A 72,089-nucleotide genomic window follows, 5' to 3' on the forward strand; every position below is an offset into this window, starting at 1 on the left:
TCAACTAAGTAAATGTTGTCCAAATACCTCAATGCCCTACTCGTAAACTTTCATAAAATTCCTTAATAATCTTTTGTTGAACTTCTAAATCATATATAATCCATTGTCGTGTATCTTCTCTCATTTTTTAATGCTTCTAAAAATATCCATTATGTAAAAAATATTTATAGGTTTTGTTATAAATTTTCATAAATTTTTTATTTGTCTAATTTTCTTGTCTCATTAATGTACTTAAATACTTTCAAATAGGTTTTTGTCCTCTTTTGTATAAATATAATTTAGAAAAATGTGTTGGTGTGCTAGGTATAAGTATATATATAAATTTTGAAATCAATCAAACTTTTAGATTGAGGTGTGTGAAGGTTTTTGATGATTAAGGTTTTTTAAATTGGAGTTTGAGGGCCAATGAATATTTCTTAGATTTTCAGCAATTTGTCAATTTGATTAAAGTAAAACTTTTTGAATGGATACTAGATTTACTTTCGAACATTCACATGATAATTGAAAGTAATTCAATTGTTTAAGAAAGAGATATTGGCACTGGAAGTTTAACATTGAGGTTGGAATAAGAGGTCTTTTAATACCTGATTGGATTATCTTGTATTTCTTTCAATCAATATGTATAATTAGTTTCATATTTCTTGTGCTTATTTTTAACTAAGATATCAAATACTTTGCTAATTTTGTGTTAATATCAATGGTTTGATTACTAGTTGTTGAGATTTCATATTGTTATATGATTTGATAATAATTTGTTTTAGATCTTGATTAGGATTTGATTTTGGATTTGGTCTCGGATTTGCTAAAGATTTAGTTTAAAACTAGTCTAAGATTTGTGTAGGATTTAGGATTTTATTAGAATTTCATTAGGATTTGATCTAAGATTTGGTTAAGGTTCAATTAAGGTTTCAATTAAGATTTGACTAGGATTATTCTTAAGTTTTGTTTAAGATTCAATTAAGATTCAATTAAAATTATATTAATATTTTGATTTTTAATATTTTTTAGGATTCTTTATATTTTTTATAACTTCTTTTAAATATATTTTAAAATAATCAAAGTTTGATTAAGATTATTAAGGTCTAATTTAAGTTTATTTAATATTATAATAGATTTCGTAGGATTATTCTTGTATTTCTACTTACCTTCTATAATCAGGGACTTAGTGCATTCATTAGAAAAAGCACACGTAATACAACATATTTGGTAAATCTGATGTAAAAAGCTTCAAATAAAAGGTATTTAAAATTATTTTTTGTTTATTTGAATTTTAGAGAAGAAATGCAAGAAAATGGAAGGAAAGGCTTTTGATGGTACTTTAAGTGGAATCAGAAGTGGAACTACAAATGGGAGACAAGATATATATTTTGAACCCAACTCCGCAAGCATATTTGAGGCTTTTATCCTATTCATGTAATAGCAATAGGTTAAAGATCTCAAAGAAGATATGAAAAACAAAGCATTACAAGTGGTTGTGGAAAAAATTGATCAATTCAAAAAAAATGATATTACAAAATATTTAAAGTGTTATATAAAGGAAATGAAATTGAAGCAGGTTTATAGAAAGAGATGGTTCAATTATTTGAATTCACTACTATATCAAAGATAAGAAATCATGTAAAGTCTATTATAAGATGTTTTAGAGGTTCATGAGAGAAATTTTCTCAAGCATTGAAAGATGAGTGTTTCTCTAAAGATAGTGATTGAATTACAAAGAAGTTATTTTTTGAATGAATTGAAAGGCCTAAGAAAGATCTTTTAGTAACAAAATCATTAAAGAAATTTGAAAAGAAATATTTTTATTTATCAAAAAAGGTGAAATTATTGGATCCAAGTAAAGTAGAGTTTTTCTTCAAGCGGCTAATAGAAAGTTATAAGAGAAGTTAAAAATCTTGCTTAAAGATTAAAAAAAAAAAAAAAAAAAAAAAAAAAAAGATAAAAGAAAATAATAATAAAAGATTAACAAAAAATTGGAAGGAAGTAGAAGAGATAGTAGGATTGCTTTCAAAAAGAGAAAGAAGAAAAGATAAGGTGGGTAGTCAAAGACCATTGCAAGTATCAAAGGATAAAATGTCTACTATCCATTCTATATTTATAATTCAACCTTCAATAGTTATAGCAAAGAAAGAAGAAATAGACATTGATGAAATCATATAAAAAATAAATTATTTACAAATACAATTTATAAAACTTAAAGATAAGAGTCAATCATCAAATCATATAAAAATATGAAATCAATTTACCACCACAAAGAGTAATAAGATTGGCAGGAAGTGAAGATATAGAAATGATTGGAGCTGCTTCAACATCTGCACCAAATCATGTCCCTTCCATTGTTATAGAGCCAAGAATTGCCCTACTTGAGAAGTTTGATGGCACCAGATCAAAGTTTCGAGGATTTATCAATTAAGTACAACTTGTGATTGAACTTCAACTTTAAAGCTATCCAATTCTAAGATCGCAAGTTAGATTCATTAGTATGCTTCTTTCAGGTTCAACATTATCATGGTTTTCATCTTTACTTGAATGACGAGATCCAATATTGGATAATCTAGAGGCTTTTTTGGCAGAGTTTCGATCCATGTATGGAAAACATTATGCAATTCATGTTGCAACCAATAAGATCCGTATTTTATGACAAGGCAATTGATCGGTAACGTTGTATGCTTCACAATTTTAACAACTTGCAATTGATATCAAGTGGAATGATGCTGCGCTTATTAGCCAATTTCTCTATGGATTACAATATGATGTAAAAAAATTAATGCTCAACTTATCTGATCGTCAAACATTGAGTCAAGCAATTGCCTTTGCTATGAAGTGCAACAATCGCCTCTTTGAATTCTGATCTAAGAATCATATAAGTGGACTTCAACGTAACTATAATTTAATAGCAATACCAATATCGCTTCAACACATACATTCAGAAGTAGAGGATATACAAAGTGACACAATACATTTCAAACATCTTATTGAGCATGAAAAGATTCATTGTTGTCAAGAAGGATTGTGCTTATATTATGGAGAACCTAAGCACACTGCTCAATATTGCCCAAAAAAGTGACACATCCATAAAATGAGGAGTACGGTGATCAAAAGAGATAAAATGTCAGAAAATAAATTTGTCTAGCTAGAATAGGGACGGTGCGGCTGGAACCTTGTGTAACACCTAGTGAAGGTCCTATCCTCTCCTCAAACCCTCTCCATGTTTTACGATAAATGTTATTCTAGGACCCAAACATCTCAAAGCCTCTACCTTGCTAGATTCAAGAGCTTCACCATATTTCTTAGATGAAAATTTTACTAAAAGATATAGCATATTTTTAGTAAAGAAAACTAAACCTATTCATGCAGAAGTCATAGACGGTCGTCCGTTATCTTCAGGAGATGTTACTCATGAAACCCTTCAAATAGAAATAGCAACTAATGGTCATAGTAGCTTTGTAATATTTAATATCATTAGATCTCCTTCTAATCTAGTCATTTTAGGTTTATCATGGCTAGAAAAATATAACCCTAAAATAAATTGGACTTCTCGTTGTCTTGACTTTTCTGAAAGTATAACTAAGAGTGAGGTTAATCAAGTAGAAAGTCATAATTCTAGTATAATTAAACCTATATTTATAGGTACAAGTGCTTTCTTGCATGCTACAAAAGAAGGATCATCTTCTATCATTTATGCCACACTTGTTTCTACTGGAGGAAAGATCTATGCAAGATATCATTCTACTTTCAATCCTTGTTTCTAGCTTCTTTGTAGTTGTGATGCTCAGGAGATGGAGAACCAACAATCAGTGGATTTGACTCAAGAGCATTAATTTGTTGACCTATTGGATGAGACAATACGATTGTCTCAATCTTCAAGATGACGCAATTGAGATGAAGATCTTCAAGAACGACAAGTTCTTCTTCGAATAGATGGCAAAATACAATGCGTTTGGTACCACGACCTTGAAAGGGACTCGTGATGTTTGGTGATTTTACTAGAGGTAGGAATAATTCTTAACAGTGTTTCAAATACTTTATTCGAAAGAAGTTATGAAGGCCTCAACAATGATCAAATAACTGGGTGGTCTTCTCGTCGTGGTATGGGACACTACTGATGGTTGAGAGGCCCTATCAATCATCTTTGAAGACAACAAAGATCAGAGTATGTGACAAATATAATTCGTCGCATCATAGATTTTCTCAACATATGATGACCGCTCCTCGTGGAACTCGTCCCTAAAAGAAGAGAGGGATAATGTCACAGACATACTTATGTAAGCTAATAATTACATATATAAATAGATAGAAGTAAGTAAAAGTAGATAAAAGTAAGTTAATTCTATAATATTTGATATGGAAGCTTCCTAGAAGCTTTATAGATGCTGCTTTGACTTTATAGGTGTCTTTAATTGAGTTTTTGGATTAGAAATGTGGTCAACAAGTTGGCCATGTGCCACACATGTTGTTAGCTTAAAGACGAAGCTAATAATGTGGCCCATACGTAAAAAAACTTGCTTTGTAAGTCAAGGCATGTATCCTACAAAGTCAACACATATTGGAGGTCCTATAGAACGTTGCCATGTAGTCCTTAGTTAGATAGTATATATAGAGACAAGAATGAAGCCTTCTTCACTCTTATCAACTCCTTTCTTGCTTTCAATCTAGTTTCAAGGGTCTATGGTTTTCTTGACTTTTGGCAATAGCCATCCCTGTTTCTTTCTTAATATACATATTGAGTTATTTCTATTTTGTTATCTTTCTTTGAGAGCAATCTTCACGTATTTATTTATCTTTATCATGTTCTTATCCTTGACATGAAGGGCCATAAATAAAAACTACAAGAAGAAAAAAAGCACAACAATTAAAAAATCCTATGCATGAAAAGAGAGCAGAGATTATTTCTACAAAAGAAAGGAAAATTGTGAAAGAAAAAGCAAAGGCTCTTACTTATATATCACAATCAGATATTAAAGCTGCTACAAATTTAAAAATGATATTAAAAGAGCGGATTTTTAATAAAAAAGTTGAATTCATAATTGATAAATTATTAAGAATTACAAAGCATGAATTTCATGTAGTTATTATTGATATAATAAAGAAAAAATGACAATCTATAGGAGATACATGACATCAAATGTACAAAGAACAAAAATAATGGATAATAATCAAGATAAAGAGGATGAAATGCAAATTTTTGGAAATGACTTGCAAGTAAGATTTATACAAAAAGAAGATGTGATTTAAGCTTCTAGTCATTATTCTCAAAGTCATTAGGTAAGGACTTCTATAGAAACTTTGATAAAATTGGAAGATATAAAAGAACCAATTATAGTATTTATTGATCGTGGTTTTGAAATTAATTTGATATCAAAAGAATTGTATGAAAGGAAAAAATGGCCTATTGATATTGAACATAGGTAGATGATAAGAATAGCAAATAATTCAAAGGAAGATTTGTATAGGCATATTTTAATATCAAAGTGATAATTTCTTCATGCAAGACAACTCTATATATCCTATTATATTGGGACAATCATATATTATTGCCATGCAAATGGAAACAGAGGTAATACATGATGATTTGGCCTATGCAAGGATATAATATCAAGATCAAAAGAAAGTGGTACAATTTTTGATAGTTTGTGCAAATCATGAAAGAAATCAAGTTAGTTTGAGGAAGAAACTTTTGCCAAGGATTTAAAAAGAATTTGAAGATCTTAACAATTTAAAGGATTTTTACTAGAGGCTATTGTAAAAGGAGATTGCAATGATAGAAAGAATGATGGCTTTCCACCTAGTAGAAGAAAAGAAACCATTATAGAATTATTACAAGATAGATATATTTCAATCAAAAATATAAATAAATTTGGAAGAATAAAAAAAAAAAAAAAAATCAAAAATATGGAACATGCATTAAAAAAATATAGAGTGATTGATGAAGATGAATACATATCTAGGATATTTGAAGATTCTTGCTTTGGTGAGATTATGGATATTTTATAAATATCATTGGATTTGAATTTTGAAAGAAGTGATAAGATAATAAATATGCATTCTAAGCAATTGTATAATGAGATGAAAGAATAGGGAGATAATTATGAAATAAAAGTTAATACAAAATATAAGACCTTTGCAAAGAAAGTTAAATCAGTGGCATTGCTACTACCATCAGATTTTGAAGAAAGAGTTGAGAAAGCTTTTATACAACCTAATTTAAAAAATCTAAAAAACATAAGTTATGAATGTAAGAATGAATTGACATTAGATGATTTGAAAGTTGAATGTGAGAAATTTTTGACAAGTGATGAAGAAAGAGATTTCAAAGAAATACTTTCATGACATGATAAGGCATTTGCATTTGAATCACATGAAATAGGATATGTTAATCTAAGTATTATAGCACCTATGAAAATTTTCAAAATTCCACATAAATCATGGAATTTAAAGCCAATTCCAATTCTAAAGGCCCATTTGCCAAAGCTAGTTGAATTATTCAATGAAAAGATTAAGACAAAAATTTTAAAACCATCTATTGCACCATATTCTAATTGGTGGTTTATAAAATCTAAGAAAAATGAAACATTGAGGTTTATAAAAGATATGCAATTGATTAATAAATTAACTATTAGAAATATGGATTCAAGTCCAATTGTAGATAAATTTGCAAAGGAGTTTGCAAAGAGAGAAATTTATTTTATGATGGATTTTCATTCAAAATATGATCAATTTCAATTAGCAATGTAAAGTAGAGATTTAATAACTATGAAAATACCATTAGAATTGATCAAAATGTGTACCTTACCACAAGAGGCTAAAACTTTTATGGCACATATAATGAATGGAATACATAAGATATTAAGAAAATTTATTTCAAATATAACATTGCTATTCTTAAATAATGTACTATTTAAAGGATGTAAAGAAAAAAAAGATGATACTTTGAATTTAAAGAGATATAAAAAATTTGTAACCAATCATATTGATGATTGTGAGAAGGTTTTGACAAGATAAGAAGTTCATTTAATCATATCAGGAGCAAAATCAATGTTTAGAATAAAAGAAGTTTTGGTGGTAGAACACATGTGTAGATTATATAGAGGTAAGTCAAGTGTGAAAAATGTTGATATTATTAAAACAATGAAAGAATGTATAAATAGGATAGAAGTCAAATAATTTTTAGGAGTATGTATTTTTTATCATATATGGATATCTCATATTGCACATGTACTAGATCTATTGTATATGTTATTCAGAAAGAATCAAAAATTTCAATAAAAAGTAGAATAAAAAAAACTATACAAAAATTAAAAGAACTTCTTTTTTCACCTCTAATTTTGAAGAAAGTAAATTATGAATGTTGAAGGCTAGTGATATTAATAGTTGATGCAAATTCAATTGGAATAGGTTGGGCAACTAGGTAAGATGATAAATAAGGAAATAGATATATAGTAAAATATAAAACAAAAGTTTCAAATGCAAGTTAGAAGATATATGCATAAATTAAAAGATAATTAAAGGACGTAATAATAGCTATGAAAAATAAAAAAGAGTACTTGATTGATGCATGAATAATTATAGAAATAAAATTTTTATCTTAATAAGATATGATTACAAATTTTTCAACTCTTGATATTGCTAGGTTAAGGTGGATAGTATTTATTACATCTATGAATTCAAAATCTAATTACATTGCAAAGAAACAAAATTCAATTGCACATATGTAATCAAAGGTAGATATTACGACAAAAAAGATATGATTGATTTCAAAGATGGTAAATGTGAAAACTTTTATATTAATATATTATTAAATATTTATATATATATATATATATATATATTAATAAACCATTAATAATATTTCTAAGAGATTTATATAAAAGAAAGTAAAAAGATTTTGAAAACTCTTTAAGCACATTAAAGTCACAATAACATTAGACAAATAAAAAATTTATGAAAATTTATAACAAAACCTATAAATATTTTTTACATAATGGATATTTTTAGAAGCATTAAAAAATGAGAGAAGATACACGACAATGGATTATATATGATTTAGAAGTTCAACAAAAGATTATTAAGGAATTTTATGAAAGTTTACGAGTAGGGCATTGAGGTATTTGGACAACATTTACTTAGTTGAAAGAAAAATATTAGTAGAAGGGCATGTACATTTTGTAGGAACTTGTAAAATTTACCAACTATATGCAAACATTTGGCATTGAGATGAATTATATTCAACACATCATTTAATTTTACATTATGAGTATGTAATAGATTTAGTAGCAATGCCTATGGAACTTAAACAAATGAAATATTTAGTACTAACATGAAAAGATTCATCAAATATGATTAAAGAATGAATATTAAGAACAAAGAACATTAAAGATGTGTGTTGATTTTTATTAGAAGATGTTATTTTTTACTATGGTGCATTAGAAAAATTACAAATGATAGTAGTGAATTGGATGCAAAACAAGCATGAGAATATTTTAATAGAATATGAATTAAATTTTTTTTAATAACATATAATCCAAAAGATAATAATAGAAATAAACATGGTCATTCACTTATTTTTAAGACATTAATAAAAGCATGAATGGAAAAGCATATAAATGGCCTAGACTACTACTATTTGCATTATGGGCTGATTGCACAACTCATAGTTTAGTAACAAGTTATATGCCTTCTGAATTAGTATATGGAAAAAAAACCAATAATGCCAATAGAAGAGATAGTGTCTATATGGGATGTATTGCCTTGGAAGAATAATCTCCATAGAGAAGAACTTTTAGCATTATGGATTCAACAATTAAAAAAAAGACCTAGAAATATTGAAGTGGCAATAAAGAGGTTGAAAGAAGCAAGAAAAAATAATAAAGAAAGATTTAATAAAAAACATCGATTATAATCCAAGGCAATTGAAGATGGCAATTAGATGTTAGTTTATGATAGTAGCTTAAATAATTAATATAACACAACAAAGAAGTTTGCAAAGAGATGGTTTAGGTCTTATATTGTCAAACAAATATATGACAATAGAACATATTTGTTATAAGAACTTAACAATACAAAATTAAAGATACCTATAATAAGAAAGAAAATTAAGATATTTAAATAAAGGAGTGAAGACATTTATTTAAATTAAGAAAAAATTGATTATAAGATATTTAGATGGAAATAGATGAGCAAATCAAAGATCAAAAATTTGACCTAGATGAAGAAAATTTTATATCAATGAAGAAAAATTGGCATATGCCAAAAGATGTACAGATTCAAGAGTGGTGGGTGTCATGATGTAATATAGCTAGTGAAAGAAAGAGAGAAGAAAATATTATATTATAGAAGATCTTATTTTTAAAATATTATAGCAAATTATCTTTAAAATATAGATAATAGTCAAAATGATAATAAAACTAAAGAGTGTTAATACTGCCTTTTTGTAAAATAGGTTTCTACTTACTTTGTAGAACCATAAATAAGGAAAAATAAAATAGATTAGAAAATTAAATGACATAGGCATGTGTAGGAAGAAATTAAGAGTAGATTTTAGCAAAATTTACCTCAAGAAACAAAGAATTGATACTTAGAGAGGACTAGTTATCAACTTGGGTCGAAATCAGACCTTGAGGCACAAAACAACATACTTATGGTGACTTTGGAGTTCTTTTATAGATTAGAGAGTGGAATTTGAGGGCAGACTTAAAGAAATATTTTTAAGTATTAGTTTCATATCATTTAATTTAATATTGAGATTTCGAAGGATTTTCAAAATTAGTGATGTTTTTAGTTGGTTTAGATTTTGAGAGATAAAAATATGTTTACAAATTTGAAGATTTCTTGAGTTTTGTAGTGTGTATAAGTGAATTTTGAATAGTATGTTGGTGTGCTAGTTATAAATATGTGTGCAAATTTTGAGATCAATCAAAAAATTAGATCAAGGTGTGTGAAGGTTTTTGTGGATCAAGGTCTCAAAAATTGGAGTTTGAAGGTCAATGAGTATTTCTAAGATCTTCAGCAATTTATCAATTGGATTAAAATAAAATTTTTTGTATAGATATTAGATTCAATTTTCAATGTTTGGATGATATTTGAGAGCAATTCAATGGTTTAAGAAGGAAATATTGGCACTAGAAGTTCAACATTGAGGTTGGAGTAGGAGGCCTTTTAACACCTAATTAGATTATCTTACATTTCTTTCAATTGGTATGTGCAATTGATTTCATCTTTCTTATGCTTTTTTAAATTAAAATATTAAAAAGTAGAAAATATTGTAGTTAATACCAATGGTTTAATTATTAGTTATTAAGGTTCTATTTTGCTATAGGATTTGATATGAATTTATTTAAGATCTAGGATTTGATTTAGATTTGGTTTTAGATTTGGTTTTGGATTTGGTCTTTAATTTGGTTTTGATTAGAACTTGTGTAGGATTTTTTTAGGATTTAGGATTTTATTATGATTTGACTTAGGATTTGATTATGATTAAATTATGATTTTAATTAAGAATTGACCTAGGATTTGGCTATGATTCAATTAAGATTTCAATTGAGGTTATATTAAGGTTTTTATTTTTAATATTTTTTTAGGATTATTTGTATTTCTTTTATAACTTCTTTTAAATTTATTTTGGATTGGTTAAAGTTTAATCACGTTTATTAAGATCTTCTTATGTTTATTTAAAGTTCTATTAGATTTGATAGGATTATTCTTATTTTTCTTCTTAGCTTCCATAGCTATGCACCCAGTGTATTTTTAAGCAAGAAGACACATATTATAACAATGCTTCCTAATAGCTTCATAGACGAAGTTTTGACTTTATATGTGTTTGTAGTTGATTGATAGGTTAGAAAGTTAGTCAATAAGTTAACTACGTAGGACATGTATTGGTAGCTTGTGAAACAAGCTAATTATATTACACATACTTAGAAAAATTGTCTTTCAAGTTAAATTATGTATGGTGCAAAGTCAACATGTGGTGGAGGTCCTATAAAATATTGCAATCTAGCTCTTAGTAGTATATTTGGATGCAATAGTGAAGAATTCTTCACTCTTGTCAATACCTATTTAGTATTTAGTCTTATTTCAAAAAAAATTAGTCTTCTTGTCTTTACTGATAGCCATTCTAATTCCATATATTACCATCTTTGAGTAACTTTAAAATCCTTTCAAGTGACACAAAAATGTATTGAATTTTCTTCCTTTGATATTCATATCCTTGACAATTGAGTATTTCATTATTTTCAACAAAAGTGTAACAATATCTCATTACCAATAATGCAATCATTCCAATAATCTCACCAAAAAAAATTCATAATCTCGTATACACTCTTAACAAACTTTACAAACAAGGCTCACTTCAATATCTGCCCGGCTCTGTTCACTCACTTTCCTTTGACAGGGTGGGTATTATGTGACGCGGCCGCGCGTTAACGGTAGCGGGAGTGAACGCAACGGCGTCGCTGTGACCCAGAGCGGCGGTGGCGAGCTCAACAGTGATGGTTGTTGCGAGTATGTAGACACTGGCTCCACACACAGTTTAAGCCAGCATCAAAGCTAGGCACAATAAAAGAAAGGAAGTTATTCTTTTGTGTATAAAGATATTTATATATATATATATATATATGTATATATATTCCTTGATCTGCAGGCGGCAACACGGAGATGGCGAATGTGAGGCAGCCAGACACGCCGGGGATCGTGGGAGCGTACTCTCGGAGCAGATAATAGCCACAAGCTCCGCGCCGGTTTATTGGCCACGAGGGCTGCTCCGAGATGCCAGCTACCAGATCGAAAAATCTGTGGAAGTCTCACTTCTGAGCCATCCGCTTGTGTCTAGATATTTCCGAGCCTTATCCTTTCTGATTCTCTCGAATCGGAACTGGCACCGGCTTTATAGCTTCGCACTCCTTTACATGAACTGTAAGGCCTTGCAATCCAGTCAGTAAGCGAGACAACTCTCGCCCTGGTTAAGCCTGGGGAATTGAGAAACGGTTGGTGTTCGTAGACTGATCCAGGTCTTGATCAAGTGTCGGAACAAAGAACCGTTTGTTACTTGCTTTTACGGAGTAGTATCGATTGCTGATGCGGACCAGAGCTGCCGACATCATGGTCTCGAAGACCTAAGTTTTTGCAGTGGTTGATGGTACTTACGATTTCTGAATTTATGGGAAGTAGTCGGAAGTTGGACCTTGGGTCTCGTAGAGACTCCTTGTTTGTGTTCTGTTGGGAGCATTCGTAATTGCTGGTTGGAAAAAATAAATGAACCAAAACTTCACAGTTTCGACTGCCGTGGTAGAAGCGCTTCGGGTTCGGGGGGATCTCCTGAAACTCCAGGACCGAATACGGAGTTTTAAAAAAAAAAAAAAAAAAAAAAAAAAAAACATGTAGTTTTTATTATTATTACTTTTTCAATTTATTCACTTTGAAGAGGAACACAAGTCGTGGGAAGGATTTGAAGCGCCTCCTGAGGCAAGTAACTATCAGGACTGGGCGATGAACCAGTCCGAGCGTTAGCACAATCATCACATGAAAGCCATGGGCAGGCGTCCTTCATAATGGCCATAACTCTTGACATGACGTTGAGGACTATTCAGTGGATAGCTCCGGTAGTCCTCGATCCACAAGGGAGATTGTTTTGACAAGAGTACAGTCATGCTTTCTTGCTTGGTAAATTTATATCTCTACAACTGGTGCTGTCAATTCCACGTACATCGGCACTTGTTGAATTCAGACCGGGCACTTTATACATAGATTTGTAGACAACCATATGCAATGAAAATGGTATAAAAATTTACAGCCTTTCATGTCCGGCTGATTCTTGCGAGTTGGCTTTTTTGAGTCCTATTCGAATGGGTTGAGATCGACAGCCGCATTGATCCAACTGAAATATAATATTTGTGTAAAACAAAGAAATAAGTAATTTTGTGATAGGCCAGGTCAGGAAGGATGGTGATAGTGCAACGCAGGGTCAGAGGGTTTGCAGGAGCCGTAGACAAGAATGCGTTAACCGTTACAACGAATGCAGTTGCGAAGTGATCTCGACCGTCACATATCAGCTCGCTCTGCAACAGCTTCGGCACGGCAGAATCTGAGAAAATCTGCAAGGAATCACGAATAATTAAAGGGTATCACATTGTTTGGAATTGATTTTCCTTCCATCCGGAAAGTACCCCTGATCTCGTACCTTGTAAAAATAGTCCAGCAATGCAACAAACTCCACAGAATCTGTTTTGAACTGATTTTAGAGGACTTGATTGAAATTCGGAAAAGGTGTTTGTTCAGAAACAACTGTTCGCAAAACTCGGGGAGGTGTTTTTCTCATCTACCCGGTAAAACTACTCAAAACTTAACGTACCTCCCCCAAAATTAATCAATTTTAGTTCGAACTCCCGTTCAGTGCACATCAAAGGAGCATTGTGCCACTTTTTAACCATATTAATCCAAAGCATCGGGTACACCTCCTTTTGAGTAAAAATAAAAGAATGTGTATGAAACAAAACTTCCATTCCGTGCCGAGGCAAGTTGGCTGCAATTAGTCACAGTACTTTTGCTAAGCACAGTCTGACAAACTCAGAGGTTTTGAATTCATTTTATATGCACCTCTGACACCAAACAGCCGACTTTTGTGGTCCATTTTTGCGCTCTCATAATGTCACAGACACTGTCCCACCGAGGTCAGGTATTCCATAACGGCATCACCAAATCATGTGGAGATTAGGAACAAGCCGTACGCAAAAGAAAATAGGAACAGATTTTCTTACACGTGTAGGCCGCAGTAGCTTCCCCTAGATTTACTGGTCATTGCAGATCCTATTTTCACACTTGGGTCATAATCGTAAGGGAGAAGATATGCGAATAAAGGTGTGAAGTGTTTCGGTCCCAAAAATATCTACACAAAATGTACACTACTCAGGACTTTAAAAAAATCTCCTTATAAATATCCTCAGCATCGAAAGCAACTGAAGCCACGAGCATTGCTTTCAGCCTAAGTGAAATAGCTCTTTCACATCCGTTGCAGGGCGCCAATGAAGTCAGAGTGCAACAGATGTTGATACGTTGCTGCACCACCACTCAGCAAGGGCCCCATTGTCTAACAACCTAGGCGATGTAGAGCTTGCTTCCCTGAAATGTTGGCCTCACGCTTCTATCCGTTCAAATTTAGGACTAAGTCCTTTTGCTAGAAATCCATGACCAACAAAGAGGCCGGAGTTTTTCAAATCTTCCACTCAACGATTCATAAAGCATAGAAGTGAGATGAGGGTTAATTAGTGTTACCCCTATTTCCCCCATGGTCGCTGCTGAACATAGTACAACACTTTCCAAAATTGACCTCCAGATTGTGGCTGCATTATCGATGACCTGATCGTTGGGGGCAATGTGGATCTAAGATCTTTCCTAAGTGTGTAATGAGATTATTGCAATGTTTCAGAAGTGTGCACATAACCGTGATTACAGATGCAGCAAATGTGCCAATACCTGAAGTTACAGCGCGAAAGTCTACCAAAATCTTCATTGAGCTATCTTTGTCGAGACGTTGGAATCAGTCCCCTATCTTCACAACCGCTGTCATCACACAAAGATGGGTTGTGTTTCATCTTTTTGCCGGCGCCTTTCGGAATTCGTGCAAGACCTGCAACTTGTAACATCCAAGACATCTTGTAGCAGGTAGAGTATAGATTCAAGTGGATCTCGGCAATAATGTCTGTTTGAACGCTCGTTCCTAGTTGCCATCAACCTTCACTTACCTCATCTCAACGGAACTGAGTTGCTGGGAAAGGATGTGCCATACTAGACTGGATCATGATGGAATTATTCCTTGTTTAGTCAGCAGCGTGAAGAATGACTCCACAGGGAATCCGGATTCTCGTAATCCCAGCTATGCCTGCTTCGGACACTCCATTATATTCTTAGCAGTCTTTTTCTACACAATTTAAAGTGTTAAACCATAATTCTTAGGATTCCTTCTTGTCCATGAAACTTCGACTGTTCTATCTGAGCCTCAAATCTGGAAAGCGTGAGTATATGCATCTCCCTCATGTGAATGAATATCTTGTGCATTTTCTAAGTTTCGATGCTTCAGTGGTAGAGTATTTGAACTGACAAGCTTGACAATGAGCAAAGCAAGGTGGAATAAGTTGTGCCCATAATAATTGGATACTTGCGATTGAGGATCTGAACTGAGTGATTAGCAATTTCATCCACGTTAGCATGTTTGATTACCACTAAAACATACATGTATGAAATATGACCCATCTTTGATACTCTCTTGAATAATAATTTCTATTTCAAACCACATATTTCTTTTTCCAGATACGAATATATGATTCAAGAGGTTAAATTCATACTAACCAAATAGAATTACCCTCTATTTAAATTCGTAACAAAGACCCAAAATGAAAGAGAAGAAAAAACGGTAGATGTACAGCACAATTTTACAATAGGCTGTTTTTTCAAATCATTACACTAAATACAACGCTAATCACGTACGAATGTCCGTACAGTAAATTAAAATTACTAAGTCATTTTCAGAATCAACACTTAAACGAAACTTTCCTATTGCGTTCCGTGTTTGAACTCAGGCATGCGGTAGACGAACACAAACCTAGATATTAGTGGATGGAGCATAGAAGTTGGTTGGACACCCTACTAAATCACCCGAACCAAATCACCAACAGTCCAAAACAGTGTTGAATGAACCATCGAAAATATTTTAAAAGTTACGTATCTAGCATTGTGGGAATGTCATAGAGAAAATAGCATAAATTGAAGTGTGTCCCAAATCACTTCACAACTCACCTTGGAAGGAATCTTCCAAACATCGTCGAGGTTTAGAGTTTAGGGCAACTACTCTTTGTAAACTACTCTACCATCACATCAAACAGTAGGACTGATTTACTGGTCGACGAAAGATCCTTGTCCAGGTACTATTATAGTCCAGGTTAGCCCAGTTGAGCTAGACAAGATGATTTACTGCAATCTGAACAATTTTTGATACCAGTGTACTTTTGCATATGTAGCTTCTTCTACATTTTGCAGACAATTGTGGGATAGACCCCATGACAAACGTAGGCCCCGGCTATCCATGACTCTTCAGCTCTATCTCATATACTGAGCGCTAATATACACCCGGCCAAGTCAGAGCCGACCAGTCAACCTACAAGCGCATAGAACAACAAAAGGGCACTCATCTTGTCTAAAGAACCGTGAAAGAAACTGTGAGCAAAACTGCGCACATCCTTGAAGGAAAGCAGGATGTGCCTGAAGCTACCAAAATTGTACCACATAACATCTAAAGCTCATCGCCAGTGAACTAGTCTAATCCCATGCACTACTACCACCTCCATATCCTCCACCTCCATAACCACCACCGCCACCACCATATCCCCCGTGGTGGTGGCCCCCTCCACCTCCTCTGCCGCCTTCCCTACGGAAATCACGGCCACCAAATCTCGATCCTCCTCCCGACCGTCTGTTCCTACCACCACCTCCATAACTAGCTCTCGTAGCGTAGTTAGTCAACCATCCAGGCACCTCCTGGTTAGATTCTGTCATCAGCTCTGTCAGCGGTCGCGCTAACGCCTGGTCTTTCTCGTTGAAGAAAGCAGTTGCCACACCACTCTTTCCCGCACGCCCAGTACGACCAATGCGATGCACGTAATCATCAATATCACTAGGGAGGTCGAAATTCACGACATGGGCAACATGTGGAATATCAAGACCCCGGGCGGCAACATCCGTAGCAACGAGAATGGGCGTCACTCCCGTCCTAAAAGATCTCAAGGCATGTTCTCGCTCCTGCATTCAAAACAATATTGAAAAGACGATTCCAGAAATGTAAGACAAGACTGCCTGCATAACTCCACCAAGAACATTGATAAGCCCAAAAGTTTTGGAGATGATTACTGGAATCGAGATAACTCGAATCACGTTTCGAATCTCTCTAAAATAGCACCATCTCACAAGGCAAGGCAGGCTAAGGCAATGAGTAGGCGAATAGTTCACAAACACACCTGCTGGCTACGATCACCGTGGATTGTGGTAGCTGGGAATCCGAGGCGGCACAGCCAGTCCTCTAAAGCATCTGCTCCTTTCTTAGTCTCCACAAAGACTAACGTCAAAGTTTGCTGCCCAGGCGGAGCCAAGGCGCTTTGAGCATGAATAAGGTCCATCAGCATGCTACGCTTGTCCACATCTTGCACATACTCTACCCGTTGCACGATTAGATCCGTACTGGATCCTACCCTGCCCACAGCAAGGAAAATGTAGTTCGACAAGAAATCCGATGCTAGTCTCTGGGACAACAGAAAAATCCAAAACAGGCGTCAGACATAAAAGCTTTCTCAAAAAAATTCAATCACTCTCATCCTCAGCTTATTCACACCAGCTTCTCCATGATCCAAAACATCTTACGGCATTTTACTGGGTTCAGAACTAAAGACTGCGATGCATTACACTTCTCACATGTAAGAGGCCGTCCAAAAAGCCTACACGGACAGGATTACCTCTAAAATTGAAATTCGGACTCCTGTTTATTCCACAATTACTGATGATTACTCAAAACAATTCGAAGAAAAGAGCTCGGTACTCTTTACCGCCTATGAGAACCTACCAATCCATTCTGGGTCATTCACAGAATATGGTAAGTACCTGTATTTCTCGAGGAAATGTAGCACTGAACAGCATTGTCTGGCGTTCACCAGCCGGTGGCATATCCATCTGCTCAACTATTCTACGAATCTGGGGTTCGAAACCCATGTCCAGCATTCGATCAGCCTCATCTAGCGCCAAGTATCGCACCATAGACAGGGATACTCTAGCCCTTTCCAAGAGATCACTCAAACGCCCAGGGGTGGCAACTAAGATGTCTACACCTCTTTCCATCTCTCTAAGCTGCAAAAACAGAAAACCGACACTGTTAATGATTTGACGAAGAACGATTCCGACCACTACTTCCCTAGATGAAAAAACATCTATCTCGAGACACACAGATGCAAGGGCATTTGAATGACATACAGCTCCAGAGATTTACAGATCAACAACACTTGGCTTATTAACTACGACACATCAGAGAGAAACAAAACGAAATGAGAATGATCGAATGGCTCATAACCGTAAAAGGAAAACACTAAGCAGCTTACTCAGAACATTAAGGGAATCAAAATATACCTGATTATGAACGGGAGCCCCCCCATAAGCGACCACTACTCTAATGCCGGTCTGATACGCAAACTTCTTGGCTTCGTCGCTGATCTGTAAAACGACAATGATGAACAAACATGTCAGAAAAACTCTACGACGGAGGAGCTTCAACTCTGCCATCGTTTCCATGCTGACATTCTCTTTACATCACAAAAGGTTGAGCAATTTTCTTCATCCCATTGATCAGCGAACCCATAATTGCAACTAATAGCACATAAATCCCTCTCAAGACTACTACACACCTGGCAAGACAGCTCCCTCGTGGGCGACAATATCAGAGCCAACGGCAATGCCTTCCTTCCACCCCGAGGACGGCCTGGAGGAGTGTTCCTCATAATCCCTGCGATAATTGGAAAACAAAACGCAGCCGTCTTCCCTGACCCCGTCTGTGCACATGCCATCAAATCACGACCATGCAAACTAATCGGTATAGCGTACTTTTGCACGGGAGTCGGCTTCGTGTACTTGCATCTTCTGATGTTTTCGTTCAGCGCCGGTCCCAGGTCAATTTCGGCGAATGTGTTCACCGGAGGTGGTATGTTATTACCACTCGTCTCTACAGGAATGTCCTCGTACGCATCGAAGTTGATACCAGTATTCTCTGCCTCAAAGATTGCCTCCGAGACTGGTTCGTCGTTAGCGAAGGGATTAGCTTCTCTCTCCCATCCCCCCCTTTGGCCTCGTCCGCCACCTCCATAGCTCCGACCTGAACCATTTGAGTTCCCCCAACTGGCTGAATGATTCACCGCCGGACTTGCACCCCAACCGGACCCATTCCCGGCCTTGCCTAGACCCCCAGCTTCCGCTTTGGGTGCAGCAGCCGCTACTGCGTTAGGATCACCCCACGCTCGCCCTCCTTGCCCAGCTCTAGACGATCGTTTTAGTTCGGGGCCGGAGATTTCTCCAGCACCGTTTACGACAGGAGCACCTTGAGGACGGTTTCGCAAGTGAGGAGGCACATAAGACGCTCTGGCTGGCCGACCACCTGAGGCTCCTGCTGCACTTCCATTTTCAGTAGCCACCGTGTCGGGTGGCGACTCTGCCCATGTTGATGGCATATCTTTATGAAGCGCCCTGCCACTAACAAAACGGCTTCCCTCCTGTAACCCGTTCCGTATGCGAACCCTACTTTGCCACGGTGACGATATAGTTTTCACCACAACTGAAGATAACCCTGAAATAAATCAATGACCCAGAAAGCTGCACAACCGTACAAAGACCGCAGTCACAATCAGCATAACATACCTTCACAAGCCGATCAACATCCACATGAGGAGATCACAAGGCGTATGCACTGCCGCCCGCGCCTCCCTAATTCGTTCCTCAAAGTCAAATGAAACAGTGAAAGAAGAAAACTATAAAAACAAAAACCTAAGTGCATCTGTGCACGCGCCCAAACATACGAAACAACCGTACGCTTGAGGGTATTTAAAAAACCTACACATGTTGAGAAAAGCTGCGCAAAAGCAGAAATTCCAATGCGAAACTCTCGCGTCAAGGCTTAGGCTATCGTCTCAATCCTAGAGTCTACACCTACTACTTCACGCTAGAAATGTTGTAGAAAAAGTACCCAGCATGCCAACCTTCGGGGCTAAAAGACTTCAGTACAAAGTGGACGGGGATACCATAAACACACATACACGGTAGACAACGGCGTCAATTAGTGAGGGTTAAACAAAGGCAACGAAAAAACACGAGGAAGCAGAGATGTGACCTGTGCGCGAGACGGCCACACCCCTGGCCCGCAACGCAGGCGCGAGGACGGCAGCAATAAATCGAGACCCAAGTCAAGTCGAAGCCCAAATCCGAGATCGAAACTCCAACGAAACCATGTGAGCAAATCTTTGAGCAGCAAGGATCCGCGTTGAGAGAGGACCAAGGCAGGGTTTGCAGGCACAGGTTGTGGCAACGGCGGAGTCAGAAAGCAAAAGCGTCGCCCCCAAACCCTAATCAAGTCTCCCTTGCGTTTGTCCCCGTTCCCACGGGCTGGTTCCCCTGTGACTCCCGAAAGGGCGGACCGGCCCCACCAGGCTTTCGATGGTGTGAACGCTGCCAGAACTCCAAACCAACCACACACACATGAATCTATACATATAAACGAATTCTTCTTTTAAGTTTAATTTTTCATTATTTTGAATATATTTCCATAGCAATGCATGCATACCCATTCACAAATTTTCGTTTATAAGCAAAAATTATAGGAAAAAGGTTTTTAAAACTTTCTGGTTCACTTTAATGTATGCCTAAGTGTGTGTTTGTATGTTGGTATACTAGTTTCCCTTACCAGAATCATTGATTCCGTTAATAAATTATAAATATAAAACACTGTTTTATACTGTTTTAATTATAATTATTTCTAAAATGATGCTGAAGATGACACGTGATGATCTTCTGTTGAACCAAAAACGACTGATTTATTTAGATTTTTAAAAATATAAATATCATATCATACCAATTTAAAATAGATATGCATTTTGTATATATATATATATATATATATTACTGTGACATTTTAATTTCGTCTATATTGGTGATTTACAGGCTTGTAATCATTTAAAGTTCTATTATCTTTGTCAAATTATGTTTACAGTTAAAAGTGACTACACGTTTCAAATGGAAAAAGAAAAAGAAAAAGAAAATAAACAAAAGAATATAAAATAAACAATGGGTGATTGTCTTATTATGATATATAATGACCCGACACAAACTTGAGAACAATACAAATTTATAGCATTTTCAAGTAGGGTTATAACCAAAGAATTTCGTTTAAATATATGAAACTATATTTGTATTTAAATTTTGGATGTAAAATATACATATATATATATATATATATATATATATACATTCATTCATTTTTACGTGTAACAGTGCATCAATTTATTTCATTTCAAGTTTTTTTTTTTTTTTTTTTTTTTTTTAAATTATTTAAAACGTTTCTTGGAAAACCCTGATTCAAACATTTATGCAGTAACCATTTTTACCAATTTGGCAAAAGATCTTTGTGTTTGCAGGATGTACAATAAAACCTTTTATAGAAACTAGTTTAATTAAGAGAAAATTTGACAGGACGGTGTAGAACTTATAATTTCATCATGTAGAATGTATCTGATGTCATGTAAAAACCCATAAAATTTCCTAGTAATTCTTATTTGTCTTGCAAGTGATAAAATTTATGAAATTTAAGATGTCTATTGATTTAAATTTTTATTATATATTTTTCAGTTTCAAGTTAAAAACATCACATGTTATCTTTGATAAATCAAAACGCCTCACTACAAAACATCAATAACTAACAAATATTAAATTCAAATGTTAAAAATACAATGTATATTCTTATTAAGTTAAAACTGGTTTTTTTATTTAATACTTTATTTCTAATAGTATCAATATTATAATATTATAATTATTCTTCAAAAATAAAAATAATAATATCCTATTTTTTTGATTATGTAAATAATCTCCCTCTAAATATATTGTATGTGTTTTACAAAATAAAAATAAAAAATAAAGATTTAATTTTTTTTTTTAATAATATATGTTATACTTTTGTGACAAAATTTATGTGTATATGTATACTAAAATGTATAAATTGGTCATCAAATTATTTAATAAAATATTGTTTAGGTACAAATAATATATCAACTAAATAAAAAAAGTTTCTTAGACTTTGATTAAAAAGTCACTATTATCTATAAATTTCAAACAGTACTTATGCAAGTTTTAAACACTAGATATCATCACTAATATAAAATCAATTAATATTTTAGTCCTTTTGTATGTATAAATAACCTCACAAATAATTATATTTATAATATACTTTAGTTATAAATTAATCCTGATATATATATTAGAGTGTAATATTATAATATGTGAATTATATAAAAATAATAATTATAGTGTATTTTAATAAATCTTAAATCATCTCAAATATTTCTTTTCAAGATTGTAGTATACCGTTTTTACAACTTTGCAATTGTTTCTTTATGTATGTTATAGGAGAAATAGCTTGCACAATTATTACTAAAACAAAATAAGACATAGTCCAACTGATTTTTTTATGAAACAATGGTGCACAAGGTTTATATATATATATATATATATATATATATAGGCAAGAAATCTAAAATCTACATTAGATTGTAGTTTTCTTAGTAGTTTTAAACCATAACTACAAACATTAAGTTTTACTTTACATATTAATATTAGTTATTATGTTAAAAAAAAAATCAACCACATCAACTAATAAAAAATACAAAAGAAGGAAAACAAAGCATTGTAGTAATGAGAAATAAGAAATTTAGTTTCTTCATAACCTGTAGTAGATTTAAATAGAAGTACTTAAATAATAATTTAAAAAATGAACGTAAATATAAATAAATAATATATATATATATATATATTAAAACATAGATGTAATTTTATTTTCTAATAGTTTATTAATAAACCTAAAAGATTTATCTTATTTTTCTCCTTCGTTTATTTTTGAAGTTTTAGTAAATTATAAAAAATTGGCTTTTTAGTAATAAATCAAAACTAAAACTCTATGTAATTTTATACTTTTTATAATTTTATAATTAGATTTAATTCATGTGTAATTAAATAATTATTTCTGATGCTTTAAAATAACAAATAAAAATTTAAACTTTATTAAATTTCAATAAATTATTTAAAAAAATTTAAACTAGCTTGTCACTTAATGAAGCATGTAATGAAAGTTATTTTAAGCATAAATAGTGTTTATTTGTTAAACAATTAGTTTGTGCATTTGTACTAAAATGTTTATGAGCTGATGTTACATAATGTGCTATATGACAATTAAATATAAGTTGAAAAGAGAAATAATAATACTTATTTTAATGAAATGAAATTAATTAAATATTATATATTTTGATTGTTAATTTGTATCAATCTCTTTTTATGAATGATGGAAAATGCATAAAAATCATGAATAGTAGTTGATAACATCTTAAGCATTAAAAATGATTGAAATGATCAACTATTAAAAAATTATCAAATTTAAATTTTCAACAATTGGTTTTTGAAAACATTCAAATTTGATTCAAAGCTTTATAGTTTTTTTTTTTTTTTTTTTTTTTTTTTTTTTTAATGTGTTTATATAATCAATAAAGAGTTAAAATTGTTTATAAAAATAAATTATATCCAAAATAAGTTACACTAGTCAATAAAAATATAATTCTAATGACATGGTTTTATACAAAAAATATAATGTCATGTAGTTATTGCAATTTCTTTTAATAAGATCAAAGTAAATTTAATTCTGAGAATCCTTGAAATAAGATAAAAAAGAACGGTAAAATTTTATGTGATTGTTGAATGAAAAATTTAGGCTGCTATAAATTAACAATAATACCACATAATATTTATAGCCCACCAAATCATTGTACTACCAAATAAAAAAAAGAAATAATTAAACACTACTTAATACAAGCATCAAAGTATTTGCATTGCATAATGTATACTACAAACCTATATCATGTAACAAGAAAAAAAAAAAAAATGTTAAGTTCTAAAATAATATAAGACAAAAAACCAGTATACATACATACATACACACATACATATTCATTCATTCATACACATAATCATACCTGCATCATGACAACGTTTATTGTTTTTATTTTGTTTTATTATTACAAGAAGCCAACGAAATTTGATAGGACCCATGAAATGATACACATCTAAGAAGCGAAAGCTATTGATTTATTGATTTATTCTACTACTGTAGGACATGGCAACAAAACTGCGAGCTTTGCACAGGTTTTCTGGGGGTAGATGAAGGGGAGACCACCCTGAAGTTCAAAAAGCTTCGTCTGAATGGATGATAGATGCCCTCACAAAGCCTGGATCCCAATTGCGGAGTTGCGGCGAATTCTTGACAATCGATTCAGGACAGTATTATTATTATTAATAATATTATTCTTCCGATCATGGAGTGCAGGTTTCGCACATTCCCAGCCTCGATCGATCGTTGCACAGGTGAGCACTTCGAAGCTCGACGACACAGTCACTCGACGTCTTCCTCGTAGAAAAATTTGCTTGATAGGCACTGTCTTTACCAGGATGTGGTATGGAGATGTCGCCAGCGTTCGCGATTTCGCGAAACGCGAAACTAGGAGCAACTGGTGCGCTTCTCGCAGCCGTTGGCCCAGTTGTTGTCGCAATTCACCCACCCGGGGTTGCAGGTGTAGCCACACACACCCCTAGTGCACTTGGACACCGCATTCGGCAGATCCATGAGACATGGCGTTGTGCAGGAGCCGCAGAAGCGCAAGTCGTCGTTGTATGGCAGCCTGGACTCGCAGCCGTCATTTAGCCAGTTGTTGCAGTCGGATAACCCGGCCTTGCAGGTGTAAGTGCATGTGCCTTTGACGCACGTGGTTATGACGGTCTCGACGTGGTATGGAATGCACTGTCGGCCGCACTGCCCGCAAGCATTGACGTCGCTGTAAGTGTTCTTCTCGCAGCCGTTGGTCCAGTTGTTGTCGCAGTTGGACCACCCAGTCTCACAAGTGTACTCACAGATACCGGAGGTGCACGCGGTGGTGATAGCGTTGGGTCTTTTTGCGCAGTCTTTCATGCAGTAGCATTTGGCTTCCGCAGAGTCTGGAAAATGCAGCGACGCGACGAATATATTAGCACTAATGAGTCACGTCACAAGCTATCCGTGTCGGATTCTTGATCGAAAATGAAGCATGAGGGGTTAGGTCGTTACCGAAGAACAGTCCTGCTAAGACAACAGAGATAGCCAACACGAGGGCGCTTGTCCGTCTCTGTCTCCAAGAGGTCGCCATTTCGGAGCACTTGCCAACTTGGCAGGAGAAAACTGCGATGACGGCACAGTTTTGATACTAGGAAGCTGAGAGAGGATCGAAGGCTGCCGGCATAGCAGGGGGATTGAAACCGTTTGGCTGAACATGTCTCCGCAGGCCCCTTTTAATCAACCTTCACAATACGTGACCTTCTCGTGGGTTGAAATATGTTATAATTATGTTCTGGAAAGCAACGCTGACCTCGAATCAGAAGTCAATCATAGCCAGAGCTGTACTTGCCACAGTCATATCATTGGCCTGACAATGTGTATGTCGAGGATGTGTACTGGATCACATGCAGCATTTCCAGCTTAAGATCTGCTTTGTAGGGTCCCGAGTAGTGCCATCCTGCGGTGTGTCGAGGATGGATCCTGTGAGCAGAAGCCATTGGGCTTGTCAATTGACATTTCCACGAATCCTTTCGAAACCAAGCACGAATCCCATCGTCCCGAAAAGGGGGCCGAACTTATCGTTACAGCGACGGGACCCGAATGTCAACGTACGCTTTACGGCTCCTGCAACGCCGAGACTCCACCTCACAGCCATGGATTGCATTGACTGAGGTTGCGGGAAGTCCTCATCACGACTCGTTGCTTTGGGGGCCCGACATGAGAAGTGTGACTACGTTGCACCAGGCGCTGTGAGATGCTTATCTGAGCAAAGGGGCAATTAGGCAACATGATCCATCCAGGTCGGTGCATATTGTGAGCCGCGACTGAACGTCTCGATGGGGCGGGTGAGCAAGTGGAGTTGTGAGTCAACAGTCAAACCAGCCAAGTTGTGGAAGCACATGCCACCCATTTGATAGAAAACCACCTGGTCAATCTATGCACAGCCAGCATATCTGTGTACCCCTCTCACAGCTAATTTCGGAACTGTGTGAGGTGGCTGTGAAAGATATGTGGGCGTCAGAGTAGGACAACGGTGTGGAGAATTGTTTTTGAGAAAATTTGTGGACCAACGGTTTGAGTTGTTGACGTTTCTTGTAAATTTCTTTGCAACTCTAAAGAAGACCTCTCTTATTGGTTTTTCAATTTTCTATGAAATTCTCTCTATCATATCCTTCTACTTTTATGTCTCCTAATGTATTGAGAAACACTTCCTTGTAACAAAGAAATATATATAATTCTTGTTTGTTTGTTTATTTTTTTACAATGCAAATAGATATAAACTTTGTAGCAAAAAAGTATATGTTACAATACTCTAAGTTAATTATTTATAGAAGTAGAAATAAACTAGAATTAAATATTAGTGTTTATCTACAAAACTTATTGCTAAACTTTGAATGTATGTTTATGACATGCTAGTTTTTATTATTTTTGATTTTTCATCTAATTACTAAAGATAAGATTTCTACATTACATATTGTAAGAAATTTTGGCACATATATATATATATATATATATATTAAAAATTTTATTTATTAAGTTTTTTGGAAGTAATGCTTGATTAAGAAAACTCCTACATATTATAATATAGAAAAATTTATATCAAGGAACACATCCACAAAAACAGTCATAAGTAAGAATATATATAAAAAATAATTACAAAGAAGGATGCATCTATAGAAATAATTACAAGGGCACAAATTGAAATGATTACAAAAAAAGGTGCACCTACATGAATAATACAAGTTGAAGCACAAATAAAAATAAATAAATAAATAAATAAAAATATACCTAATTTTCTTTTTTTTCATCAAACACAATTTTTCTTCTCAATTTGCCTCACTTTTCTTTGCATAGTAAAACAAGTTATAGGTTACTAGCAAAGAAATCAAATAATGACAATTTAAAACAAATTGGTATTGAAACACTATTTTTCATAGCTAAAGATGTCAATAATACTGTTAGAAGCTATTCTATCTAAGACTTTTTTCCTTATTAATTAAGAGTCAAGAAACTCTCGTGCATCAAGGTGATGAGCTCAAAAAAAGAAGATGAATTTTAGAACAAAATTATAGATGAAAACTACCTATTTTATATTGCAATCAATTGGTGTTAAGATTGGCTGCTTTATATTGTTAGGTTTGTTATTTATATATATAGATATTTTCAACATTTTTGAAACCTTTTAGCTTTATAAGCAAAGACCTTATAAACTTTGTTAAATCACTTATGTGGAACATACAAAGTTTGCAACCATGCAATATCATAAATAGTGCATAGTCCAAACTTGGAGCAAGAGCAATATATATATATATATATATATATATATATATATCTATATGACTTTATAGAAGAACCTTAAGTTGCACTAAAAAGGTTTAGTAGAAGATTATAGTTTAGAATTTCAAAAGCTTGCACTATTACTTAGAAAATTTGGCTATAATAAATCTTGGTAATATGACTACATTTTATAGGGATAATTAACAATAATTTGTTAGAGTACTCTTTTGTCTTCAAACTCGGATGATTGTGATTATAGCCTTATATTCAATATAGATGCAATCCACTTAAAGATAAGATACCAAGATATCTACTTTAGCCTCAACATAATAGATGAAAAAAGTCACCTTGTTCATGTTACTTTTGAGATTGCTCTAATTAAGTAAAATAAAAACTAGTTTTTTCACTAGCTAGTGCATGCAATAGCCTTCATTAATTCTACAAGCATCATAGTTATGAATAATCGTAAGAAGATGTATAATTTACTTGCTTTAAAATTTTTATTTAATTTTATATTTAATTTTATATTGATTATAGTAATATGTTTAGGAATTAAAAATATAATTATTAAAAAGCTTTTTTAAAAAAAAACATAATGCTTAAATCTAACATATCAAAAGAAATGTGAACATGTCTCATAAAATAAAATTGAATGAAAAGATTTGAATAACTGCAAAGACGTTAACTATGGATGTCCTTGCAATTGTTATAGTAGACATCCACAAGATGCATGCTACTACATTTGAGTACCTTATTGCTATTTTATGTTAAAAATAGACCTTTTATCATGTTAAGTCTTAGTACTTTGGAGTCTTTACTTCAAACATATAAAATACAGCAAATTCTTAGATCCTTGATGCATGCCACATAGACTTTTTTGATGATATTTTTTAGATTTTAAAAAAAAATGGAAGCTTTTTCTACAATTAGCATATTAATTATGCAACAATTTTAATGAATCTTTTTCTTAAAATTACATCAAATATATACAATTCTTTTATGTAATAAAAGTACAAACTTGCCAGGTTATAGAGATGGATGATACTGTCTTTGAGATTAACAACCAAAATGGTCACAATTTTCTCATTGTCAATTTAAAAGATTGTAGCTATTTTTGTGGTAATTTTCAAAAATTTTAGTCATTATACATTCATGTCTACATTGTCATGGACATCTATATTTATTCTAATAATTATTTAGATAATATAAATAGATAGAAGTATATTAAAATAAATAAATTTGATAATATCTTGTATACTAACTTTTTAGAAGCTTCATAGACAAGGCTTTGTCTTTACATGTGTTTATAGATAATTGATAGATTAAAAACTTGACCAACAAGTTGGCTATATTTTGTACATTTTGGTGACTTGTGATACAAGTTGAGTATGTGGCGCATATATAAGAAGCTTGTCTTACAAGTTAGATATGTGTTATGTAAGTTGGAATAATGTTAAAGATCTTATAAAATATTTCTATGTAGATCTCACTCTTACTTCTATATATACTATGTAATTTAAATTCTAAAACTATAAGTCAGACTTATTGTAATATTACTTTTAGATTTTATTATTATAGCTTTCAATCTCTTCTAAAAAAATAATAATATTACATTTTGTGAAATAAAATAAATTTCTACTAATTAAGAGCCTATTATAGTTCAAAAAATTTTTAATTAACTAAATCTTTTAACAATTTTTTTTAAGCCTTTGATTTATGTTCAACAAATTTAATCATTTTTTACTTGTGAATTAAATAATTCTTTAATTTAGGTGATTTATTCTAGTTCATAACTATTAATTAACATGTAAATTGATTACATAATTTTTTTCTTACTTCTTCATAAAAAAACATAAATTAATTGATTAATTAAACTCACACTCAAACAACTATAATATAACAATTCTAACACTTAAAAATTTAATTATATAACAATTATTATTTTTTTATACGGATTTAGTTTTATTTAGTTTAATTTTTTTATTATTAATTATCATCCAAAATTAAAATTTCATCCTAAAATAACCTCTCATCTATAATTGAATTATTGTCTAAGAATAATTTTTTATCTAAAATTAAAATTCATCTAATTTGAATCAATATTCATCTACAAATTTTCATCCATAAATTTCATCCATAAATTTTATCTAAATTGAATCCATGAAATTTGTTCATTCAATCATCATACATAAAATTTATTCATCCAATTGTATTAATTCATCTAAGATACATCCTAAAAATTGGAAAAAAATAAAAGTTATCATTTCTCATGTCTTAGCTAATCTCCCATGTCAAGACAATCTTCCATTGTTAAGACAATTTTCCACATTAAGACAATCTGAATATAAAAGATGACGACAAAAAAAATTGTCTTGACTTTATATCAATTGTTAAATATAATTTATTATTATTTTTATATAGTCTCTATTAATTGGAATCCACTTTAGTAAGTATTGAATCCTTATTTTTTAAAATCACATCCATTAATTTGTAATCAAGGTTGTATACATGAAGTTGCTTTATGGATTCTCTATACCAATTATTTGGTATTTATGGATAGATAGCTATGTCATTTCTAATTATAAGACCACTAAAAGTTTATTTAAATTATAAGGATGGAATAAGATTGTCTTTATCTATTATGTTATTTAACTCATAAACTTTAATGCCATCAAAGTTCATTCCATAAACATATTCTAATTTGATGTCATCTACCAAGGTAACTAAATCAATATCTACTTTATTGTTTTGCTAAATGGCAAAACCATCTATAAAGTTGACATGCATCAATTCATCTACATTAAAGATAGGATGACTTATCAACAACTAGATAAACTTTCCATCATCTTCTTAATCCTAAAATTTTGGGTCCATACAATGTAATAGAATATTTTGGATTTATCATGGACATATATATTTATTCTAATATTTACTTATATGATTAAATAGAAGTAGATAAAAATGGATTCATTTTATAATATTTTCTAATAAAGCTTTCTAAAAGCTTTATAGATGCTTTTTTGACTTTATATGTATTTGTAGTTGATTGGTAGACTAGAAACTTGATCAACAAATTAACCATTATTACGCATGTTAGTAGCATGTGGAACAAGTTAATTATGTGGCCCATATATAGATAACTTGCCTTATAAATTAAGACTTGTGTCTAGCAAAGTCAATATGTGTTAGAAGTTTTATGGTATATCACTACATAGCTTTCAATTACAGTATATATTTAGAGGCAAGATTAAAGCCTTCTTCACTCTCATTAACACATTTTTAGTCTTTAGTCTTGTTTTAAGAATTTCTAATCTTCTTAACTTTGGCAATAGCTACACTAATTTAATACTATATTATCTTTGAGTGATTTTCTAATTCTTTTGAGTGACATAAGAAAATATTGATTTTATTATTATTATTATTATTATTATTTTTTTTTTTTAAGATTTATATATTTGACAGTTTGATAAGAGTGCTAATTCATTGTTCTTGTCTTGTTTTAGAAGTGACTAGATTATTCCACTTCTATTGTTGTATTCTGAAGGTTGTAGATTATTCACCTTTAAATAAATTATTTTAATTTTCTAATATTTATTTTCTTTCTTTAAAGAAAGTAGATTATCCCTCTTTTGACATTAAAAGTTTCACATTACTCTCTTCTAATTTGACTTGTAGATTAGTTAAGTTCATTGAAACAAAAGGAAAAATCATGGATACTACTCTTTGTAGAAGTGAGAATAGATTTGAAACTATTGTAGATTTTTATAAACTTGTCAACACTTTTAGAGTCAAAATTTCATGTTTCACTAATGCCAACTATAGAAACACTACTCCTATGTCTATAGAAGAAGTTCATAATCTGTGTCAAAAAATTATGTAGTTGAAAGAAGTAAGTAGAATAACCTCATTACCAAATTTTAATTTTTTTTGCTTCTGTAAGTATGCCAAAGAAAATGATTAGTATGCCCAAGAAGTTTGATAGAACAAGATTAATATTTTAAGGGTTTTTGCAATAACTCAAGCTCTATCTAAGATTATATCTCTTCCAATATCTTAATGGATTTTTTTCAAGTTGGATTCATAGATTCACTTTTACATGGAAGTGCTCTCCTTTGCTTTGCATTTTTGATGGAAAAGGATTTGTGACTCTTATATGATTTGAATTCATTCCTAAAAGTGTTTACAACCACATTTAAAGAAAATGATTAAAAAAGAGTTGTAAATTCCAAGCTCTTATCTTTATAATGAAGATGATGGTCAGTTACCATATATACTACTAAATTCTAAAACCTTGCTTCTAATATAGACTGGAATGAAAAAGCTCTTATCAATCAATTTCAATATGGATTGAAAGATAATGTCAAAGATTTGTTATTGATAATGTTGAAAGCAAAATCTTTAAAATGATTTATTACTCAAGCCATTGTATGCAATAATTAATTATTTGAAAGGCATAAAAAAAATTAGATAGAGAAAATAAGTCAAGTAATAATAGTAGGTATCAAGTTTTCAAAAATTTATTCATCAAGATTAAAATCAATGCAAATTGATATGATACATTTTAAACTTCTTACTAAGCAAGAAAAGACTTGTTGTTGTTAGGAAGGTTTGTACTTATATTGTAGAGAATCCAAGTATATTACTCAATATTATCTAAAAAAATAACATAATTATAAAATGAGGAGTATGGTTTCCAAAAAAGATGATGTGTCAAACAATGAGTTTTTTCAGCTATAACATGAATCTTATATAATTCCTAATAAATATCATATTTTTTTCTCAAATCCCTCATATTATTTTATGATAGATTTTTTTTTAGGACTAAAGAACTACAAAGTCTTAATCTTGTTGAATTTAAGAGTATTAGCCTATTTTATAGATAAAGACTTTATAAAAAAATAAGATGTATATTTAGTTAGGAAAATCAAATCCATGCATGCAGAAGTAATAGATAATCATTCATTATCTTTTAAAGATGTTATACATGTTTTTTTTTTTTTTATAGAAATAACAATCAATATTCATAATATTTTAGTAATATTTAATGTGATTAGATCTCTTTTTAATTCAAAAAATTTAGAATTATTATAATTAAAAAGATATAAGCTTCAAATAGATTAGATTTTTTGTAATCTTGATTTTTTCTATAGTTTATTTCAAGATTCTATTAGACAAGTAAAAATCCATAAGACTAATACATTTAAACCATTATTGGTAGGTACAAGATTTTTTATGCATGTTGCAAAAAAAGGTCAACTTTTGTTATATACACCATATCTATTGTTGATGGAAAAAAGATTTTAATCAATATTTTAAGCCAATACAAAGATTATCAAGATATTTTTGAAAAAAAATGTAGGAATTCTTTCAAAGAATAATCTTTATGATTGTTCCATCAATCTTCAAGAAGGAGCTCAGTTACTATTTGGATCAATCTATAGCCTATCACAAAATAAGATGGTTGCATTCAAAGAATATATCAATAAAATTTGGCTATGTTAAGGATACAAACTAGAAGAAGACACATAAATTCAAAGAATTTGTGTCAAAAGAAAAGTGAAAAAATAGAAGAAAGTATGTATATTTAAGGAAGAACTGGAATGGCTATTGCTAAAGACTAGAAAACATAAGACTCTTAAAACTAAACTAAAAACAAGAAAGGAATTGACGAGAGTGAGAAAGGCCTCACTCTTGCCTCTATATATACTACTTAACTAAGCACTATGAGGCGACATGCTATAGGAACTCTAATATGTATCCAACTTACAAGACACATGTCTAATTTGTAAGGCAAGTATCCTAGGTGCGTGCCATATGTCCAACTTGTACTACAAGTGGTCAACATATCAACATGTGGCCTCCTTCTTGGCCGAGTTTTCAACCTACTAATTACCTACAGACATGTATAAAGGCAAAACAACGTCTATAAAGCTTTTAGGAAGCTTTCTACAAGATTTTTCATATTTATCTACTTTGACTTATTTCTACCTATTTTTGTTATCTAATTAATTATCAGAGTAAATATGTATGTTCATGACATCTTAGTTTTGTTTTAATACTTTTTAATCTTCTTATCTATGGCAATAGCCATTCTAATTCAATATTATATCATCTTTGAGTAATTTGTTAGTTCTTTTTATTGACACAAGAATGTATTGAATGTATTGAATGTATTGAATGTATTGAGATTTTTTTGTTTAAGATTTAAGTTCTAAATATTCTATTTCAATATACTACCCTCTTTAGTGATTTTTTAGTCCTTTTGAGTCATACAAGAGTGTACAGAGGATTTCTTTCTTTCAAATTCATGTCTTAGATAGGATTTTATAATTAATCTTGGCTGCTAAAAGTTTTTTGAAATGAAAATCTAATAAGTAGGGCCTATCATCTACTTTTATTTATGACAATAAATAGCTATAATAAAGTTTGATGCATTTATTTCTATAAAAAATACCTTCAAAAAGTTGATACAATACAAAATTGGTACAAAAATAAATATTGTCTTTAAGGCTTTAAAAGATATTTTGGCATCTTTGCTCTAATCAAGCTATCTTTATATATGAGATGTGCTAGAGAAGCTGCAACTTGAAAAATTTCTTAATGAAGATCTGGTAATAATTAACAAATTTCAAAAAATATTATACATCTTCAATTGTTTTTGAGATCTTCCAATCTATGATAATTTGGACCTTTTTAGAATCCATCATAAGACCGCCATTTAAAATGATGAATATTAAGAAATCAACTTGAATTGTGTAAAATACACACTTTTTTATTTTGGCATATAATCATTTATTTTTTAATTTTTATAATATACAACAAATATAAAATTCAGGTTTTTTTTTATTTTTAGAATAAATCAAGATATTATTTAAATAATTGATAATAAAATTATCAAAAAACTCACAAAAGACATTATTTATTAGATGTTGAAAAGTAATTGATATATTTGTGAGTCCAAAAGGTATGATATCATATTCAAAATGTCCATACCTAGTTTAAAATGTAGTTTTTTATTTGTCTCTTTTTATAATATGTACCAAATTGTACTCTCTTTGTCAATATATTTTATATAAATTTTTTTTAGATATATTTAATCAAAATATTTTGAAATCAATGATAAAGGGTATCTATTCTTAATGGTGATCTCATTGAATCCTTGATAGTCTACTCACAATTATAGAGATCCATCTTTTTTCTTCACAAATAAGATAAAAACTTTAGTTGGTGATTTAGAATGGCATATAAAATTCTTAGCTTGTCACAAACATACATATTTACTTTGATAATTATCTAGATAATAAGAATAAATAGAAATAAGTCAAAATAAATAAATATGATAATATCTTATGGAAAATTTCCTAGAAGTTTCATACACGTTGTTTTGCCTTTATACATGTCTATAGGTGATAAGTAGATTAAAAACTTGGCCAACAAAGAGGCCATGTATCAACATGTTGACCACTTATAGTACAAGTCAGACATATGGCGCATACCTAGGAAACTTGCGTTGCAAATTAGACTTATGTCTTATAAGTTAGATGCATATTAGAGGTTTTATAGCGTATTAGAGATTTTATAACATATAGTTTTTAATTATGTAGTATATATAGAAGCAAGAGTGAGGCCTTCCTCACTCTTTGTGAGCTAAAATAAACCTCTACTAATTAGAAGTTTCTTCTAACTCACAATCAGTGAATTAATTATATGAATTTAACATAAAGCTATTATTTAAATTCTAATCCACTTATTACTTGTCCTTCTTAAAATACAAAGTTATTAATAAAATCCTTTAACATTACTCTCATTCACATTCACATTCACAATGATAATTCACTCCTTAATTTCATGCAAAATAGTTCTTTCTTTTATTTCTAATTAGATAATTTGATTTAATTTTTCATTAAATTAAATTAAATTATTATTATTATTATTATTATTTTATTAGTCGGTTTTTTTACTTTTTATTATTTTATTATTTTATCATTTTTAAAAAATATATAAATTATTATTTCATTATTAATTAATGATAAAAGTAATTAATTAAGTTATTAATCTTAATCCATATTAATTGTAATTTTTTTAAAGGTTGGATTAAAAATTAAAATTTCAAAGTTTAAAAAAGTAAAAATAAAGTAAAAAGAAAAAATAAAGTAAAGATTAAAAAATAAAAAATAAAAGTAAAAGGGAGAAGATTAAAAGTTAAAATTTAAAGCCAAAAGTGAATGTAGAAGTTATAAGTTACTGAAAAAAATAACATAAAATAAAATAAAAGAAAAAATAAATAAAGAGAGGTACAAGCGGAAGTACCTTAACAACGCCCAAGGATTGAGGGAAGCACCTCCTTTACTCCAAAATTCACCAAAAATCCAAATTAGCTCCAAATCTAATTATTAGTTTTGTGTTGAAAATTTAACTTCAAGGCACTCTTGTTCCAAAAAGTTTGTGGCAATCTAGTACATGAGCTGCGAGCAATGCTTCTTCAAAGTTGGGTCATTGAACCTGCCATTGCAGCCGACCCCCCTTCACTCAAAACTTCGTTAAAAATTCAAAATTGCTTTAAATTTAATTAAATTTATGCAAGTAGAGGCTCAGCTTAAAGATTCTTATACTCCCAAATTTTCAGAATAATCCCATTAATTGGCACTGAGGAATGCCTTTTCAAAATTGGATTATTGAAATTTGCCAAGGCAGTTGCCCCCTTGCACTCAAAAATTCACCAAAATTTTGGTTCAACTCCAAATTGAGAAGGCCTTATTTTTTTAGAAAGACAATAATAAGGGCTATGTGATGAAAAAATCGTCACTTACAAATCATAAAAACTCACAGAGTGATTGAGAAAAATGCGAGGCCCCACAAACCCTTTTGACTATGGAAATGGCTAATGACCACTAATTGCAAAGGAGCGCCTTTTAAACCACAACAAGCACCACCCACAACAAAAAATCAATGCTTATATGTTTCTAAAGTTCACAATGAGATTTAAGATAAAAAAGAAGCAAAAAATTAAGATTAGAGTTAGGATTGAGACCACACTTTGGCATGGCTTTGCCCTCATCAAAAAGAAAAGTAAGAGAGAGGCTTGGGAAACCAAACCACTCTTATACAATTGAGTGGTGGCTTGTGGAAGGGCGGCCACATCTCCACCCTTGACCTCTAAGATACCTAATGTAGATCTACGGCCTTCTTTTATCCAAGAGCTAATTTCGTGGCTAAGGTTGATGGCTCTTGTAAGTGGGGAAAAAAATGCTTTTTGATAAATCTAACTTAACCATTGTGTTTAAAACAACTTTTTATGTTAAAATTGACTACTCCCATGCATCAATCTATCCTCCTTTATAACTTTTATGAATGTTTTTTACTTACAAGGTTTTAGGCAATATTTGTAAAATTCTTCAAAAAATGAGAATTTCATTTCTCTACTTGTACTTTGAAGGAAAGGGTGCTGACCTTGTTTTCTTCACTCCACATTGTGCATTTGATGCCTCCATTGTATTTGAAGGCTTCCATAGATTTGAAGAATCACTTTGCTACTTGGATTTGTTGAATTTAGAAAAAATCTTCAAATCCATCATAATTAAACCTCATCAGATTTTTTTTCTTTTTTTTCTTTTTTTTTCTTTTTGACTCCAAGTCTACTTCTTTGTAATTCCTCTACTACTAGCTAATTAGAAAAATATAGTCTCTATAGTTTCTTCTTATTAAACTCTATCTTATATTGCATATTTGTTACTAGTAATCTATTTTCTATTTTTTCCTAAAATCCTTATATTAATTCATAAAATTTATATTTTAAGCAAAATAAGTACATTTTTTATACTAAATATCAAAGTGAGTCAATTCAATGGTTCACACTCTTGTCAATTCTTTTCTTGCTTTTAGTCTGGTTCTAAAAGTCTAATATTTTTTAGTCTTTGAAAATAGCCATTCTAGTTTTTTTTTGAATATACATACATTCATCTATTTTGTCACCTTTTTTTTGACACAAATTCCACAAGTTTATTTATCTTCTTCTAGTTTGTGTGCTTGACTTAAGGACTAGAAAGGTATTAAAAAGAATAAAAAAGGCTTCACTCTTAAGTCTATATATATTTAATTAAGAGATATATAGCAATGTTCTATAGGACCTTCAAAATATATTGACTTTATAAGATTCATATCTTAACTTGCAAGGCAAGTTTTCTATATGTGCCACATAGTTAGCTTGTTTGACAAGCTATTATTATATAGTTAACTTGTTGATTAAATTTCTAACTTATCAATGAGCTACAAACACATATAAATTCAAATTAGCATCTATGAAGCTTCTAGAAAGCTTTTCTAAAAAATATTACAAAATTAATCTATTTTTATTTACTTTCACTTAATTATATAGATAAATATTAGAGTAAGTATGTATGTTTGTGATATTATCATGTCTTCTAGGCATGAGTTCTATAAGGAGCAATTATCATCTTTCATAGATCTTATAATTCTTCATCTTGATTTTGATGGATGTCGTTGATAGATAGTCTCAACTTTTTTTTATTGTATTTACAAGATTTTTTGTTGGCTTCTATGTGCACTAATGTCATATTCATATCAATGAACAAGATATTTTAATTCATTTTGGTACCGTCTTGAATCTAAAACTTCTTCCATCTTAAATTCTTTATTATTATCCATTTTTATAAGAAGAAGAGGCATTTGTCTTCTTCTCAAGATATTTACTATCTGATATGGTTCAAAAAAAGATATGTGGTATACAGAATGGATTTTTGTAGACTTTGATAGATGTAATTCATAAACAATAAGATTGACTTGTTTATAAATAAAAAAAGATCTAAGACTATGACAATCAAACTTGTCAGAAGGACAAGTAGTCTTGATATTATGACCAAATAATCATATCTTATCCTTCATGTTGATTTGAATTTATTCCTTGCAATAGGCATTTGTATTGATCTTTTGTGATTCTTGAGCTTTGTTTAATTATGCCTTCATTATTATACGTAGCTCTGAAAGCAATTTACCAAATCTTTTGTTGGATTATCGACTTTAAAAAAGTCAAAAGTATCAAATTATAGATGACAACCATAATTGACAAAGAAAGATATTTATTGAGTAGAAGAATATATTAAATTATGATAAGTAAACTCTAATAATGGCAAAAAAATTGTCAAATCATCTTGATGATAATTGATAGTATGTTTCAAATATTGCTCTTGAACTTGATTCATCTATTTTATTTGTCCATTAGTTTAAGGATGAAAAATCAAAGAGAGCTTTATATCCACTTTTAAAATCTTAAAAAGGATTTTTCAAAATCTTGATATAAATTGAGTCTCCCTACTTTATATAATATTCTTGGGCAATCCATAATAGCAATAGATGTTATAAAGAAAAAGCTTAGCCATTTCTTTACTTGTGATAGATTTTGTATATGGTACAAAATATACTATCTTGGTAAAATGATCTACTATCACAAATATAGAATCATACGAACCTAAGATTAAAAAATCTATGATAAAATCCATAAAAACAAAAGATTGATTGTTCTAAAATAGGTGATGGTTGAAGAAGTCTATAAGGTCAATGACAAGGAGTTTTGGATCTTAAATAAATATTACATGATTATACAAAGTCTTTGATTGTCTTTCACATTTGAAACTAGTAAAAATCTTTAGATATTGGTTCTAAAGTCTAATTGTATCCAAAATATTTGGCTACTAGAAAGTCATGACAAGCTTGAAGAATATAATTTTGCTTCACCTTTTAAAATGTATAATTTTCTTTTAAAGTAGATTAGATTATTTTTCGACTTGAATCTCAAAGTATCATAAGATTTAAATAATTATTCTTGATATCATGAAAAAAAAGATCAAAAGATATATTTAATTGAATTTACTTGACAAAAGTTGAATCAAAAATCAATATTGATTTTATTGCTTAAAGATAAAAATGCTCTAGCTTCAAGAAAATTGTTCTTTATTGATTAAAATCTGCATCTCTTTTTTTGATATAAGATAAGAATGTTTAGAAAAGACATCTAATAAATCTTGTTTTTTTTTGGATTTATAAGTAAATTTGAAATTAAATCTTGATAAAGACATATTCCAACAAGCTTGGTGATAATTCAAAATACGTGCCAATAAGAAGTGTTCAACATTATAATAACTAGACTAGAAGCATCTTTTACATAATAAAAATATTTAAAAAATAAATTCACAATTGCAAAAAACTCTTTGTTGTGGATCTTGTAGCTAATCTTGGTTATTGAAAATTTTATGAAATAAAAAGCTACTAGATAGAACTTATTATCTGTTCTTATTTTTGATAAAATAACATTTATAGCAAAGTCTAATGCAACTATTTCTATAAAAAATATCTTAAAAAATCCATGTAATACAAAATTGGAGCAAAAATAAATGCTGCCTTCAAGGCTTCAAAAGATATTTTAGCTTCTTTGCTCCACTAATATTTGTCTTTACATCTCAAATATGTAAGAAAAGTCACAATTTGAAAAAAGTTCTTAATAAAGATTCTATAATAATTAAAAACTCTCAAAAAATATTACACATCTTTGATTGTTTTTGAGACCTTCCAATCCATGATAGTCTAGACCTTCTTAGAATCCATCATTAATCTTTTGTTGAAAATGATGTATCCTAAAAATTCAACTTGAGTAGTGTGGAATCCATACTTTTCTATCTTGGCATATAATCTTCTATCTTTAAGTTTTTATAACACTCAAAAAACATAAAATTCATACTCTTTTGTGTTCTTAGAATAGATTAGATTGTTGTTTAAATAATAAATAACAAAATCATCAAGAAACTCACGAAATATATTATTCTTGAAATATTGAAAAGCAATTGATATACTCATGAGTCCAAAAAGCATGACAATATATTTGAAATGCCTATACTTAGTTCAAAATATAGTTATTTTTTATTTATCTCTTTCTTTAATGCATACTATATTATAAGCTCCTTGTAGATCTATTTTTTTATAGATCTTTGTTTAATGTAATTGATTAAAAAGTCTTGAAATCATAGGTAGAAGATATCTATTCTTAATAGTGATCTTCTTAAGTCATCAATAATCTACGTACATCTAAAAAGTTTCATCTTTTTTCTTTGTAAATAAGATAGGAGCTTCTATTGGAGATTTTGAATAACATATAAAGGTTTTAGCCAAGTCCTTTTCAATGTATTATTTTAGTGCATCCAATTCATTTTGCAATAAGTTGTAGATTGATCTAAATGGAATTGAACTCTTACTTGTAGATCAATTGAACAATCATAGGATTGATTTTCTAAAAGAATATTTATATATTTTTTTTAAACATGTCTTGAAAATCTTGATACTAGCTACAAATATCACTTGATGTCTTTTCACCATCAAAAATGGATATAGCATATATAGCAAAGGATGATATTTCTTTTTCTATATGCATGAAAGCTCTTACACTTATTAGTAAAGATTTGGATGTATTAGGCTTATCTATTTCTATTTTACTATCAAAGTTTTGGATTAAACTACAACAAAAATAAAGATTATAAAAAATCCAATCTATTTAAAGATTTTATTTTTTTAATTACAATAAATCTAAAATAATTGAGTTAGAGGGAGATCTTATTATATTAAATATTACTACACTATCATGATCTTTAATTTCTACATCTAAAAGAATAATTTGATGAGTAATATTTCAAAAAGATAACAAACAATCATCTATGATTTCTACATGTACGGATTTAGTTTTCTTGACGAAAGGTATTTCTTATTTTTTAATAAAATCTTCATCTATAAAATAGATGAGGCTTCTAAATCTAATAATATAAATACTTTGTAATTTTTAGGTTCTAAACATATATCTATTGTAAAATAAAATGAGTGGTCTAAAGAGAGAGTAAGACTTTTATTAGATGTTGTACATGATTCCAACTACATAGTCTTTATTATAATTGAAGAAACACGTTTTTTGACACATTATTTTTTTTTGGCAATTGTGTTTTTTATTTTGTGATTATGTTGCTTCTTTGAACAATATTAAGCAATGTGCTTAGCTTCTCTATAATATAAGTACAAATCTTTTTGACAACATCAAGTCTTTTCTTATTGAGTAAATAATTTAAAACATATTATATCAATTTGCATTGATTTTGGCTTTGATGAATAAGCTTCTAAAAACTAGAGAACTACCATCATTACTTGGCTTATTTTTCTTCAACCAAGTCTTTATTCTTGATGTCTTTTAAATAATTGATTGTTGCATGTAATAGCTTGAGTAATAAATTCTATTAAAGATTCTACTTTCAACATTATCAATAATAAATCTTTGACATTATCTTTTAACTCATATCAAAATTCATTGATGGGAGCTATGTCATTTTAGTCTATGTTACAAGCAAGGTTTTGAAATTTAATAATATATATGGTAGTTGATTGTAATCCTTGTTTTGAAGAGAAAATCTTGATCTTTACTATTCTTTTTTGATCACTATCTTTGAATGTAGCCATAAATACTTCTGAGAATGAATTCAAATTATAAAAAAATTGTGAATCCTTTTCTATTAATGATGCAAACAAAGAAAAAGTACTTCCAGACACAAATACATTTATGAACCCAATTTGAATAAATCCATTAAGGTATTAGAAGAGATGCAACCTTAGATAGAACTTGACTTATTGCAAAAATATTTGAAATTTTGATCTTGCTCCATCAAACTTATTAGGCATACTAATTCTTCTCCTCATCATACTTGTAGAAATAAAACTTCTTAGATTTAGTTGTAAAATTGATGTGCTTACTTCTTTCAATTGGATAACTTTTTAATATAGATTTTAAACTTCTTTCATAGGTATAGGATTAATATTTCCATGGTTGGCTTTGGTGGTGTGTAAAATTTTCATTCTAAGAGTGTTGAAAAGTTCATGAAGATCTAAGACAGTTGCAAATCTATTCTCACTTCTACAAAGTATAGGATCCATGATTTTTCCTTCCATTTCAAATAACTTAATAAATCCATAAGTCAAATTAGAAGACAATAATTCATAACCTCTAATATCAAATAAAAATTTCTATAAAAAAATAATTTATTTAAAAAATATATCAATATTAGAAAATTAAACAATTTTTTTAAAGGTAGATAATCCACAATCTTCTAAATATAATAATAGAAGTGAGATAATCTACTCACTTTTAAACAAGATAAGAATAATGAGTTAACACTCTTATTAATTGTCAAGGACATGAATCTCAAAGAAAAAAAAAATCCTAAATATGCTCTTGTGTCATTTAAAAAGACTAAAAAATTTCTCAAAGATGGTGATATATTAAACCAAAATGGCTATTGCCAAAGATAAGAAAACTAGAAAGTTTTGAAAGAAGATCAAGCACTAGAAAGGCATTGATAAGAATGAAGAAGGCTTCACTCTTACTTCCATATATACTTTTAATTAGGAACTATATGACTATCTTATAAGACCTCAAAAATGTGTTGACTTTACAAGATACATATCTTAACTTACAAGGTAAGTTTTCTATATGTGCACTACATAATTAGCTTATTTTATAAGCTATCAATATATGATTGATCAAATTTCTAATCTATTAATCAACTACAAAGACATATAAAATCAAAGTAATATCTATGAAGCTTCTAAAAAGCTTTTCTATTTTTATCCACTTTTATTTAATCATATACATAAATATTAAAATAAATATATATATCCATGTTAGATCTACGATAAACAACTTTTTGCAATTATGGATTCATTTCAAGAATGGTGCTACTATTTAAAAGGTGCTTTTAGTCTGATTTTTGTATATATAAATCATAAGAATCTTAAGTACTTTATATTGTCATGTGTTTTGAATTTTTGCCATGCATGTTAAATTATATATTGATTAAGTTTTGATTTTAAGATCACTTATCAATCTAAAAAATAACAAAATTTGTCAAATATCCTTTTTATGTATTGTTGTATTGTCATTTTTCTACCTTGTGAAAATAACGTATATATATATATATATATATATATATATATATATATATATATAATTTTTTATACAATATAATGAGAGGCATATTATTAAATTTTAATTGATTATAAAATATGATTAAATTATTACTTTGAAGTAGTTAGTTTTAAAAGGTTATTATTGAGGTTGATTTTATGTTGATAATAATTTAGATATATTTAGAGCCATCTTTATTAGACTTTGGTGACTTAAAATCTTATTTTGTTCCTTTTATTTGATATTTAGAATACATATTATATAAAACTTATTTAAAAAAGTACTAAAGAAGGATTTTGGTATAAAAAGAGATAGTTAGGCCAACTATATGGATAAATTGAGATAGATGATGAAAATCTTCATTCTTATTGGCCAAAATTCATATCCAAGGGGCATAAAGGAGGCTACCCAAGGCCGTATTAGGAATTAAGATTGTCTTTTTGAAGCTATTAAAAGATTAGAAATTAGGGTCATTACGTTTAGGATTTTGAATATGGTTTTGGTGAAAATTTTGTGTGATTTAGAATTTTTATGAAGAAGATATAGGCCCTCAAAATTAAGGTATTGATTTTGTATCTACTATCATTCTTTAGGGCATAGCATATGCATATAAAAGGCTTTTGAGGATCGAATTATGTAATTGGAAAATTGGTTTAAAGGCCTTTATTTTGTATATAAAAAAATGGTTTGAAATTGAGTTAGAGGAGCAATGACTACTTGAAGATAGTACTTTTAAATTGAGATTTGTCAATAAACCAATTTCATGAGAAATTAAATTCTAGCCATATCTAAGGCATTTGAATGAATCTTGAGCTGAAATATTTTGCAAATTTCTTTTATTATGTTTTAAAGCTATCTACCAAATTTTTTATATTTTGGATTTTTGAGATATGAAGAAAATAATATTTGAGTGTTTGTAAATTAGGATTTAGAATACCTTCTAGGATTTCTAAGATGCCAAACAATCTATAGTAGATTTATGGTTAATTTTTTTATTGTAAATATTTAGGAAAAAGACTATATTATCTAGAAATTTGAAAAAAATTGAACAATTAGATTAAGAGACATTATATTCTAAAATTTAGAAAAAAAAATCCTTTATAAAAAATATTTTTAAAGGATTTTACTATAATTTGGACATTTTATGCAAAGTAAAGGAATTTTTGGAAGCCAAGATTTTATGTATTTTTTAAAGATGGAGATATGGAGCTATGAAAAAATTGTAATATAAAGATGATTTTTTTAAGAAGAATATGGATTTTCTTTGAGCTTATGAAAAATCTAACTTATTAATAAATATTTAGTTATAATTTTATATAGCAAAGGATGTTAGGATATTTTTAGATACTTAAAAATATTTTTAAATATAAAAGATTTTTATTATTAAAATATCTTTTTATATTGTTACATATATTTATTTTTTATAATAAGAATAATTCACTTATTAGAGCTTGGCCAATAAATTAAAACTAAACTCTCTATAGTTAGGTATTCAATGTATTTCTATATAAAAAATCATGCCATATGACAATGTTTTTATCTTCTTTCAAAATAATAAGATGCAATTTTTTATCAATAAAGAATGATTTTCTTAAAGCTAAAGTATTTTCATCTTTGAGCAATAAAATAAACATTGATTGTTGATTCAATCTTTGTTAAGTAAATTCAATTAAGTATGTCCTTTGATTCTTTTATTTATAATATCAAGAATAATTCTTTTTAATCTTATGATACTTTCAAATTCAAGTTCAAGAATAATCCACTCTATTTTGAGAGACAATTATATATTCCAAAAAACAAAGTAAGATTACATAATCTTTAAGGTCGTCGTGACTTTCTAGCATAGAGATATTTTGGATACAATAAGATTTTGGAGCTAATATTGAGTGATTTTTGGTGGTCTCAAATATCAAAGGTAGCTAAAGTCTTTATACAATCATGTGATATTTTTTCAGGATCAAAAAATCCTTATTATCAACCTTATAGACTTTTTTAGCCATTATCTATTCTAAAACAACCATGGTCTTTTAAATCTATCGATTTGTGAGTGTAAAATTTACTCGTAAATCTAAGTTATAAGATGGTCTTAATTAAAAGTTGCTTATAATTGGTCATATAAAGTAGAAATAGCAAAAAAAAGAACAGAAGAAGCAAAACACAAAAAAATTGAAATAAATGGTCTTAATCAAATCCTAAAAAAATCCTAAATTCTAACTAATTATAATTACATCTTTAAGAGACCTTAAACAAATCCTAAACAAATCTTAAACCAATTTAGGAAAATTTTAAATAAATCCTAATTAATTCCTATAGTTTTTTTAAAATCTCAATAAATACTAATCAAACCATTGATTTCAAATAAAATTCATTCATATTTCAATCCATAAGAAATTAATAAGTACACAAAATTTGAAAAAAATCAAATTCACCAATAGAAAAAAAAAGCTCATAAATTTTTTAGATGTTGGCCACCTTTTTTTTCCAACTTAAATATTGATCTTTTAGCAATAATTTCTCTTTGTTGAACTATTCAATTAGCTAGTATAAAGTTTCCTAAGTCCAAATTGGTCTCAATAATTTTTATTTTAATCAAACTAATGGATTTTTTAGGATTGCAAAAGCCCTTATTAACTCTAAATTTTCAATATCTGAAATCTTAATCCAATAAAACTATTAAAACTTTTAATCTAATTTTTTGATTGACATAAGTATTGCATTTTTCAAATACATTGTCTTTAATTGATTTTCAAACATATTAAAGATAATCACAATGACAAAATTATAAATGTCACTTTAAATATAAAATGACAAGCATAATCACAAATATCACTTATAAATGTACTACAAGACTCATATAATCATCAAATTTATTTATTTTCTAAAATTTAAAACTATTGATTAAATTTCTTAATTCTTAAAAATTTAATATACCTTCAAATCATATAAAGCCAAATTTTAAAAAACTTTCACAAGTTTGCTCTAATATTGCACTTTCTAATCAACTAAAGGATTTTAGATTTGCCATAGGTATGAAATTTTATACCTTGAGGTCTGAATTTGACCTTGGTTCACAATTAATCCTCTCTAGATATCAATTTTTGATATTTTGGAGAAGTTTTTATTAAAATTTATTTTTTACTTCTTCCTAAAGATGCCTAAATGATTTCTTTTTTTAATCTATTTTATTTTGCTTTATTTATGGCCTTAAAAAGTAAATAGAAGCCTTTTTTTATAAAAAAGTAGCATTAACATTTATTAATTTTTACTACCTCCTTGTCTATTATCTATATTTTTATATTAATTTGCTAAAATATTTTTATTTAAGCTCCACTACAATAAATCTTTTATTTCTCCTTTCATCTATTTGGCATGTTTTAAAGATATATTTCATCCTTCAACTCAAATTACAAAATGATCTCATTTAAGAATTTCTTATAATTGGTAGTATGAAGTAAAATAAGCAAATAGCAAGAACAAAAGAAGAAAAACTACAAAGAAATGAAACCAAAGAATTATACAATCTAAAATTTAGTCACAATTTATTCATTAAATTTTTATTTAATAAAAAATAAAAATAAAAAATATATTTTTAGATTTTAGAAAATCTTTTCAATGATATAAAATACTTATAAATTCGAAATATTATAAATAAATTATAAATATTTAAAAATAATAAGTAAATAAATAAAAATTTAAATAAAAATATTTTATTTTAAGGATAATTTATTTATAGATTAAATATTTGAGCCTCACCAAGGCTCACAAGTAGTGTATAAGGATGTCTAAGAGAAGCCATGAGGCCTTAGTCTTGTCTTCCTAACTACCTTCAAGGTGCTACAATCTATATAGAACTTATGCACCTTCCTTCCAAAAAGGACTACATTAGTTACTGGTCCTCCTATTTTCTATTAGTAAAATCAATATTTTTTTATTTTTGACTTCACCATGATATTAAAAAATATCCAATTAGCCTAGAAACCTTGAGTGGCCTTCAAATCTTGCTCCATTTCTTCAAAATAGCTTCCTAAAAGGTAACACTCATTTTTACCAAAGTCTTGAAAATAATTCTAAAAATTCTTCAAATTTTTAAAATAAATTCTAAATATTTTTATAGTAATAATAAAAATTTAATTATATAAATCTTATTTTTACTATCAATAACTAAAAAGACATGAGATTTTTTTTTCATATTTTTTTTAACTATTAAATAACATTTATAATTTTTTTATAAGTATTACATATAGATAGAAGGCCAATGTAGATATTTATTTTAGTAACTAATCTTTAATACTTAATAATAAATAAATATACTAAACCAAATAAGATAATTGCCTTAAAGACTTATTAAGACTCCATTTTTACAACTAACATTCTAATTCTTTATTCATCTAAGAATTTTTATACTACTCATTATGTATATTTCTGGTTTTTTTTTTTTTTTTTTTTTTTTTTTTTTTTTGTAGAGGTGTTGGAAATTTGTTTGAAGGGCCCTCATACCTAGGGATCTTCTACTAATTTTTTGTATAGGTGGTGACATTGGTCGTCCCTTCATTGTATCAAGGTATTGCAAGAAAAATTATATTTTTTTTGTGATCTAATGATATAGCTTTGTATGAGGTAAAGGTTGTAAATTGCGCTTTATACTCTAAGATGTGTATGATAGACATAGTTATGTGAGGGATCCATCTTAAGCTTGATTCTGTTTCTGGTTGATTTTTTAATTCTAAAATGTCATATTGACTGTAGCATTTGTGTATTCAAGGTTCACTCAATCTCTACATTCTTGTTTTGGTGGTCAAGAAGTAATATGCAGTGACATCTAGATATTGGATGGTAGTACTTTTGAGTGAAAGCTGTTACAGCTAGTTGAAAAGATTCACAACAATTTTTTAAGTGGTTCTCCAATGATTAATTACATTTCTTATTCTATCATAGTTGCGTTGCTAGTAGAGGGTGGAATAGAATGAATGTAGATAGTGGCATAGAATGAATGTAGATGTTGTAGTACTTCGATTGAAGATTAAGATTATTATTTTTATATTTTTTTTGTTGTGTTGGAAGGAAGTTGTGGGGCAAAGAAGTCAATTTTGGTTTTTCTTTGAAATAGTGGTGTGGAGTATTGGAGGTCCACTTCTAGCAAGGTGTTGGTGTTGAAAGTTAGAGAATTAAGGATGTTGGGCACCAATTCTCCTATAATTGTTGCATTATAGTATCGCAAAGTACAAGAAGCTATTGTAGCGGTGCATCTCAGCTAGAATATAATTCCATACACTAGTTTTGATTTGGCTTTTTATTTCAATAGAAGTATAATTAGGATTGAATTAGATTAATGGATAAATAATTAATTTAGGATTGAATGAGGTTAATAGATAAATGATCAATTTGGATAGAAATATTAGACTTATATGAGATTTAATTTAAAGATGAATTTAATACATGGATGAATTATCATTTGAAGATGGATTATTATTAAGGATAAAAATTGCCAATAGATGAATTTTAATTAAATATAAATTAAATTAAAAAAATAATATATATAATAATAAATAAATAAATAAATAAATAAAATTTATATTATTTAATTCTTTTAATTATATAGAATTATGAAGTGATTTATTATTATAAGAATGAATTGTTACTAGAATTTTTTTTGATTACATAGATGATTTAAAGAACTTAAGGATCTATATATTAAGATTTAGATAAAAATTCTAAGATTTTGATAATTAATTTCTTTATTGTGAACTAAAATAAACTCTCGACTAGTGGAGGTTTATTTTGGCTCACACATAAGGTGCTTCCTATTGCCTTTGATGAAGCATCACAATACCCATAAAAAGATATTAAATAATTCAAAGGTCCTAAAATGGGATATATGCTAAGTCTTCTTTTTTCTTTAGGAATGTCAAATGCTTCTTAATACTTTTTATTCCACTCAAACTACTCACTTATAATACAGTGTTAGAAAATAAGTTAAATATTTAAGATTCTATTAAACTTATTAAAATATTGTTATTTCATTTTTTTTTTATTTTCTACAAATAGGTGTCTAATACATTCTTAAAGAAGAATTCACATAATACAACAATGATACATTCTTTTATTTAATGATCATCTTTTATTTTAATTTTATTATCATCTAAAAATTGATATTTTTGAATTTTTAAAAGTTGATAATCAGAAATTAATAGATTCACAAGTTATTTAAGAGCACTATAAGTAATAATGAAGGCATAATCAAATGAAATTCAAGAATAATAAAAAATCAACATAGATGCCTATTATAATCTTGATTCTATGTTGGTGATAGAATATGATTATTTTGTTGTAATATCATGATTAGTCACTTCTTTGATAAATTGGATTATTATAGATTTAAACCATTTTTATTTATTAATAAATTAATCTAATTATATATCAATTAAATCTATCATAATTTTTAAAGATCCATTTTATATTCTTTGTATCTTTTTTAAAGCCATATTAAAAAATAAATATCCTAAAAAGAAAATAAATACTATCTTTTCTTATAAAAGTAGATAATAATCAAGAATTTGAAGTTAAAAAGTTTTAGATTTAGGGCGGCACCAATTATTAAAGAACCTTGTAAAAAGATGTGATAGAAAAACAATGATAAATTATAAAAATGTACTAAAAAATTTAGTCTTAATGTTATTTTTTGTAGAAGCATAAATAAACCAAATGAGATAAGAAATTAATATAGAGATTTTTAAAAGAGAGTTAAAAATAGGTTAAAGAAAAATTTACATCAAATTAATAAAAACTAATATTTAGAGAGGATTGATTGTCAATCTGAGTTGAAATCAGATCTTGAGGTACAAAATTGTGTACCTATAGCAATTCCAAGATTCTTTTATAAATCAAAGAATAAAATTTGAGAGAAACTTTATTTATTTACGACTATTAAAAATCAAGTTGTAGAAGATTTAATAAATTATTTATCAAAGCTATATACAACAATGAAGGCATAACTAAAAGAAGCTCTAAAAGGACTAACATAGATGTTCATTGCAAGAAACAAGCTTGATTCTACATTGGCAACAAGATATAGTTATTTTGTCATAATATTAAGATTAATTGCCCTTGCAACACGTTGGATTACTATAGACTTAAACCATTCCTTATTTGTAAATAGATCAATCAAATTTTTTATCAATTATATCTATTAGAATCTGTGAAGATCCATCCTATATTTCACATACCTCTTTTTAAACTATATAAGATAATAAATATCTCAAAAAAAAGGTAAATGCCATTTTTTTTTAAAAAGAAATAGATAATAATAAAAATTTTGAGATAGAAGAAGTCTTAGATTTAAGGTGGTACCAAAATAGGTTGAAATATCTTATTTATTGGCATTGTAAAAATAGATATAGAAACCATTTCTAATTATATTCAAAGTATTTTATTTGAACAAAATTATGAAGGCCGTAACAATGATTAAATATCAAGATGGTCTTAGTACCTTGATATGAGATACTATTGATGGTTGTAAGGACCTATCAACTATCATCAAAGAAAATAAAGATCAAAATATGTTACAAATACTATTTTTTACATTGTAGATTTTTTTAATCTTTCATTAGCATACATTATGTAACTTGCTCCTAAAAGAAGAGGGAAAATATTGTCATGCTTATACATACTTATCTAAATAAGAAGTATTGAATAGAAGATAAATATAGATAAATTAAATAATATCTTATAAAAAAGCATCTTAGAAGCTTAATAGGCATGGATTTGACTTTAGATGTATTTATAATTAACTACTAGATTAGAAACTTAGCCAAAAAATTAGCCATGTGTCGCACTTCTTGATAGCTTATGGTAATAATGTGGTCCACATATAAAAAAAAATTATCTTGTAATTTTAATGTGTGTCTTATAAATTAGACACATGTTAGAGGTCTTATAAAACGTTTCCATGTAGCTACTAATTAGATAGTATATAGAGTAAGAGTGAAGCTTGCTTCACTCTTAACAATATCATTTTTGTTCTTAGTCTTGTTTCAAGAGACTTTAGTTTTTCTTGTATTTAGCAATAGCTATGCTAGTTTAAAATTAAATTAATTTTAAATGATTATTTAATCTTTTTGAGTGACATAAAAATGTATTGATCTTTTAGATCTTTGAGATTCATATCCTTGAAAATTTTTCATGACTACATGTATACTTTTTAGATGTATCTTTTAATTATTGGAATTTTATATAATTATAATAGAGTTACAAAATTAGACAAAAAATATTAATTATTTACCCTTACATTTGATGAGTTAATGAAAAGAACTTAAAAAATGTAATTAAATAAGTGAATTATTTTTTAAAAAAAGATGATAATATAAATATGTATATTTAAAAAGAAATTAGAATGGCTATTATCAAAAGACAAGAAAATTAGAGATCCTTAGAATTACATTAAAAGAAAAAAAATTATTTTATAAGAATAAAGAAGGCTTAACTTTTGCTTATATATATACTATTTAAGTAAGAACTATATAAAAACATTCTATAGGATTTCCAACACATGTCCATTTTATAAAACATGTGTCTAATTTACAAAACAAGCTTCCTATATGTACACCACGTGTCCAATTTTTATTACAAATGGCCAAATTTTTGGCCAAGTTTTCAACCTATTAATCATATATAGACATATGTAGAAGCAAAGCCACATCCATAAAGCTTCTAAGAAGCTACTCTATAAGATAATATTAAATTTATCTATTTTTACATATTAACTTGATAATTATTAGAATAAATATAGATGTATGTGATTTGAGATCACATATAATTTTGTTGTATTGGTATTGAGCTACGTATAATGTACTAGCATTAACAATTGTAAAATCACATATGTCAAGATAAAGGAAATCAAATAGGAACAATTATAAAAAAAAACACTCAGCATTATAAGTTGATTAATTTTACTACTATCTATCAATGCTTTAATATTTCATATTAATGTTTGATTCTTATGAGTTTTAAGAAATTTTCAGAAAATATACATATTACAATATTATATTATTATATTTTTGAGATTTAGTTTTTTTTAATCAAGAAGATTTTATTAAAGTTTAGTTGATTTTAATTGATTCTTAATTTTGTATAAATAAGGATATTGAAGCATAAATAAAAAAATATACATATATTTTTTATCGAAGTATAAATCTTATTAATAGATCTTAATTTTTAAATTTATTAAAAATATAATTTTAATTATTTTGATATAAAATTATTAAGATTAAAAAGTCCATTTTTTTATTAGAAAATAAAAGGATTTATAAATTTTAAAAATATTATTAAATTAGAAATTATAAAAATAGAATATTAATAAATCTTAAAAGCCATTATCTTATTTGATTTAATATTTTTTCTTAATTATAAGAATTAATGTTTAAATAATGATATCAATATCTAAAATGATATTTTATTTATATTTATTATTTATAAAAAATCTATAAATATTATTAGATATAAAATCATAAAATTTACTATTTAATTATTGATATATACTATAAGATTTTTAGTTTATTTTAAATGATTCTACTACTATAAAAAAATCACTAAGATAGAAAAAATAGTATTAAATTAATATTAATATTATAAAAATATTTTAAATTTTTTTATAACTTATTTTAATTTTATTTGAAATTATTTAGGTATTTTTAGAGTTATTTTTTAAGACTTTGGTAAAAATAATTTTATTGCCTTGGGTGGTCATTTTGAAGAATTAGAATAAGATTTATAGGCCATCTAATATTCTTAAGCTAATTGGATATTTTTAAATACCATTGTAAATTTAATAATACAAAAAAATAAATTTTTACTAAATAAAAATAAGAGAATCAATAGCTAGTGTAGTAATTGTATGAAGAGAGGTGCATAAGTTTTATATGGATTGTAGTACCTTAGATGTAAGTAGGAGGATAAGACTAAGGCCTTGTAGCCTCTGTAAGACATCCATATATTCCACTTTTAATCCTTGGTGAGGCTTGAAGTCTTGATTTCTTAAATAAATTAGTCTTGAGGTAAAAATTATTTACTTAATTTTTTCATTATTTAAATTTTATTTTTAAATTATGATGACTTAATCATAGTAACTTGGATTTATATGTTTTTTATGATATTGGAAATAATATATATATATATATATATATATATATATAATTATTTTACTTTTTATTAGGCAACAATCAAGTGAAGGGACTATGACTAGTTTTGTAGTGTAGAATTGCTTAATTGCAATTCTTTCATTTATTTTGTATTTTTCTTCTTAGTTTCTTGGTATTTTCTTCTTTAAATTTATACTATTAATTACAAGCATTACTCAATTGAGGCTATCTTGTAGTTTACATTTAAAGGTGAATTTTACCTTACAAAAGCACTTACTTCATAAACAAGACCTTTAAATCAATATTATTTAGATGACTACTAATACTAGCCTTTTTTGGTTTTAAACATAAACCAATAATAAATTATTATTTTTTATTATAAGTATGAATTGAAAAATTAAAAAAAATTAATATCAAATAAAAATCTATGGTTTTATTGTATTATTTATAAAAATAATTCTATAAATTTTAGAAAAATATATAGATTTTTACTAATTGAAATTAGATCATTTTTTTAAACTACAAAAGATAATATATCTTCATATAATAAACTTAATTGGAGTATTTTAGGCTAACTTATATGATTTCTATACATAGGATTTTAAATTAATTTTTAAAATTATCTATTCATAATTTTTATAAGTGTTTATAGAACTTATATAATTTTATAAATAAAAAATTTAAAGGTATTCAAATAGTAGATTTTTTAAAAAACTTAATATCAATTAATTTATTTTTTTATAAATTAATTTAAAATTAATTCCTAAAAATAAAAAATATTTTTAAATTTTATGCAATATTTATTTAAATTTTATATCTTTTATTTAGTGGTATTTAAGTTATATGATTTAAAAATAGATTAGTTAAAATATATGTTTTAAAAATAATAATAATAAATGAATAGAAAGAAAATAAAATATATTTTTTGTATTTTGAAGTTAAAGTATTTATATAATATAAAAATATTCTAAAATAAATCCAACCAAAAAATAAAATTATTATTATTTAGTTTATATTACAAATAGATGCTAACCTACTTGATAAAAAAAATTCTTTAGAGATGTTTTTAAGAAGAAATAGGTGTCATGTTATCTATATAATTGTGTGATAAGATTAAATGAAGAATTAAAAAGAACTAAACTAATCTACCACATTATGTAGATGAAAATTGATTGTGATAAAAGTAATTTATAAAAAATTAATTAAAATATTTATTTGACATACAAACTTATGAATAACAAAACTTATTCTATTTTGTAAGAAAATTTGGATTATTATAGGATTGTTTTGCTTATTAAAAATAAGATAAGATAAATATTAGTAATTAGTAATTAGTATTAATGGTTTTAAAAAAATCAATATCAAATGTATAAATTTAACAATAAATTCTAAAAATAAATTATATTTATGTATATTTAAGACAAAAATAAAATAAGAAGATATATATATATTTATAAAAAATGGAAGATTTGGAATAGTGATATTTAAGTTAAACACACTAAAAATATTTAGTTAAATTTAAAATCAAGAAAGGATATTAAAAAGATTAAAAATTGCTTAAACCTTACTTCTTTATATATATATATATATATATTCATTAGCAAGAAGAATAAGCAAAAGAAATATATTCTAAAAGAATAAATTTTATTATAAATTCCTTCACTAGTTAATTAAAATCAAGATTTCTAAATATTATTTTATAGAAATATTATTTTATTCATACTAATATTTTTTTTAACAGAGATCAATAAAGAATTTTTCTCAAAAAGAATTATTAAAATAGTAATTTATTATTAATTTTTTTATAACTATTTTCAAATGATATACTTGAAATATTATTAGATTTAGTGTCTATCTCTAATAATATTACTAAAAAACCAAAAGGCTCTATTAAGATCATAATACATACTATATAATATCTCTTTATTTTTTTATTTTTTTATATATAAATTATAAATTAGAAAAAATAATTATGTGATTTTGAATAAGTGTTAAAATGATTTGATTTTTTAATATATATACCTAGGATTTTCTAAATATACTTTTTTTTTCTTTGCAATAACTTTATTTTGAATTAATGTTCATAAAGTAAATATATATATATATATATATTTTTTTTTTCTGGTGCATTTGCAAAAAGTTCAAATGGATTTTATGTGTATTTACTAATATTTCACATGTGCTAATATACAAGATATTCCAATTTACTTGATACCACCTATAATCAAAAATTATTTTAATTATTTTATAATATAAAATAAATTAAATATGAATTTTTATTAAAATATTAAATCTAACTTATATAAAAATATATTAATTTTATATTTAATAAATAGAAATAAATTCATAAAAAATTAATTTTTGATTAAAATCAAGTGCAAAGTTGTAAAGAAAATATTTTCATAAATATTTATATTCTTTTTTATCAATAAAATTATTAAAATTCCTTACATTTTTCTAACTTCTAATCAATTAAATCTTTTAAATATAAATAATGAACTTAATTAGATGTTAAGTGTTATATAAACAAAAATGAGAATAAATTTTATCTACAGAAGTCTAAAATAAAATATTATTATTTTTATTTTTATTAAAAAATAAATTTCAAATATATATAAATTTTTTATTTTAAATCATAGATAAAAAAAGTGTTAGAAAATACTTTAAAAAAATAAGATAATGGCTGTTTCTTAGTATAAAGAACTATAATTCTCAAGCCAAGAGTAGAATTCAGAAAGAATATTGGAAAAACATATAATAAATAAAAATTATGTAAAAAATTTAAAAATTTAAAAAAAAAAAAAAAAAAACTAAAAAACTTACTTGTCAATTGTCTATACTATTATATATCTCTATTGTAATATTATTAATATTCATAAAGTTTAATAATATCTGTACTATTATATATCTACTATATTATTATTAAATATACTCCTTGCAGTATTATTAAATATAAAAAATATTATTTTTTATTTTTATTCTAAAATTATTTTATTTGAAATATATATTGTATATATATATATATATATATATATAGTTATTACATGTGTTATAATTTGATTTTTATCTTTAAAAGATCTTGACAACATAAATAATATAAGAAAAAAAATTAGTACTATAATTCTTTGTATAAATTTATTGATTGCAAATTTATTATCTTATTAAATAAAGCTTATAAAGAGGTTTCTTAAACATCTATAATTAAAATTATATAAAATTATATAATTTTATATTATTTTGATACTATTCAAAATAAATAATATATAATATAAGTAATTTATTTCAATAAAAAAGCTAAGTTATTTCTAATGTAAATCATAAGTACACTTTAAATCAAAAATTTCAAGTAATTCTTTAATCCTAAATCCTAAATCTTGAGCAAATCTTAAACCTTTGTAAATTCTAATAAATCCTAAGTACTATTAAATCTAAGTAATTTTAAATTTTGAGAATTGTAAATCCTAGGAAAATCTTAAATTTTGTCAAATTCTAAATATTTGTAAATTTTACATCTTAATAAAATCTTTATTGAATCTCAAAATCTTAAAAATTCTATTGAACTAACTTTGACAATTGTAAGCAACTATAAATTTCAAAATCCTCAAACAGGGTCTATCTTAAACAAATCTTGACCTACTACTTTCAAGTGAATCCAACTAATCTAAAACTTTAAAATTAAAACTTCAATAAATGGAATAAAAAGTGATTATTAATTGAACTAAATTTGGTAAGTTTATTGAATAGGTAGTTGGGATGGAATTCAAAAATTGACTATGAAAAAATAATAAAAGTTAAGTTTTTTTTTTTTTTTTTTTTTTTTTTTTTTTTAGAGGTTTGTGCAATGAGGTGATACATTACAACAGCTAATGCAGCTTTATCGCAAATCTCAAATTAACTAGCACTTGTCAGTAGCAAAAGATTTTGATGACAAAAAGGAAAAAATCATAAAACAAAGACAACCAAGCATCCAGCTGTAAATCTCCGCCTCATTTGTAGTATCACTTCAGCACATCCACTTGAATTCCACATTGTGCTGAAAAAATATGTGTAATTGAACTAAACATGGTACCCATACTTCAACCAGCTCTAGAGGGGATTTCTGTAGTACAAGTTCCCACAGATCGTTTTTGAAATTCTCTACAAACTGCAAGGCTAGTTTAGTAATAGAATCATTGATCGCCTTCTCCATATTGTCCCAATCATCTTCGATATTGCATTGATTGTCATCAACTCAGCGGAACTCATATAAAAGCATCGTTTTTTGCTTGTTGCCATGAATCACTCTCCGTGTGCACAATGTCCTTGCCACAATCAACTTTACCAGTGCCCTTTTCAACTTCCTCTTCCATTACCATCTTTGTCGTCTTCAGGTTTGTTCCATTTACTTTTGCTTCATGATTTCCACATGGCTTGAACTATGGCTCCAACAAGAAGTCTGACTGCGACATTGGGTGTACAGGTTTTGCCCTGAAGGAGCTTACAAGTGGATCAGAGATGCAGAAGAGGCTTGTATGTGCTTGTAGCCACAGTTTAATAATGTTATTGCTCCAACGCCGTTGCATCTTACTGGCTTGTTGTGCTTCATTAAGCAGAGCATAGATCAACTCCAAGACTACTGTCACTATTTTCCATCTATTGATACTCCCCATTACTAGAATCCAACAGCAGCAATATTTTCTTTTGCTAAAGCTTCTTTTGTGCGTCAAGAGATTGGATTTCAACTCTTTAATGTCCTGTGGGTTTATCTTGGCATAGCTGTGTTGACAACTATACTGGGCTTATTCTAGTCCCCGTAAAAAAAAAATTGCGAGAACCCCAATCCAGTAACGGCAAGTCACACCGCATGAATGAGAATTTGCAGCAGGCAATCTTCCATCACACAAGGGGAGCAACAAAGAATGTTGCTTCATGAGTAGTTAAGTAATTGAGCTTCCCTTGTAGCCTCTTCGGTAAAGACCAGATGAGAAGCTCTAAGATTTTGAAGCTGGGCAGTGTCATTTGATGCTCCAATACCATCACCAAAATAATCTTGCTTGACGTCACCGTGCAAAGGACAATCTTTGTTAAACTCAAAGCTTCCGCACATATCTGATTCTCTTTATTAGCAATTTTGAATGAAGATTGTCTTTCAATAATTTAAGATAGTTGGATTAATCCTTTTCTTTCTTTTATTTTTGTTTTGTTTTATTGTTATTGATTTTTTTAAAGTTGTATCTTTGATATTGTGTGAAGCTTAAATAATCTATTCATAAAATTCATTAATTCAAGATTATCAATTTAAAAAAGATCAAATATATTAAATCATAAACAATAACTATAATTGGGATAAAGTGATGTTTTTTGAGGCAAAAAAAATGGAATTTATTATGATAATCAAACCGTAGTAGTAATCAAATATTTTTGGCTGTTTTGATGATAATTGATGAAACATTATTATACATGTTTGATTTTTTATTAGTCTAGGAATTAAAATATATAATATTTATATTTAAAAGATTTTTAATAAGCTTATATAGCTGATGACAAGTAATCTTAGCTCACAAAGTTTTCTTGAGTCTAAATTATCTTAATATAAAGAAGTCATATCTTTCTAAAAAATACACATAAATATATCTTTTATATTATATTAGTGAAAACCCGTGCTCTTAGTCACCTTTTTTATGGCCAATGGCAAATATTTGTTAATTTATTTATTCATTGGGAGCTTTTAAGTTCTATGCCTTGTGACCTTGCAGTGCTATTCTTGGCGTCTCCAGCAATATGTAAAATTTGATTGAAACTTGATCAAAAGTTGAGCTATTGCTAAACTTTTGCTTTACTTTAGCTTTACTTTAGCTTTACTTTTTATGCACCCAATCAGAGATGTTTTTGTAGATTTAATCACATGAAATTATTTAAAATAGTATCTTCTACCAAGTTTATCTAAAAATATTACAAAACTTATAAATATTTAAAGTACATTAGTTATCTATATTTCATATAGATATTAAATCTACTGATTTTTTTAAAATACAAGCATCTAAAAAAAAAGAATTGAAAATTCCTTCTAATTTATGTAAGCATTCAATAATTTATGCACTTATAAAGACCTATTTATTTATTATTTCTTCTAATTTTGGTTTTTGATACTTAAATATTTAATCAATATTTTTATAAAAAATTTATATATTATTCTGAAATAGAATGTATATTAGAAATGGTAAGTGAATTTTTTTATAGAAATTATTTACAAAACTTTAGAAAAAAAGGTTTTAGTGAAAATATGTATTTATTTTAAATTTATGTTCATAGTTTGTATGGTCTTTTAGAATTTTATTTAAAGTTTACATACATATGAGCTCCAAGTAGTAAAAACATCAAATAAAGATTGTTATTTTTAGGTTGAAAAAATTCCCATTCTTTAAAAATATAAAGTTGTGTACATATACATATGTATAAGATATATATATATATATATATATATATATATATATCTTTTACCAATTTTTTTGAGAATATTAGGTGGTATTTTTTACTTTTCTAATATATAAGTACAAATATTTTTTCTTTTGCTAAATATTTTTTAAAGTTTTAACATGTTATTTTATTCATGATTATTTTTCTTTATTTTATTAAATTTATAATATTTTCCGGTTTATATTTATCACAAAAAATTTTAAAAATTAAAAATAAATTATATAAATTTACAAAAAAATTAAAAATATTTTTTTATTATAATTTATAGCATAATTTGTGATTTGGTTTAATATTTTAAAAATTTTATTAGAGATTATTTTATACTATGTTATATTTTTTGAAAAACACATTTGATGAATTTTATATTATTTTATTTAATATCAAGTGTCAAATTTTAAAATTATGAAGCATATACACATATTATATAATTTATTTTGTTGTTAAATCCAAATCTTATATCTAGCTAAGACAATTGCATTGTAATTTTTTATATATGTATTAAGATTTCTTTAGAAATACATTCAAGTTATTCAACATCAGATTTTTTTGTTTAAAAATAATTTTTTGTAGAATTTTCTTTAAAATTATATTTTAGAATGAATGAATTATTAAAATTATTAAATAGATGCTATCATAATCAAAATATGGTTTTTTTGCCAAATTAATTATAAAATATAACTTTTCACGCCATACTATTAAAAGAAATTATTAACATTTGGTATTATTGTTAAAAGTAAGCATTATATTTCACAAGATTTTAAAAATGAAAATTAAACACAATCACAAAAATAACTGCAATGTTTGATTAATATGATGGTCTTTTAATTCCATTTTAAATATTTTATTTATTTTTGTAGAAAGTAACAATATATTATAGAAATTACTAGGTGGACACATTTTTGTGTGGTTCTCTTAATTTAATATTATTTTAGAAAAAAAAAATGTTATACTTCTGATCATTTGTACAAGTTTATTACATAATTTATTTCTAATTTTCTTTGCCATGGAACATACCTCTAATAATATGTAAAATCAAAAACATATGCAAGCACAATACCAAGGCATCAGTTTATTTCTTTAATTCTTTTTATAATCCTTCCTTAATATTAACAATATATTTTTCAAAAAATACTGCAACAAACAAATATTCAAGTAGGAATGATATTATTGTGTGTATGTAAGAAGTGTCTATACAATAAAGGGGAGGTGTCCACTTAGAAATTTTCTATATTATTACCCAACAAAGTTACATATCAATAAATAAAATTATAATTTTTTTGATTTGTTTTTACTATACAATAAAAAAAATGAAATTACACCATTTTAGTATAGATATATCTGTTATGTTTTAATTATAATTAATTCTATTTAATGTATACAATTAGTTGCAAAATAATATTACCATAGCATGATAATAACCACCAAAGACAAACTATTCTATTCTGTTTTTTTCTTACATGCAAGTAGATTACAACTTACATGCTACAACCTTGTGATAACTACTTAAAAACCACGCTTGAGTAAATCCAAAAACCAATTAAATAGGTTATCTTTTTTATTTCCACCATAAATTTTACAAAATTGATATAGTTAATGCAGTACTGCTACAATACAATGTTGTAACTTTTCTGAAAACTTTCAAATTCTATTTCTGATTTTGCTGTTTCTTACAACAAACACAAATCATATTTTAGAAAATGAAATGTGTCCTTATACCCACCTCTATACCCATACCTTAAAGCTCTCCTCCACATTTGACTCCCACTCATGTCACATATGGGTTCTTAATCGTGGCTGCATTCCACTACTACGCTCTGCAAACGGAAGCTTTGGCTTGAAGATCGTCTGTGTACGTTGTGTTTTGTTGCAGTCCGTCGAAGCTTCCGTTTTAGATTTGCAGATGATATTTTAGAGCCCTTGGCACGATTGGAAAGGTCGTGTGAAGGGAACAGTCCTTCATGGTACAGGCGTGTCAGTAGCGGTTGGCGGCATTGCAGTCTTTGACTGATCTCAGGGGTGGAGATTGTCGGGTCTTTGCAGCTGAAACTAAACCCTCAAATGTTTCACAGGCAAAGGGTGGTACAGAGACAGTCCACTTTCCCGCCACGTTTGAGGACCTTTGCATAGAGTTGGTAGGATCCAACCAAAAACAGGTATTTCGAGCCTCGACCAAGCAACACTTTCGTATTCCAGCTAACTGCTGATTTGCCAACAACCTCTTGATATAACACCCAATGTACCAGAATAAACACCTCTTTGTATAATTGTTGGTTGCGTTAGGTGTGCCCCAGTTAGTTCTTTAGTACTGCGTAACCGTGCACCAAATTCCAGAAAGGTAATGGCCGGATGCAACGAGCCTCAGACCAAGACGTGATAATTATCCCGATCGGCTACGTTAACTAGCATACTTGGTCTGTTTGATAGACTTGACAGCCAGAAGTACTAGTAAAAAAGATTTAATCTGCGCTATTCTGCAGCACGCTCTTAGTCTTTTATCCACAACACCATCATTACTAAATTCGGACTAAGCATTGAAGGTAGATCATAAGGCCATGGTTTACTCGCCTAAAATAGGATGAATGTGTTACATGTGGAGAGACTCGAGAGGAATGGTGGAGCTGGATGGTCACCTGCCAGACTTCAGAATTGTATGGCCTCTATTGTCACAGGTAACGCAGAAGTACACGGTGTCAACAGCGAGAACAGAACTTGCGTCCATGCAAAGCCTGTGATACGCAAAAGAAGACAAATTCGACAGAACGAAGTCTACGAACTAACGCTTTACAGCAGGAAAGTCGGCATCCTTTAAGGTGATGGCTAATCCGTCTAGTTGCCCTATAGAGAAAAAAAATCGTCTTTATGAAGCAAATACTGTCCAATGAAGCTGAAAGACTATCATTTCCGTGACAGTACCAACCGTAACCGATCATGTAAGTCTGTTTCCAGGAGCACTGTACATCGATTACGTTAACCTGAAACATCACTGAGAGTGATTGGGAAGCAAGAGAGTCAACGTATGAAAAGGCCTAGAATAGTACAAAAGGACAAAAGTAGACTACGACAACATAAGACAATTGTAGAGTGTACTTGAGAGCAGTCACTTTGGTCATTGAGCAGTTGTCACTTTTAAGTTTCGATGTCTACTTTTTGTCAGCAGATAAATGCTTTTGTTTTTCCACATTTATCTGGAGTTACGAATTTACCTTGAATGATGGATCGATGTGTAGTTCAGTGAACAAGCTGAGACATATCTGTGTACACTATCAAGACCACGCTGCTACGGAAATGCAACACAGTACAATTCATCAGAGGTGACGGATTTACAGGAGGTGGGATCCACGGCAATGAGCAGGATACTATTCACAAAGTTGTCAAAACAACTGAGATGGTGAGGACTGAGTTCTTTCGTACGTTCAATAATATGTAAGATTGATGCATCGATGAGGCACTCAATCTGCCATCGTACAATTCCAACGACTCTAGCTCTGCAAAGCGACTCAAATACTCGCAAGATTTCACTGTCACAGTCTGCCGTAAGTGAGGCATAGAAAGTCAGAAATTTATATTTTGGAGGAAAGACGGTCCAAAGAATTCCCCTAAACAGCAAGCTAGAAAATGAGGAATATAACAAGGCTCGGCGCAGAGAACACAACCGAGGGTCCTTGCAATCCAAGGAATGCGACCCAACGACGTTACGAAGCTAGTGACCCTGCTGCATTCAAGCAACAGCTGTTAACTTGCTCTTCTTCGTACCTTCACCTGCTGTTGCCGCGTGACTCCGAAACTGCCGCATCCGCACGGCAGCATACTTGAACCTTCGAGGCAGCCATGCCAAGCAAGTGGGCAACAACTCTGTCAATTAGGGCATAAAATTCAAAAACAATCCTTGTGTTTGTATACTGGTCAGGATCTGCGATTAAGGTCATGGCCGTGAATTATCACACTGGTCCTACAACCATTAAACTAGAGGTGCGTATTCCAAATATCTGCAGTGTGCCAAGTGGCAAAGCCGGAACGGTGAAGTTTTCACCAGGTTGGAACCAAACTGTTCAGTAGATTGTCGAGGTTGAGTGAGTCGGTTACAACTTAGCTAGTACCAGGATCTGCCCTGTGAAATCATAGAGAAAGCAACAAAGACTGAGAGAATAAGAGAGGTTGGTGAAACCCCTCAGAGTGCCGCTTCATTGCCTTCTTCGATATTTTGCAGCATCGCTGTATCGAATAACAGCACGAGAGCAGTAACGGCTGAATCCACGCTTCAGATTTGTCTCAAGTTTCTTAAGAAAACACCCACATTGCCATTCTAGATTGGCAGTGAGTTGTTTCATCCCGACACTAGGAATGACTGCTAGACACTGACACTTGACAGTGGACCGAATGATTCATCATGCTCCATCTCTGGATTGTAAGAATGGCTCCAAATTCAGTGAAATGGGCTATTGAGATGTTGCAATTCATGACAAGGGAATTGTGCAGACATACACACAACTATAATGCTCTGCTCAGACCCAGAAAGTGGGTGCTGCGCATGATTTATAATAAGAATTTATAATAAACATAGTTGAAAAATATAATAATATATCATATCAACATATAAACATATGATACCAAGTTGAAATTAGTAAAGAAAAAACGTTGTAAAAAGAAGGAATCTATAATAGAAGACATAAATTGGATTATCAAATAGACCATTGATTGTTGTTAAATATATAAATTATTATAAATTTAGAAATTTTCTATTTTAAATGTAAATTAAGTTATATATATATATATATATTATCACTCAAAAATATAAATAAAACATAGTCTTATTTAAATCAAAATTAGTCAAAACTCTGATTTTATTTACTTATTTATTTTTAAAATTTGAACTTTTTAATAGATGTGCAATGAGGTTATAACCACAAACAAGAAACTTAATATTCATTGAAAACTATAAAAAAACAACAAAAGTGTAAAATAGAAAAAATCATCAAAAGATTAAAATCTACAAGTAAAAATTTAAAAATATGATAAAAATCAAGGATATTAATAAAAATATCATTTTTACTATGAATTTAACTATTACTCATATTTTGGATTTTTAAATGGTAAAGTTGTTTTCAAATTTACCCTTATGTTTGATGAAAGTGATGATTTGTGCTCTCTTCAGTAAGCTTGTCAATGCTTGAATGTATTGGACTAACTTTTGGTTGCAGATTATGTTCTCAAGTGCCTTGTAATTGAGAATCAGTTTTTATTTGTTTTATTATTTATTTATTTATGTAAGACATGGCATCAACTAAATTGAATATCATAAGGATTGACTTTGTAATAGTCATTGACTCTTCTATTTTTTACATAAGATTGTTGTCTGTATTTAAATCCCTTTAATAGAAGCTTGGGATCAATTTTTTGGAGATAGCTTTGTTTCTACTTCTTTAAATATTAGTTCTAGACCTACTATCAAGATATCTTTAAAAATAAATAAATAAATAATCAATTCCAAAAACAATCCTCAGAACAAGTGGTATTTTCTTTTATTAAAATTCTATTTACATGAGACAAAGACTTCTGAATTCACATATACTTAAATATGTATGATTTCGGTCTTTGAAACGTTGCCTAATGTTCGTAGACAATGTTGTGTTCAAAATGTTAAACATCCCACTGGATTTGTCATTCTAATGAAGCAGAAGTCCTTAAGGACCTATACATGCCATCCCAATTTGAATATCCAAATCTTGCATCCAGATTTCAATTTGCAGCAGAGCAAGGAAACTCAAGAAGGGTGAAGCTGCAACACACTTTGCATCTGCTAAAGACGTGGAAGACAGAAAAAATTCAGTTGAAAATTTTGGATCTACCACTTTGCGGAGAAGGGCAGTTCAGAGTTAATGACTCCCATGAAAAGAATGAGGTGGGTTTCATTTGGGGTCCAGTCTACTGCATGATCAGGTCCAATCTTGTCATCGGCTGTCAATTCGCTCTGCAAAAGCGAGCAGCGTCTTTCCTCTTTCTTTCACAATCTAGCACCTCCAAGTCCGATCCGCTCCGACTGGTCTCTTTTTGCATATGATACAGTCCCTATCTGTGCCAACGCTCTAGGACTCCCTGTTGCATTGCACCCATACCGCAGAGAATTTAGCTTCGTAACGTAACCTATCACTCGTTGAGCTCAGCCTGGACTGATTTCTTCTTACCAGCTTCACCCAAAAAAGCATGGATTGTTTATGAAGAACTGCGTGACATGGGTACCAACAGAAGCCAGCGAGGCGGCGGATCTGTTCGACATGATGATGCCTTGCGAGTGTATTTACTGAGAACATGGAACCAGCGATGAATGATTGTCGAGTGTAGGCCAGGAGGAAGTGTTTTATTTTTTTATTTTTTTATTTTCTTTTTGTCTTGTCTTGATCCCTCCATGTGCAGGTTGTTCTCCAGGCAAGCCTTAATGCCCGGACGCGTACTACGAGTCAGAGGTGCTTTCCTCACCAGCCGCAGCCCCAGCGTGACTCTGTGATTGGCGTGACACTGACTCGGTGCTTCTGCCAGTACCGTCAACGAGTGATCCTTTCCCGATTCTCTCTCAATGTACCCACTAGAATCGAGCAGCCTCAGGTAATATCCATTGCAATGTGTACGGCAGACATCGTCACCACGTCTTGCAGGAATATTTCGAAGTAGTATACAGTTTTCGTGTGCAGCTGCTTGTGTTTTCTAGGTTGCGACTGGTGAATGTAGCTGCTCTCTTCTCTGGTGACCATCTTGAGTAACCTTCAAGCAGAGGACTCCGGACTCTTGACTTTTTTTGAAGTGTTTGCGTTGAAGTCTCTCGTGGAGAAGGTTTGCTTCCTGATGGGGTTTCGGGAAGGATCATTGAAAAGGTGTCAATATTTGTTGCGGAGTAACGGTTCGTGGCTTTAATGATGAATTGATGCTTTCTGAGTGGGTTCTCTAATGCTCTAAATGCTTACCATGGTGCTCTTTAATAGGAATTTTGTTGATGATAAATTTCTGTTGGATTGTATAATCACCCCGCATCCAGGTTGTAGTGAAGCTTGCAAGTGGGTCCAGTCGATCTAAACTTTTGGAAGTTCAAGGGCCGCTGTATGTGTGCAGCACATTGGAAGAATGGCTGGTAGTTTTCTCTTCTGCTGTACTTAACACATTTTTACTTTTTCCATTACTGTCCTTCATGTAAGCTCTTCACCAGCAATTTAATATGGTTTTGGGCACCATCAATTCGCAGATTTTGCGCAACCGGCAAATGCATTGATAACTTGAGAGGGATAAATGCCATAATAACTTCCAAAGTGCAGCACTTCGAACGAGGGCTCACAGCTATAGTCACAACATTCTGCTCTTCACAGATCTGCTAAATATTGTAACACTCAAAGATACGATTTAACGGCATTTTGCATCCGACGCTCACACGGTAACTTCATGGCGTAAAAATTGAGATCGAATCTACTCGAATTTTTTTATGAACTTCTAGACGTTTTCTACAGAGGAGCTGCGCTTTGCATTACAATCGAGAGAGATAGGCTCCAGCACATAATAGACCAACCCCTTTCATTTTATGTTCCCGAATAGCTCGTCCTGCTCTCTAAGTCACACGAACCTTGTGATAGATTTCAAGGTTGTTCGTAAATCTTTGGACTCCACGTGACCTGAAAATTACATGACTCAATTGCCACATATTGTGACAAAGTTTTGAAGATGAGAACCTTCGGCAAAGCTGGCCAGCCTTCCTGGGTGAAGCCACCATGCCTCTGCTCAGTTGCCGTGGTCATGGTGTTCACCATGGGAATGCTCATCGCACCTCTTATGAGACTCTCAAGAAAAGTCATATCTGCCGATGATCCATCAACACAATTGGTTTCATGGGTGGAGTCTTCAAACAACCAAGTAGTGGAAGACCTACCAGTCTCGGGGGAGATTCCTCAAGTCACGGACGAAGTCTTAGCCACAATTTCAGGTTGGTGTCAATCCAATGTTTTCTCTTCATTTTTTGGCACCCTTGGAGAGATGTCTTTCAGTAATCAATTCTTGTCTAATCTTCATTTCAGACCGAAACGATGAACGTCGTTGGGGTGGAAAGAATACCCTGAGTCGTTTTCATTGACTGATTTTCACTTGGGTCGAAGAGCTGAACCAATCTGCTTCATAGAACTCCGCTATCGATTTCGAAGCAGTTTGAACCCTGCTTATCCCATCTGAACGTTTGGCACATCGAAAGAGTTGCACTCCCCTTTCTAACTATGTCATTGAATTGAGATCGACGTGGCATCATTCAAGCTTGCGCTCCATAAATACTACTGAACTTGACCAAAATGATGATCCTATTACGCAAATCAGTAAGCTTTAAAGGCATGAAGAAGGAAGAAAGAATTCGCCAATATGATCGCTACATTCAAGGTTTGCATGGTTTGTAACATGGTTTAAGACGCCCCTTGGTATTACCTCGGCCTTGTGACTTCAATTGGAGCTCATTTTCCAATCCAGAATTTTATCCTCATTGAAGTTTTGTAACCATTTCCTTGATTTCTATCGAACTTTAACCGTCTAAAATATCTGAAATTGATATGGGGTTTGCAGACTCTAAAGATGTGACACCGACAATTGTAGAAGAGGAAAAAGATGGGGAGGTGAAGCACGTTTTGCAGCTGCCTTCGCAGCAAGGAAAGCTAAGCCATGGAATTTAGGCACTTGTTTAAAGAATCCGTCATCAATTCGCGATGCTGATTATTCTGCAATTAGTTCTGATAAAGTTTCGTTGTGTTGCAGAGAAACAATGCAACATATTTGAAGGCAAGTGGATCGAGAACCACTCCGAACCTCTTTACCAAAACGAAACCTGTCCGTTTTTGTCGCAAGGACAAAACTGTCCTGGCAATGGAAGGTCCGACTCTGGCTACCTTAACTGGAAATGGAAGCCCACTGAGTGTGAGCTTACAAGGTTCGATGGGCTCGCGTTCCTGGAGCTCATGCGGGGGAAGACGTTGGCCTTTATCGGAGACTCTGTGACGCGAAATCAGTATGAAGCCTTAATGTGCATGTTGTTGCAGGTAATACTCTCTACACTAACCTGCTTGACGTGTCACATTCGCATTCAAATTCCTTTCAAATTCTGCAAAAATTCTCCCGTCATCTTCATCTCTCCATTCCTTTCTTTCTGCCTCTCTCTCTCGCGTTAGTCAGTAACGATTTTTGCAGGTCGCTTCCGCAAAACCTACTGGCAACAGAAAGTTCCAAAGATGGGTTTTCCGAGGCTACGACTTTAAGGTGATTCGGATCTGGTCTTCCTGGCTTGTGCACGTCTCCACGGACTCCATAGACTTCGCTCCTGCAAATATGACCAAATTGCACCTGGACATCCTCGACGAGAAAATTTCAGAGTTTCTACCGATGTTCGACGTCCTGGTGTTGGCGTCGGGCCATTGGTGGCCGAAAACGGCAGCATACATCATAGACGGTAAAGTAGTCGGTGGCCAAACCTGGTGGAATGGAACATACGAAAAGAAGTATGATGTTTTGGCGGGGTATGGCGTTGCGATGAAGACAGCTTTAAAAGCCATTATCGCTTACCCTGATTACAAGTGAGTCCTCACATCTCGAATCTAACAACACATCTGACCACACGAAAAACAAGAATTTACCGGACCATGATCAACATTCCGCCACTCATTTTAGTTTACTCCAATTTTGGGTTCCTCGCAGAGGTTTAACGATTCTGCGAACCTACTCTCCGGAGCACTACGAAGGAGGGGAATGGAACACGGGAGGCTCGTGCACAGGCAAGACGAAACCACTGGAGGAATCAGAGCTCGCGCGAAATTCCTACGCAGACACGCTCTACGCCCACCAAATCGAAGCCGTAAAAGAGGCAAGGCGCATCGGCGAGAACGCGACGCGCATACGAGTAATGGACATCACAAGGGCCTTCTCCTACCGAGCAGACGGGCATCCAGGGCCATACCGCAACAGGAATCCTAACAAGGTGGTGGAGCGTGGACGCAACGGGAAGCCGCCCCCACAGGATTGCCTGCACTGGTGCATGCCCGGCCCCATCGATACCTGGAACGAGTACCTCTTCGCAATGCTGCAGCGCGAGTTTATTCCTTAGAACTCTCCGCAGTTGCGACGATCGAGTGTCTCGATTTGCCAGAGGCTGCCATGCGAATCAGATTTGCTTGCGCATTCTGCAAACATTTATAACCTCGTCATCGACTTCCATCCTCTCGTGCCCCAGCAGGCGTCGACTGGGATAATCTCCACACCACGGATCAGATCGCGCTCTGTTGCGATCGTCGCGGCGTCGAATCTGCGGCCAGTTCTAGAAGCGGAACCGACGCAAATCGTCGATTCAAATGACCGTTGTTGCATTCGATAACACGAGATTGGTAAAATTTTACATTCCAATTCGCAACTGTTGCGGCCCCATCTACCGACACCGAGCGTATGTCTAGGGTGGGCGATGTGGGTTCAGTCTCCACATCACTCTGTTGATAAAAATAAGATCTGATGACATGAAACTTGATGGCAACAATACTTTTGATGCATTTAGTGATGAGCAGAGATTATTCTGGATAGGATTTTATTCTGTACTTGATATTGTGATGCTTTTGGATGTATTATTGTGGTAATGATAGCCCACAAATTTCAATGAAATTTAATGTTACTTTGTAACAAGATTTGAAGTACTTGCTATGTGCAATTTTGTTGTCATACTATTATGTTATATAAACTTTTGATGGAATGGATCTTATGTGAAAAATTCTTACTATATTAGAACAATTTGTATTAAGACAATAAAACAATATGATAAAATATATTAAAATAATAAAAAAAAATTAAAAAGATAATAAATTGGAATAAAATTTTATATAATTAAAATAAGATTTATTATTATAAATGAGTTCAAAATACTATAATATAAAATACTTTAATACTAAAATAAAAGAATTTTGAAGAATAACAATAACCAATAAAGAAGATTAAAATTGGTGACAATTTAATGTCTATCTATGCAAGTTGTTATTAAAGATCAATAAAGAATATTAAAGAATAAAATAAAAATTACAATATCATTTGTAAAATTATAGGATTCATATTAAACATAACTTTATATATATATATATATATATATATATATATACACATACATATAATATTTAGGAACATAGTAGCAACATATTATTCTTATGTCAATAAAATATTACCTCCTAATATTAATTTTTTTAAAATATAAAAGCATAAAATAAGTTTTTTTCTTATCAAATATATCTATATATATATATTAAATATGTCACTTCTATCTATATTGATCTCATTTTTTTATTTTTTTATTTTTTTATGATTGTCATTATCATCCAATAGTGCTAGATTTTGCACACCAATATCATCCATTAGTTACAACTTCTATAATTTATGCACTTTAAATTATTGTCTTCGTCTATCAATTTGAATCAACAAGGATCTCAACTTCTAAAACATTATTTATAACTATGGATTTGTGCCAAATCAAAGATTTTGCACATGCTTCAAATTAACTTGTTGGTATAAGATCAATTTTTTCTATCTTTTCTCAATTAAAATAAAAAAAACTCTTATTAGTTTGTATATATTGTTTATTGTTGTCTTTGTTTTATAGAATTGAAGATAGCAAGAATAGGATTTTATTTTTCATTATTAATTTACTCAAAAGATGTTAGATGAAGATCCTAAATTCTTACAACATGATGCAATTAAAAGCTCTATGTCTTGTCTTTTTTAAAAGCTTTTAAGAAGCTCTAAAGGAAGTAGAAAACTTTACAAAATCAAAAAAATACATAGTTTGGAAGGAAGGATTCATGAAAAAATTCAATTATTTAGATGGAGAACTAAAAAGGATTGACTTTTTTTGTGTGTATATATATAAAAAAAAAACCTCTAATAAGAGAGCAATATTTGATGAGTAAAATAAGCATAAGAGTAGATTATCTTTTTAAAGTAATTCTCTAGATAATTTAGAAACAATCATGATTAAAATATTGACATTATAAATACTTACTATTCTTTTAATTTAATTGAAAACATATCAAGGACATGAATCTCAAAACAAAGAAATCCTTAATATACTCTTAAGTCACTCAAAAGAACTAAAAATTCACTCAAATATGATATGATATTAAACTAGAATGGTAATTGCTAAAGACAAGAAAACTAGAAAGTCTTGAAATAAGGCTAAAGACTAGAAAGGCATTGACAAGAATGAAGATGGCTTCATTCTTGCCTCCGTATATACTCTAATTAAGAGCTATGTAGCAATGTTCTATACAACCTC

At 29.7% G+C, this 72,089-nt stretch overlaps 3 protein-coding genes across 18 annotated transcripts; 1 reads left to right on the plus strand and 2 right to left on the minus strand.

Annotated features, from left to right (window-relative positions):
- Positions 1-15,953: 15,953 nt before the first annotated feature.
- On the minus strand, positions 15,954-20,143 carry LOC112286305 (DEAD-box ATP-dependent RNA helicase 37). Of its 2 annotated transcripts, none has more exons than XM_024528058.3 (6): positions 19,901-20,143; positions 18,429-19,386; positions 18,154-18,237; positions 17,635-17,877; positions 16,998-17,279; positions 15,954-16,782 (listed from the first exon to the last, which is right to left on the minus strand). In XM_024528058.3, exons 2-6 carry the CDS (start codon positions 19,242-19,244, stop codon positions 16,303-16,305), a joined length of 1,905 nt encoding a protein of 634 aa, XP_024383826.1. In that variant the 5' UTR covers positions 19,245-19,386; positions 19,901-20,143; the 3' UTR covers positions 15,954-16,302. The 2 variants fall into 2 exon arrangements, with proteins under 2 accessions (XP_024383826.1, XP_090111629.1); XM_090255503.1 differs by having other exon boundaries at positions 18,429-19,497; positions 19,901-20,039.
- Positions 20,144-23,803: 3,660 nt separating this feature from the next.
- LOC112281147 (uncharacterized) lies at positions 23,804-25,141 on the minus strand. Its single transcript, XM_024517361.3, has 2 exons — positions 24,923-25,141; positions 23,804-24,813 (listed from the first exon to the last, which is right to left on the minus strand). Exons 1-2 carry the CDS (start codon positions 24,999-25,001, stop codon positions 24,320-24,322), a joined length of 573 nt encoding a protein of 190 aa, XP_024373129.1. The 5' UTR covers positions 25,002-25,141; the 3' UTR covers positions 23,804-24,319.
- A 40,574-nt stretch (positions 25,142-65,715) lies between these two features.
- Positions 65,716-70,467, plus strand: LOC112280902 (protein YLS7). 15 transcript variants are annotated; one of them, XM_090255520.1, is made up of 7 exons: positions 65,716-66,382; positions 66,810-66,902; positions 67,014-67,742; positions 68,363-68,444; positions 68,550-68,832; positions 68,981-69,363; positions 69,485-70,467. In XM_090255520.1, the coding sequence occupies exons 3-7, from the start codon at positions 67,484-67,486 to the stop codon at positions 69,888-69,890; spliced, it is 1,413 nt and encodes a 470-aa protein (XP_090111646.1). In that variant the 5' UTR covers positions 65,716-66,382; positions 66,810-66,902; positions 67,014-67,483; the 3' UTR covers positions 69,891-70,467. The 15 variants fall into 15 exon arrangements, with proteins under 15 accessions (XP_090111646.1, XP_090111641.1, XP_090111631.1 ...); XM_090255505.1 differs by lacking the exon at positions 65,716-66,382 and adding an exon at positions 66,391-66,674; XM_090255507.1 differs by lacking the exon at positions 65,716-66,382 and adding an exon at positions 66,391-66,648.
- Positions 70,468-72,089: the final 1,622 nt, after the last annotated feature.

The sequence above is a fragment of the Physcomitrium patens genome, chromosome 1, assembly GCF_059467195.1.
Source record: "Physcomitrium patens ecotype Gransden chromosome 1, ASM5946719v1, whole genome shotgun sequence".
Classification (NCBI taxonomy): Eukaryota; Viridiplantae; Streptophyta; class Bryopsida; order Funariales; family Funariaceae; genus Physcomitrium; species Physcomitrium patens.

Bases quoted from the DNA above. Each gene is read 5' to 3' on its own strand.
- LOC112286305 (XM_024528058.3), bottom strand. From the start codon at position 19,244: ATGCCATCAACATGGGCAGAGTCGCCACCCGACACGGTGGCTACTGAA. The intron at 17,280-17,634 runs GTACTTACCATA...CTGTTGTCCCAG, and splicing joins CATTTCCTCGAGAAATACAG to AGACTAGCATCGGATTTCTT. The intron at 16,783-16,997 runs GTGTGTTTGTGA...TTTTGAATGCAG, and splicing joins ACGGTGATCGTAGCCAGCAG to GAGCGAGAACATGCCTTGAG.
- LOC112281147 (XM_024517361.3), bottom strand. From the start codon at position 25,001: ATGGCGACCTCTTGGAGACAGAGACGGACAAGCGCCCTCGTGTTGGCT. The intron at 24,814-24,922 runs GTAACGACCTAA...TGCATTTTCCAG, and splicing joins CTTAGCAGGACTGTTCTTCG to ACTCTGCGGAAGCCAAATGC.
- LOC112280902 (XM_090255515.1), top strand. From the start codon at position 67,484: ATGAGAACCTTCGGCAAAGCTGGCCAGCCTTCCTGGGTGAAGCCACCA. The intron at 68,445-68,549 runs AGGAAAGCTAAG...TCGTTGTGTTGC, and splicing joins TTGCAGCTGCCTTCGCAGCA to AGAGAAACAATGCAACATAT. The intron at 69,364-69,484 runs GTGAGTCCTCAC...GGTTCCTCGCAG, and splicing joins ATCGCTTACCCTGATTACAA to AGGTTTAACGATTCTGCGAA.